The sequence below is a fragment of the Crinia signifera genome, chromosome 5 (assembly GCF_055691185.1).
Source record: "Crinia signifera chromosome 5, ASM5569118v1, whole genome shotgun sequence".
NCBI lineage: Eukaryota > Metazoa > Chordata > Amphibia > Anura > Myobatrachidae > Crinia > Crinia signifera.
Genome location: NC_139221.1, coordinates 174,678,891 through 174,750,979, shown reverse-complemented (window position 1 = coordinate 174,750,979; position 72,089 = coordinate 174,678,891).

Genomic DNA, 72,089 nt, shown 5'->3' with positions numbered 1-72,089 from the left:
TGAGTGTTTGGGGCACTTTTTAGCTAAAATCATCCTACGGAGCCTAACTGCATATGCTAAAGCCTGCCTATTTTAAATGGTGTAGTGGCCCCTGCAACCTCCAAAAATATCAGGACTTACTTCCCCAATAACCTGCTAACTCACCCCTGAAATACATACTTATTAACCCTATTTTGTTCATTGGACTCATTTCTCATTTGAAATGCCCATTTTTGGGGGGCCAGAAATGTGCGTCTTTAAAAGGTGATTTCTACGATACCCCACTTTTGCGCGTCGGACCTCAACTTTTCCCGTAAACGCAGAAAAAGCGCAATTTTCAGGAGAAACGAGACAGACATCCCCTCCCTCTGCCACCCACCCACCCAACTGACAGCCAGCCATTAGACATGCACAGATAGTTCTGAGGGTCTGTTTGTGATGTCATAATGGGCCTGCTGATCAATGGGCAGCTTTCTGATTGGCTGCTGTATTTGAGTGACAGATGGAAGCTGGCAGCTGATTGTCTGTCTAGCCTAAAGTGCTTTACACACCTCCCTGATGGTACCACTGGCTAAGACTCCACCTCAGCTCATTGGGTAATGAAAAATTTAGAACAATTGATGGATGAAAGCAGGCAGGCCGGCCATTTTGGGACGCTCATTGGACTTGTTTAATGCAATGCACCTTTGTATATTCACATGCATTCGCTTCATGCTGTAACCACTGTGCATAAAAATTTGGAAACATGGCAAACAGTGTATCATTTGCTGTCTAAGTCATGTTTCCCATATTTTCCCTTCCCAGATACAAGCCTGTTTGAGTGTTTGTGGCACTTTTTAGCTAAAATCAACCTACAGGGCCTAACTGCATATGCTAAAGCCTGCCTATTTTGAATGGTGTAGTGGCCCCTGCAACCTCCAAAAATATCAGGACTTACTTCCCCAATAACCTGCTAACTCACCCCTGAAATACATACTTATTCACCCTATTTTGTTCATTGGACTCATTTCTCATTTGAAATGCCCATTTTTGGTGGGCCAGAAATGTGCTTCTTTAAAAGGTGATTTCTACGATACCCCACTTTTGCGCGTCGGACCTCAACTTTTCCCGTAAACGCAGAAAAAACGCAATTTTCAGGAGAAACGAGACAGACATCCCCTCCCTCTGCCACCCACCCGCCCAACTGACAGCCAGCCATTAGACATGCACAGATAGTTCTGAGGGTCTTTCTGTGATGTCATAAAGGGCCTGCTGATTAAGGGGCAGCTTTCTGATTGGCTGCTGTATTTGATTGACAGATAGAAGCTGGCAGCTGATTGGCAGTCTAGCCTAAAGTGCTTTACACACCTCCCTGATGGTACCACTGGCTAAGACTCCACCTCAGCTCGTTGGGAAATGAAAAATTTAGAACAATTGATGGATGAAAGCAGGCAGGCCGGCCATTTTGGGACGCTCATTGGACTTGTTTAATGAAATGCACCTTTGTATATTCACATGCATTCGCTTCATGCTGTAACCACTGTGCATAAAAATTTGGAAACATGGCAAACAGTGTACCATTTGCTGTCTAAGTCATGTTTCCCATATTTTCCCTTCCCAGATACAAGCCCGTTTGAGTGTTTGGGGCACTTTTTAGCTAAAATCAACCTACGGGGCCTAACTGCATATGCTAAACCCTGCCTATTTTGAATGGTGTAGTGGCCCCTGCAACCTCCAAAAATATCAGGACTTACTTCCCCAATAACCTGCTAACTCACCCCTGAAATACATACTTATTCACCCTATTTTGTTCATTGGACTCATTTCTCATTTGAAATGCCCATTTTTGGGGGGCCAGAAATGTGCTTCTTTAAAAGGTGATTTCTACGATACCCCACTTTTGCGCGTCGGACCTCAACTTTTCCCGTAAACGCAGAAAAAACGCAATTTTCAGGAGAAACGAGACAGACATCCCCTCCATCTGCCACCCACCCACCCAACTGACAGCCAGCCAATAGAGATGCACAGATAGTTCTGAGGGTCTGTTTGTGATGTCATAATGGGCCTGCTGATCAATGGGCAGCTTTCTGATTGGCTGCTGTATTTGATTGACAGATGGAAGCTGGCAGCTGATTGGCTGTCTAGCCTAAAGTGCTTTACACACCTCCCTGATGGTACCACTGGCTAAGACTCCACCTCAGCTCATTGGGTAATGAAAAATTTAGAACAATTGATGGATGAAAGCAGGCAGGCCGGCCATTTTGGGACACTCATTGGACTTGTTTAATGCAATGCACCTTTGTATATTCACATGCATTCGCTTCATGCTGTAACCACTGTGCATAAAAATTTGGAAACATGGCAAACAGTGTATCATTTGCTGTCTAAGTCATGTTTCCCATATTTTCCCTTCCCAGATACAAGCCCGTTTGAGTGTTTGTGGCACTTTTTAGCTAAAATCAACCTACGGGGCCTAACTGCATATGCTAAACCCTGCCTATTTTGAATGGTGTAGTGGCCCCTGCAACCTCCAAAAATATCAGGACTTACTTCCCCAATAACCTGCTAACTCACCCCTGAAATACATACTTATTCACCCTATTTTGTTCATTGGACTCATTTCTCATTTGAAATGCCCATTTTTGGTGGGCCAGAAATGTGCTTCTTTAAAAGGTGATTTCTACGATACCCCACTTTTGCGCGTCGGACCTCAACTTTTCCCGTAAACGCAGAAAAACTGCAATTTTCAGGAGAAACGAGACAGACATCCCCTCCCTCTGCCACCCACCCGCCCAAATGCCAGCCAGCCATTAGACATGCACAGATAGTTCTGAGGGTCTTTCTGTGATGTCATAAAGGGCCTGCTGATTAAGGGGCAGCTTTCTGATTGGCTGCTGTATTTGATTGACAGATAGAAGCTGGCAGCTGATTGGCAGTCTAGCCTAAAGTGCTTTACACACCTCCCTGATGGTACCACTGGCTAAGACTCCACCTCAGCTCGTTGGGAAATGAAAAATTTAGAACAATTGATGGATGAAAGCAGGCAGGCCGGCCATTTTGGGACGCTCATTGGACTTGTTTAATGCAATGCACCTTTGTATATTCACATGCATTCGCTTCATGCTGTAACCGCTGTGCATAAAAATTTGGAAACATGGCAAACAGTGTATCATTTGGTGTCTAAGTCATGTTTCCCATTTTTTCCCTTCCCAGATACAAGCCCATTTGAGTGTTTGGGGCACTTTTTAGCTAAAATCATCCTACAGGGCCTAACTGCATATGCTAAAACCTGCCTATTTTAAATGGTGTAGTGGCCCCTGCAACCTCCAAAAATATCAGGACTTACTTCCCCAATAATCTGCTAAATCACCCCTGAAATACATACTTATTCACCCTATTTTGTTCATTGGACTCATTTCTCATTTGAAATGCCCATTTTTGGGGGGCCGGAAATGTGCGACTTTAAAAGGTGATTTCTACGATACCCCACGTTTGCGCGTCGGACCTCAACTTTTCCCGTAAACGCAGAAAAACTGCAATTTTCAGGAGAAACGAGACAGACATCCCCTCCCTCTGCCACCCACCCACCCAACTGACAGCCAGCAATTAGACATGCACAGATAGTTCTGAGGGTCTGTCTGTGATGTCATAAAGGGCCTGCTGATCAATGGGCAGCTTTCTGATTGGTTGCTCAATTTGATTGACAGATGGAAGCTGGCAGCTGATTGGCTGTCTAGCCTAAAGTGCTTTACACACCTCCCTGATGGTACCAGTGGCTAAGACTCCACCTCAGCTCATTGGGTAATGAAAAATTTAGAACAATTGATGGATGAATGCAGGCAGGCCGGCAATTTTGGGACACTCCGTGGACTTGTTTAATGCAATGCACCTTTGTATATTCACATGCATTCGCTTCATGCTGTAACCACTGTGCATAAAAATTTGGAAACATGGCAAACAGTGTATCATTTGCTGTCTAAGTCATGTTTCCCATATTTTCCCTTCCCAGATACAAGCCCGTTTGAGTGTTTGGGGCACTTTTTAGCTAAAATCAACCTACGGGGCCTAACTGCATATGCTAAAGCCTGCCTATTTTGAATGGTGTAGTGGCCCCTGCAAGCTCCAAAAATATCAGGACTTACTTCCCCAATAACCTGCTAACTCACGCCTGAAATACATACTTATTCACCCTATTTTGTTCATTGGACTCATTTCTCATTTGAAATGCCCATTTTTGGGGGGCCGGAAATGTGCGACTTTAAAAGGTGATTTCTACGATACCCCACGTTTGCGCGTCGGACCTCAACTTTTCCCGTAAACGCAGAAAAACTGCAATTTTCAGGAGAAACGAGACAGACATCCCCTCCCTCTGCCACCCACCCGCCCAACGGACAGCCAGCAATTAGACATGCACAGATAGTTCTGAGGGTCTGTCTGTGATGTCATAAAGGGCCTGCTGATCAATGGGCAGCTTTCTGATTGGTTGCTGTATTTGATTGACAGATGGAAGCTGGCAGCTGATTGGCTGTCTAGCCTAAAGTGCTTTACACACCTCCCTGATGGTACCAGTGGCTAAGACTCCACCTCAGCTCATTGGGTAATGAAAAATTTAGAACAATTGATGGATGAATGCAGGCAGGCCGGCAATTTTGGGACACTCAGTGGACTTGTTTAATGCAATGCACCTTTGTATATTCACATGCATTCGCTTCATGCTGTAACCACTGTGCATAAAAATTTGGAAACATGGCAAACAGTGTATCATTTGCTGTCTAAGTCATGTTTCCCATATTTTCCCTTCCCAGATACAAGCCCGTTTGAGTGTTTGGGGCACTTTTTAGCTAAAATCAACCTACGGGGCCTAACTGCATATGCTAAAGCCTGCCTATTTTGAATGGTGTAGTGGCCCCTGCAAGCTCCAAAAATATCAGGACTTACTTCCCCAATAACCTGCTAACTCACGCCTGAAATACATACTTATTCACCCTATTTTGTTCATTGGACTCATTTCTCATTTGAAATGCCCATTTTTGGGGGGACAGAAATGTGCGTCTTTAAAAGGTGATTTCTACGATACCCCACTTTTGCGCGTCGGACCTCAACTTTTCCCGTAAACGCAGAAAAACCGCAATTTTAGGGAGAAACGAGACAGACATCCCCTCCCTCTGCCACCCACCCGCCCAACTGACAGCCAGCCATTAGACATGCACAGATAGTTCTGAGGGTCTTTCTGTGATGTCATAAAGGGCCTGCTGATCAATGGGCAGCTTTCTGATTGGCTGCTGTATTTGATTGAAAGATGGAAGCTGGCAGCTGATTGGCTGTCTAGCCTAAAGTGCTTTACACACCTCCCTGATGGTACCACTGGCTAAGACTCCACCTCAGCTCATTGGGTAATGAAAAATTTAGAACAATTGATGGATGAAAGCAGGCAGGCCGGCCATTTTGGGACACTCAGTGGACTTGTTTAATGCAATGCACCTTTGTATATTCACATGCATTCGCTTCATGCTGTAACCACTGTGCATAAAAATTTGTAAACATGGCAAACAGTGTATCATTTGCTGTCTAAGTCATGTTTCCCATATTTTCCCTTCCCAGATACAAGCCCGTTTGAGTGTTTGGGGCACTTTTTAGCTAAAATCATCCTACGGGGCCTAACTGCATATGCTAAAGCCTGCCTAATTTGAATGGTGTAGTGGCCCTGCAACCTCCAAAAATATCAGGACTTACTTCCCCAATAACCTGCTAACTCACCCCTGAAATACATACTTATTCACCCTATTTTGTTCATTGGACTCATTTCTCATTTGAAATGCCCATTTTTGGGGGGGCAGAAATGTGCGGCTTTAAAAGGTGATTTCTACGATACCCCAGTTTTGCGCGTCGGACCTCAACTTTTCCCGTAAACGCAGAAAAAGCGCAATTTTCAGGAGAAACGAGACAGACATCCCCTCCCTCTGCCACCCACCCACCCAACTGACAGCCAGCCATTAGACATGCACAGATAGTTCTGAGGGTCTTTCTGTGATGTCATAAAGGGCCTGCTGATCAATGGGCAGCTTTCTGATTGGCTGCTGTATTTGATTGACAGGTGGAAGCTGGCAGCTGATTGGCTGTCTAGCCTAAAGTGCTTTACACACCTCCCTGATGGTACCACTGGCTAAGACTCCACCTCAGCTCATTGGGTAATGAAAAATTTAGAACAATTGATGGATGAAAGCAGGCAGGCCGGCCATTTTGGGATGCTCATTGGACTTGTTTAATGAAATGCACCTTTGTATATTCACATGCATTCGCTTCATGCTGTAACCGCTGTGCATAAAAATTTGGAAAAATGGCAAACAGTGTATCATTTGGTGTCTAAGTCATGTTTCCCATTTTTTCCCTTCCCAGATACAAGCCCATTTGAGTGTTTGGGGCACTTTTTAGCTAAAATCATCCTACAGGGCCTAACTGCATATGCTAAAACCTGCCTATTTTAAATGGTGTAGTGGCCCCTGCAACCTCCAAAAATATCAGGACTTACTTCCCCAATAACCTGCTAACTCACCCCTGAAATACATACTTATTAACCCTATTTTGTTCATTGGACTCATTTCTCATTTGAAATGCCCATTTTTGGGGGGCTGGAAATGTGCGACTTTAAAAGGTGATTTCTACGATACCCCACTTTTGCGCGTCGGACCTCAACTTTTCCCGTAAACGCAGAAAAACTGCAATTTTCAGGAGAAGCGAGACAGACATCCCCTCCCTCTGCCACCCACCCGCCCAACTGACAGCCAGCCATTAGACATGCACAGATAGTTCTGAGGGTATGTCTGTGATGTCATAAAGGGCCTGCTGATCAATGGGCAGCTTTCTGATTGGTTGCTGTATTTGATTGACAGATGGAAGCTGGCAGCTGATTGGCTGTCTAGCCTAAAGTGCTTTACACACCTCCCTGATGGTACCAGTGGCTAAGACTCCACCTCAGCTCATTGGGTAATGAAAAATTTAGAACAATTGATGGATGAAAGCAGGCAGGCCGGCAATTTTGGGTCACTCAGTGGACTTGTTTAATGCAATGCACCTTTGTATATTCACATGCATTCGCTTCATGCTGTAACCACTGTGCATAAAAATTTGGAAACATGGCATATAGTGTATCTTTTGGTGTCTAAGTCATGTTTCCCATATTTTCCCTTCCCAGATGCAAGCCCGTTTGAGTGTTTGGGGCACTTTTTAGCTAATATCATCCTACGGGGCCTAACTGCATATGCTAAAGCCTGCCTATTTTGAATGGTGTAGTGGCCCCTGCAACCTCCAAAAATATCAGGACTTACTTCCCCAATAACCTGCTAACTCACCCCTGAAATACATACTTATTCACCCTATTTTGTTCATTGGACTCATTTCTCATTTGAAATGCCCATTTTTGGGGGGGCCAGAAATGTGCGTCTTTAAAAGGTGATTTCTACGATACCCCACTTTTGCGCGTCGGACCTCAACTTTTCCCGTAAACGCAGAAAAACCGCAATTTTAGGGAGAAACGAGACAGACATCCCCTCCCTCTGCCACCCACCCGCCCAACTGACAGCCCGCCATTAGACATGCACAGATAGTTCTGAGGGTCTGTCTGTGATGTCATAAAGGGCCTGCTGATCAATGGGCAGCTTTCTGATTGGTTGCTGTATTTGATTGACAGATGGAAGCTGGCAGCTGATTGGCTGTCTAGCCTAAAGTGCTTTACACACCTCCCTGATGGTACCACTGGCTAAGACTCCACCTCAGCTCATTGGGTAATGAAAAATTTAGAACAATTGATGGATGAAAGCAGGCAGGCCGGCCATTTTGGGACGCTCATTGGACTTGTTTAATGCAATGCACCTTTGTATATTCACATGCATTCGCTTCATGCTGTAACCACTGTGCATAAATATTTGGAAACATGGCATACAGTGTATCATTTGCTGTCTAAGTCATTTTTCCCATATTTTCCCTTCCCAGATACAAGCCCGTTTGAGTGTTTGGGGCACTTTTTAGCTAAAATCAACCTACGGGGCCTAACTGCATATGCTAAAGCCTTCCTATTTTGAATGGTGTAGTGGCCCCTGCAACCTCCAAAAATATCAGGACTTACTTCCGCAATAACCTGCTAACTCACCCCTGAAATACATACTTATTCACCCTATTTTGTTCATTGGACTCATTTCTCATTTAAAATGCCCATTTTTTGGGGGGCAGAAATGTGCGTCTTTAAAAGGTGATTTCTACGATACCCCACTTTTGTGCGGCGGACCTCAACTTTTCCCGTAAACGCAGAAAAAACGTAATTTTAGGGAGAAACGAGACAGACATCCCCTCCCTCTGCCACCCACCCGCCCAACTGACAGCCAGCCATTAGACATGCACAGATAGTTCTGAGGGTCTTTCTGTGATGTCATAAAGGGCCTGCTGATCAATGGGCAGCTTTCTGATTGGCAGCTGTATTTGATTGACAGATGGAAGCTGGCAGCTGATTGGCTGTCTAGCCTAAAGTGCTTTACACACCTCCCTGATGGTACCACTGGCTAAGACTCCACCTCAGCTCATTGGGTAATGAAAAATTTAGAACAATTGATGGATGAAAGCAGGCAGGTAGGCCATTTTGGGACACTCAGTGGACTTGTTTAATGCAATGCACCTTTGTATATTCACATGCATTCGCTTCATGCTGTAACCACTGTGCATAAAAATTTGGAAACATGACAAACAGTGTATCATTTGCTGTCTAAGTCATGTTTCCCATATTTTCCCTTCCCAGATACAAGCCCGTTTGCGTGTTTGGGGCACTTTTTAGCTAAAATCATCCAACGGGGCCTAACTGCATATGCTAAAGCCTGCCTATTTTGAATGGTGTAGTGGCCCCTGCAACCTCCAAAAATATCAGGACATACTTCCCCAATAATCTGCTAAATCACCCCTGAAATACATACTTATTCACCCTATTTTGTTCATTGGACTCATTTCTCATTTGAAATGCCCATTTTTGGGGGGCCAGAAATGTGCGTCTTTAAAAGGTGATTTCTACGATACCCCACTTTTGCGCGTCGGACCTCAACTTTTCCCGTAAACGCAGAAAAACTGCAATTTTCAGGAGAAACGAGACAGACATCCCCCCCTATGCCACCCACCCGCCCAACTGACAGCCAGCAATTAGACATGCACAGATAGTTCTGAGGGTCTGTCTGTGATGTCATAAAGGGCCTGCTGATCAATGGGCAGCTTTCTGATTGGTTGCTGTATTTGATTGACAGATGGAAGCTGGCAGCTGATTGGCTGTCTAGCCTAAAGTGCTTTACACACCTCCCTGATGGTACCACTGGCTAAGACTCCACCTCAGCTCATTGGGTAACGAAAAATTTAGAACAATTGATGGATGAAAGCAGGCAGGCCAGCCATTTTGGGACACTCAGTGGACTTGTTTAATGCAATGCACCTTTGTATATTCACATGCATTCGCTTCATGCTGTAACCACTGTGCATAAAAATTTGGAAACATGGCAAACAGTGTATCATTTGCTGTCTAAGTCATGTTTCTCATATTTTGCCTTCCCAGATACAAGCCCGTTTGAGTGTTTGGGGCACTTTTTAGCTAAAATCATCCTACGGAGCCTAACTGCATATACTAAAGCCTGCCTATTTTAAATGGTGTAGTGGCCCCTGCAACCTCCAAAAATATCAGGACTTACTTCCCCAATAACCTGCTAACTCACCCCTGAAATACATACTTATTAACCCTATTTTGTTCATTGGACTCATTTCTCATTTGAAATGCCCATTTTTGGGGGGCCAGAAATGTGCGTCTTTAAAAGGTGATTTCTACGATACCCCACTTTTGCGCGTCGGACCTCAACTTTTCCCGTAAACGCAGAAAAAGCGCAATTTTCAGGAGAAACGAGACAGACATCCCCTCCCTCTGCCACCCACCCACCCAACTGACAGCCAGCCATTAGACATGCACAGATAGTTCTGAGGGTCTGTTTGTGATGTCATAATGGGCCTGCTGATCAATGGGCAGCTTTCTGATTGGCTGCTGTATTTGATTGACAGATGGAAGCTGGCAGCTGATTGTCTGTCTAGCCTAAAGTGCTTTACACACCTCCCTGATGGTACCACTGGCTAAGACTCCACCTCAGCTCATTGGGTAATGAAAAATTTAGAACAATTGATGGATGAAAGCAGGCAGGCCGGCCATTTTGGGACGCTCATTGGACTTGTTTAATGCAATGCACCTTTGTATATTCACATGCATTCGCTTCATGCTGTAACCACTGTGCATAAAAATTTGGAAACATGGCAAACAGTGTATCATTTGCTGTCTAAGTCATGTTTCCCATATTTTCCCTTCCCAGATACAAGCCTGTTTGAGTGTTTGTGGCACTTTTTAGCTAAAATCAACCTACAGGGCCTAACTGCATATGCTAAACCCTGCCTATTTTGAATGGTGTAGTGGCCCCTGCAACCTCCAAAAATATCAGGACTTACTTCCCCAATAACCTGCTAACTCACCCCTGAAATACATACTTATTCACCCTATTTTGTTCATTGGATTCATTTCTCATTTGAAATGCCCATTTTTGGTGGGCCAGAAATGTGCTTCTTTAAAAGGTGATTTCTACGATACCCCACTTTTGCGCGTCGGACCTCAACTTTTCCCGTAAACGCAGAAAAAACGCAATTTTCAGGAGAAACGAGACAGACATCCCCTCCCTCTGCCACCCACCCGCCCAACTGACAGCCAGCCATTAGACATGCACAGATAGTTCTGAGGGTCTTTCTGTGATGTCATAAAGGGCCTGCTGATTAAGGGGCAGCTTTCTGATTGGCTGCTGTATTTGATTGACAGATAGAAGCTGGCAGCTGATTGGCAGTCTAGCCTAAAGTGCTTTACACACCTCCCTGATGGTACCACTGGCTAAGACTTCACCTCAGCTCGTTGGGAAATGAAAAATTTAGAACAATTGATGGATGAAAGCAGGCAGGCCGGCCATTTTGGGACGCTCATTGGACTTGTTTAATGCAATGCACCTTTGTATATTCACATGCATTCGCTTCATGCTGTAACCGCTGTGCATAAAAATTTGGAAACATGGCAAACAGTGTATCATTTGGTGTCTAAGTCATGTTTCCCATTTTTTCCCTTCCCAGATACAAGCCCATTTGAGTGTTTGGGGCACTTTTTAGCTAAAATCATCCTACAGGGCCTAACTGCATATGCTAAAACCTGCCTATTTTAAATGGTGTAGTGGCCCCTGCAACCTCCAAAAATATCAGGACTTACTTCCCCAATAATCTGCTAAATCACCCCTGAAATACATACTTATTCACCCTATTTTGTTCATTGGACTCATTTCTCATTTGAAATGCCCATTTTTGGGGGGCCGGAAATGTGCGACTTTAAAAGGTGATTTCTACGATACCCCACGTTTGCGCGTCGGACCTCAACTTTTCCCGTAAACGCAGAAAAACTGCAATTTTCAGGAGAAACGAGACAGACATCCCCTCCCTCTGCCACCCACCCGCCCAACTGACAGCCAGCAATTAGACATGCACAGATAGTTCTGAGGGTCTGTCTGTGATGTCATAAAGGGCCTGCTGATCAATGGGCAGCTTTCTGATTGGTTGCTGTATTTGATTGACAGATGGAAGCTGGCAGCTGATTGGCTGTCTAGCCTAAAGTGCTTTACACACCTCCCTGATGGTACCACTGGCTAAGACTCCACCTCAGCTCATTGGGTAATGAAAAATTTAGAACAATTGATGGATGAAAGCAGGCAGGCCGGCCATTTTGGGACGCTCATTGGACTTGTTTAATGCAATGCACCTTTGTATATTCACATGCATTCGCTTCATGCTGTAACCGCTGTGCATAAAAATTTGGAAACATGGCAAACAGTGTATCATTTGGTGTCTAAGTCATGTTTCCCATTTTTTCCCTTCCCAGATACAAGCCCATTTGAGTGTTTGGGGCACTTTTTAGCTAAAATCATCCTACAGGGCCTAACTGCATATGCTAAAACCTGCCTATTTTAAATGGTGTAGTGGCCCCTGCAACCTCCAAAAATATCAGGACTTACTTCCCCAATAATCTGCTAAATCACCCCTGAAATACATACTTATTCACCCTATTTTGTTCATTGGACTCATTTCTCATTTGAAATGCCCATTTTTGGAGGGCCGGAAATGTGCGACTTTAAAAGGTGATTTCTACGATACCCCACGTTTGCGCGTCGGACCTCAACTTTTCCCGTAAACGCAGAAAAACTGCAATTTTCAGGAGAAACGAGACAGACATCCCCTCCCTCTGCCACCCACCCGCCCAACTGACAGCCAGCAATTAGACATGCACAGATAGTTCTGAGGGTCTGTCTGTGATGTCATAAAGGGCCTGCTGATCAATGGGCAGCTTTCTGATTGGTTGCTGTATTTGATTGACAGATGGAAGCTGGCAGCTGATTGGCTGTCTAGCCTAAAGTGCTTTACACACCTCCCTGATGGTACCACTGGCTAAGACTCCACCTCAGCTCATTGGGTAATGAAAAATTTAGAACAATTGATGGATGAAAGCAGGCAGGCCGGCCATTTTGGGACACTCAGTGGACTTGTTTAATGCAATGCACCTTTGTATATTCACATGCATTCGCTTCATGCTGTAACCACTGTGCATAAAAATTTGTAAACATGGCAAACAGTGTATCATTTGCTGTCTAAGTCATGTTTCCCATATTTTCCCTTCCCAGATACAAGCCCGTTTGAGTGTTTGGGGCACTTTTTAGCTAAGATCATCCTACGGGGCCTAACTGCATATGCTACACCCTGCCTATTTTGAATGGTGTAGTGGCCCCTGCAACCTCCAAAAATATCAGGACTTACTTCCCCAATAACCTGCTAACTCACCCCTGAAATACATACTTATTCACCCTATTTTGTTCATTGGACTCATTTCTCATTTGAAATGCCCATTTTTGGGGGGCCAGAAATGTACTTCTTTAAAAGGTGATTTCTACGATACCCCACTTTTGCGCGTCGGACCTCAACTTTTCCCGTAAACGCAGAAAAAACGCAATTTTCAGGAGAAACGAGACAGACATCCCCTCCCTCTGCCACCCACCCACCCAACTGACAGCCAGCCATTAGACATGCACAGATAGTTCTGAGGGTCTGTTTGTGATGTCATAATGGGCCTGCTGATCAATGGGCAGCTTTCTGATTGGCTGCTGTATTTGATTGACAGATGGAAGCTGGCAGCTGATTGGCTGTCTAGCCTAAAGTGCTTTACACACCTCCCTGATGGTACCACTGGCTAAGACTCCACCTCAGCTCATTGGGTAATGAAAAATTTAGAACAATTGATGGATGAAAGCAGGCAGGCCGGCCATTTTGGGACGCTCATTGGACTTGTTTAATGCAATGCACCTTTGTATATTCACATGCATTCGCTTCATGCTGTAACCACTGTGCATAAAAATTTGGAAACATGGCAAACAGTGTATCATTTGCTGTCTAAGTCATGTTTCCCATATTTTCCCTTCCCAGATACAAGCCCGTTTGAGTGTTTGTGGCACTTTTTAGCTAAAATCAACCTACGGGCCTAACTGCATATGCTAAACCCTGCCTATTTTGAATGGTGTAGTGGCCCCTGCAACCTCCAAAAATATCAGGACTTACTTCCCCAATAACCTGCTAACTCACCCCTGAAATACATACTTATTCACCCTATTTTGTTCATTGGACTCATTTCTCATTTGAAATGCCCATTTTTGGGGGGCCGGAAATGTGCGACTTTAAAAGGTGATTTCTACGATACCCCACGTTTGCGCGTCGGACCTCAACTTTTCCCGTAAACGCAGAAAAACTGCAATTTTCAGGAGAAACGAGACAGACATCCCCTCCCTCTGCCACCCACCCGCCCAACGGACAGCCAGCAATTAGACATGCACAGATAGTTCTGAGGGTCTGTCTGTGATGTCATAAAGGGCCTGCTGATCAATGGACAGCTTTCTGATTGGTTGCTGTATTTGATTGACAGATGGAAGCTGGCAGCTGATTGGCTGTCTAGCCTAAAGTGCTTTACACACCTCCCTGATGGTACCAGTGGCTAAGACTCCACCTCAGCTCATTGGGTAATGAAAAATTTAGAACAATTGATGGATGAATGCAGGCAGGCCGGCAATTTTGGGACACTCAGTGGACTTGTTTAATGCAATGCACCTTTGTATATTCACATGCATTCGCTTCATGCTGTAACCACTGTGCATAAAAATTTGGAAACATGGCAAACAGTGTATCATTTGCTGTCTAAGTCATGTTTCCCATATTTTCCCTTCCCAGATACAAGCCCGTTTGAGTGTTTGGGGCACTTTTTAGCTAAAATCAACCTACGGGGCCTAACTGCATATGCTAAAGCCTGCCTATTTTGAATGGTGTAGTGGCCCCTGCAAGCTCCAAAAATATCAGGACTTACTTCCCCAATAACCTGCTAACTCACGCCTGAAATACATACTTATTCACCCTATTTTGTTCATTGGACTCATTTCTCATTTGAAATGCCCATTTTTGGGGGGACAGAAATGTGCGTCTTTAAAAGGTGATTTCTACGATACCCCACTTTTGCGCGTCGGACCTCAACTTTTCCCGTAAACGCAGAAAAACCGCAATTTTAGGGAGAAACGAGACAGACATCCCCTCCCTCTGCCACCCACCCGCCCAACTGACAGCCAGCCATTAGACATGCACAGATAGTTCTGAGGGTCTTTCTGTGATGTCATAAAGGGCCTGCTGATCAATGGGCAGCTTTCTGATTGGCTGCTGTATTTGATTGAAAGATGGAAGCTGGCAGCTGATTGGCTGTCTAGCCTAAAGTGCTTTACACACCTCCCTGATGGTACCACTGGCTAAGACTCCACCTCAGCTCATTGGGTAATGAAAAATTTAGAACAATTGATGGATGAAAGCAGGCAGGCCGGCCATTTTGGGACACTCAGTGGACTTGTTTAATGCAATGCACCTTTGTATATTCACATGCATTCGCTTCATGCTGTAACCACTGTGCATAAAAATTTGTAAACATGGCAAACAGTGTATCATTTGCTGTCTAAGTCATGTTTCCCATATTTTCCCTTCCCAGATACAAGCCCGTTTGAGTGTTTGGGGCACTTTTTAGCTAAAATCATCCTACGGGGCCTAACTGCATATGCTAAAGCCTGCCTAATTTGAATGGTGTAGTGGCCCTGCAACCTCCAAAAATATCAGGACTTACTTCCCCAATAACCTGCTAACTCACCCCTGAAATACATACTTATTCACCCTATTTTGTTCATTGGACTCATTTCTCATTTGAAATGCCCATTTTTGGGGGGGCAGAAATGTGCGTCTTTAAAAGGTGATTTCTACGATACCCCAGTTTTGCGCGTCGGACCTCAACTTTTCCCGTAAACGCAGAAAAAGCGCAATTTTCAGGAGAAACGAGACAGACATCCCCTCCCTCTGCCACCCACCCACCCAACTGACAGCCAGCCATTAGACATGCACAGATAGTTCTGAGGGTCTTTCTGTGATGTCATAAAGGGCCTGCTGATCAATGGGCAGCTTTCTGATTGGCTGCTGTATTTGATTGACAGATGGAAGCTGGCAGCTGATTGGCTGTCTAGCCTAAAGTGCTTTACACACCTCCCTGATGGTACCAGTGGCTAAGACTCCACCTCAGCTCATTGGGTAATGAAAAATTTAGAACAATTGATGGATGAAAGCAGGCAGGCCAGCCATTTTGGGACACTCAGTGGACATGTTTAATGCAATGCACCTTTGTATATTCACATGCATTCGCTTCATGCTGTAACCACTGTGCATAAAAATTTGGAAACATGGCAAACAGTGTATCATTTGCTGTCTAAGTCATGTTTCCCATATTTTCCCTTCCCAGATACAAGCCCGTTTGAGTGTTTGGGGCACTTTTTAGCTAAAATCATCCTACGGGGCCTAACTGCATATGCTAAAGCCTGCCTATTTTGAATGGTGTAGTGGCCCCTGCAACCTCCAAAAATATCAGGACTTACTTCCCCAATAACCTGCTAACTCACCCCTGAAATACATACTTATTCACCCTATTTTGTTCATTGGACTCATTTCTCATTTGAAATGCCCATTTTTGGGGGGGGCAGAAATGTGCATCTTTAAAAGGTGATTTCTACGATACCCCAGTTTTGCGCGTCGGACCTCAACTTTTCCCGTAAACGCAGAAAAAGCGCAATTTTCAGGAGAAACGAGACAGACATCCCCTCCCTCTGCCACCCACCCACCCAACTGACAGCCAGCCATTAGACATGCACAGATAGTTCTGAGGGTCTTTCTGTGATGTCATAAAGGGCCTGCTGATCAATGGGCAGCTTTCTGATTGGCTGCTGTATTTGATTGACAGATGGAAGCTGGCAGCTGATTGGCTATCTAGCCTAAAGTGCTTTACACACCTCCCTGATGGTACCACTGGCTAAGACTCCACCTCAGCTCATTGGGTAATGAAAAATTTAGAACAATTGATGGATGAAAGCAGGCAGGCCGGCCATTTTGGGATGCTCATTGGACTTGTTTAATGAAATGCACCTTTGTATATTCACATGCATTCGCTTCATGCTGTAACCGCTGTGCATAAAAATTTGGAAACATGGCAAACAGTGTATCATTTGGTGTCTAAGTCATGTTTCCCATTTTTTCCCTTCCCAGATACAAGCCCATTTGAGTGTTTGGGGCACTTTTTAGCTAAAATCATCCTACAGGGCCTAACTGCATATGCTAAAACCTGCCTATTTTAAATGGTGTAGTGGCCCCTGCAACCTCCAAAAATATCAGGACTTACTTCCCCAATAACCTGCTAACTCACCCCTGAAATACATACTTATTAACCCTATTTTGTTCATTGGACTCATTTCTCATTTGAAATGCCCATTTTTGGGGGGCTGGAAATGTGCGACTTTAAAAGGTGATTTCTACGATACCCCACTTTTGCGCGTCGGACCTCAACTTTTCCCGTAAACGCAGAAAAACTGCAATTTTCAGGAGAAACGAGACAGACATCCCCTCCCTCTGCCACCCACCCGCCCAACTGACAGCCAGCCATTAGACATGCACAGATAGTTCTGAGGGTATGTCTGTGATGTCATAAAGGGCCTGCTGATCAATGGGCAGCTTTCTGATTGGTTGCTGTATTTGATTGACAGATGGAAGCTGGCAGCTGATTGGCTGTCTAGCCTAAAGTGCTTTACACACCTCCCTGATGGTACCAGTGGCTAAGACTCCACCTCAGCTCATTGGGTAATGAAAAATTTAGAACAATTGATGGATGAAAGCAGGCAGGCCGGCAATTTTGGGTCACTCAGTGGACTTGTTTAATGCAATGCACCTTTGTATATTCACATGCATTCGCTTCATGCTGTAACCACTGTGCATAAAAATTTGGAAACATGGCATATAGTGTATCTTTTGGTGTCTAAGTCATGTTTCCCATATTTTCCCTTCCCAGATGCAAGCCCGTTTGAGTGTTTGGGGCACTTTTTAGCTAATATCATCCTACGGGGCCTAACTGCATATGCTAAAGCCTGCCTATTTTGAATGGTGTAGTGGCCCCTGCAACCTCCAAAAATATCAGGACTTACTTCCCCAATAACCTGCTAACTCACCCCTGAAATACATACTTATTCACCCTATTTTGTTCATTGGACTCATTTCTCATTTGAAATGCCCATTTTTGGGGGGGCCAGAAATGTGCGTCTTTAAAAGGTGATTTCTGCGATACCCCACTTTTGCGCGTCGGACCTCAACTTTTCCCGTAAACGCAGAAAAACCGCAATTTTAGGGAGAAACGAGACAGACATCCCCTCCCTCTGCCACCCACCCGCCCAACTGACAGCCCGCCATTAGACATGCACAGATAGTTCTGAGGGTCTGTCTGTGATGTCATAAAGGGCCTGCTGATCAAAGGGCAGCTTTCTGATTGGTTGCTGTATTTGATTGACAGATGGAAGCTGGCAGCTGATTGGCTGTCTAGCCTAAAGTGCTTTACACACCTCCCTGATGGTACCACTGGCTAAGACTCCACCTCAGCTCATTGGGTAATGAAAAATTTAGAACAATTGATGGATGAAAGCAGGCAGGCCGGCCATTTTGGGACGCTCATTGGACTTGTTTAATGCAATGCACCTTTGTATATTCACATGCATTCGCTTCATGCTGTAACCACTGTGCATAAAAATTTGGAAACATGGCATACAGTGTATCATTTGCTGTCTAAGTCATGTTTCCCATATTTTCCCTTCCCAGATACAAGCCCGTTTGAGTGTTTGGGGCACTTTTTAGCTAAAATCAACCTACGGGGCCTAACTGCATATGCTAAAGCCTTCCTATTTTGAATGGTGTAGTGGCCCCTGCAACCTCCAAAAATATCAGGACTTACTTCCGCAATAACCTGCTAACTCACCCCTGAAATACATACTTATTCACCCTATTTTGTTCATTGGACTCACTTCTCATTTGAAATGCCCATTTTTGGGGGGGCAGAAATGTGCGTCTTTAAAAGGTGATTTCTACGATACCCCACTTTTGCGCGTCGGACCTCAACTTTTCCCGTAAACGCAGAAAAACCGTAATTTTAGGGAGAAACGAGACAGACATCCCCTCCCTCTGCCACCCACCCGCCCAACTGACAGCCAGCCATTAGACATGCACAGATAGTTCTGAGGGTCTTTCTGTGATGTCATAAAGGGCCTGCTGATCAATGGGCAGCTTTCTGATTGGTTGCTGTATTTGATTGACAGATGGAAGCTGGCAGCTGATTGGCTGTCTAGCCTAAAGTGCTTTACACACCTCCCTGATGGTACCACTGGCTAAGACTCCACCTCAGCTCATTGGGTAATGAAAAATTTAGAACAATTGATGGATGAAAGCAGGCAGGCCAGCCATTTTGGGACACTCATTGGACTTGTTTAATGCAATGCACCTTTGTATATTCACATGCATTCGCTTCATGCTGTAACCACTGTGCATAAAAATTTGGAAACATGGCAAACAGTGTATCATTTGCTGTCTAAGTCATGTTTCTCATATTTTGCCTTCCCAGATACAAGCCCGTTTGAGTGTTTGGGGCACTTTTTAGCTAAAATCATCCTACGGGGCCTTACTGCATATGCTAAAGCCTGCCTATTTTGAATGGTGTAGTGGCCCCTGCAACCTCCAAAAATATCAGGACTTACTTCCCCAATAACCTGCTAACTCACCCCTGAAATACATACTTATTCACCCTATTTTGTTCATTGGACTCATTTCTCATTTGAAATGCCCATTTTTGGGGGGCCAGAAATGTGCTTCTTTAAAAGGTGATTTCTACGATACCCCACTTTTGCGCGTCGGACCTCAACTTTTCCCGTAAACGCAGAAAAAACGCAATTTTCAGGAGAAACGAGACAGACATCCCCTCCCTCTGCCACCCACCCGCCCAACTGACAGCCAGCCATTAGACATGCACAGATAGTTCTGAGGGTCTTTCTGTGATGTCATAAAGGGCCTGCTGATTAAGGGGCAGCTTTCTGATTGGCTGCTGTATTTGATTGACAGATAGAAGCTGGCAGCTGATTGGCAGTCTAGCCTAAAGTGCTTTACACACCTCCCTGATGGTACCACTGGCTAAGACTCCACCTCAGCTCGTTGGGAAATGAAAAATTTAGAACAATTGATGGATGAAAGCAGGCAGGCCGGCCATTTTGGGACGCTCATTGGACTTGTTTAATGCAATGCACCTTTGTATATTCACATGCATTCGCTTCATGCTGTAACCGCTGTGCATAAAAATTTGGAAACATGGCAAACAGTGTATCATTTGGTGTCTAAGTCATGTTTCCCATTTTTTCCCTTCCCAGATACAAGCCCATTTGAGTGTTTGGGGCACTTTTTAGCTAAAATCATCCTACAGGGCCTAACTGCATATGCTAAAACCTGCCTATTTTAAATGGTGTAGTGGCCCCTGCAACCTCCAAAAATATCAGGACTTACTTCCCCAATAATCTGCTAAATCACCCCTGAAATACATACTTATTCACCCTATTTTGTTCATTGGACTCATTTCTCATTTGAAATGCCCATTTTTGGGGGGCCGGAAATGTGCGACTTTAAAAGGTGATTTCTACGATACCCCACTTTTGCGCGTCGGACCTCAACTTTTCCTGTAAACGCAGAAAAACTGCAATTTTCAGGAGAAACGAGACAGACATCCCCCCCCTATGCCACCCACCCGCCCAACTGACAGCCAGCAATTAGACATGCACAGATAGTTCTGAGGGTCTGTCTGTGATGTCATAAAGGGCCTGCTGATCAATGGGCAGCTTTCTGATTGGTTGCTGTATTTGATTGACAGATGGAAGCTGGCAGCTGATTGGCTGTCTAGCCTAAAGTGCTTTACACACCTCCCTGATGGTACCACTGGCTAAGACTCCACCTCAGCTCATTGGGTAATGAAAAATTTAGAACAATTGATGGATGAAAGCAGGCAGGCCAGCCACTTTGGGACACTCAGTGGACTTGTTTAATGCAATGCACCTTTGTATATTCACATGCATTCTCTTCATGCTGTAACCACTGTGCATAAAAATTTGGAAACATGGCAAACAGTGTATCATTTGCTGTCTAAGTCATGTTTCTCTAATTTTGCCTTCCCAGATACAAGCCCGTTTGAGTGTTTGGGGCACTTTTTAGCTAAAATCAACCTACGGGGCCTAACTGCATATGCTAAAGCCTTCCTATTTTGAATGGTGTAGTGGCCCCTGCAACCTCCAAAAATATCAGGACTTACTTCCGCAATAACCTGCTAACTCACCCCTGAAATACATACTTATTCACCCTATTTTGTTCATTGGACTCATTTCTCATTTAAAATGCCCATTTTTTGGGGGGCAGAAATGTGCGTCTTTAAAAGGTGATTTCTACGATACCCCACTTTTGCGCGTCGGACCTCAACTTTTCCCGTAAACGCAGAAAAACCGTAATTTTAGGGAGAAACGAGACAGACATCCCCTCCCTCTGCCACCCACCCGCCCAACTGACAGCCAGCCATTAGACATGCACAGATAGTTCTGAGGGTCTTTCTGTGATGTCATAAAGGGCCTGCTGATCAATGGGCAGCTTTCTGATTGGCAGCTGTATTTGATTGACAGATGGAAGCTGGCAGCTGATTGGCTGTCTAGCCTAAAGTGCTTTACACACCTCCCTGATGGTACCACTGGCTAAGACTCCACCTCAGCTCATTGGGTAATGAAACATTTAGAACAATTGATGGATGAAAGCAGGCAGGTAGGCCATTTTGGGACACTCAGTGGACTTGTTTAATGCAATGCACCTTTGTATATTCACATGCATTCGCTTCATGCTGTAACCACTGTGCATAAAAATTTGGAAACATGACAAACAGTGTATCATTTGCTGTCTAAGTCATGTTTCCCATATTTTCCCTTCCCAGATACAAGCCCGTTTGAGTGTTTGGGGCACTTTTTAGCTAAAATCATCCTACGGGGCCTAACTGCATATGCTAAAGCCTGCCTATTTTGAATGGTGTAGTGGCCCCTGCAACCTCCAAAAATATCAGGACATACTTCCCCAATAACCTGCTAACTCACCCCTGAAATACATACTTATTCACCCTATTTTGTTCATTGGACTCATTTCTCATTTGAAATGCCCATTTTTGGGGGGCAGAAATGTGCGTCTTTAAAAGGTGATTTCTACGATACCCCACTTTTGCGCGTCGGACCTCAACTTTTCCCGTAAACGCAGAAAAAGCACAATTTTCAGGAGAAACGAGACAGACATCCCCTCCCTCTGCCACCCACCCGCCCAACTGACAGCCCGCCATTAGACATGCACAGATAGTTCTGAGGGTCTGTCTGTGATGTCATAAAGGGCCTACTGATCAATGGGCAGCTTTCTGATTGGCTGCTGTATTTGATTGACAGATGGAAGCTGGCAGCTGATTGGCTGTCTAGCCTAAAGTGCTTTACACACCTCCCTGATGGTACCACTGGCTAAGACTCCACCTCAGCTCGTTGGGAAATGAAAAATTTAGAACAATTGATGGATGAAAGCAGGCAGGCCGGCCATTTTGGGATGCTCATTGGACTTGTTTAATGAAATGCACCTTTGTATATTCACATGCATTCGCTTCATGCTGTAACCACTGTGCATAAAAATTTGGAAACATGACAAACAGTGTATCATTTGCTGTCTAAGTCATGTTTCCCATATTTTCCCTTCCCAGATACAAGCCCGTTTGAGTGTTTGGGGCACTTTTTAGCTAAAATCATCCTACGGGGCCTAACTGCATATGCTAAAGCCTGCCTATTTTGAATGGTGTAGTGGCCCCTGCAACCTCCAAAAATATCAGGACATACTTCCCCAATAACCTGCTAACTCACCCCTGAAATACATACTTATTCACCCTATTTTGTTCATTGGACTCATTTCTCATTTGAAATGCCCATTTTTGGGGGGCAGAAATGTGCGTCTTTAAAAGGTGATTTCTACGATACCCCACTTTTGCGCGTCGGACCTCAACTTTTCCCGTAAACGCAGAAAAAGCACAATTTTCAGGAGAAACGAGACAGACATCCCCTCCCTCTGCCACCCACCCGCCCAACTGACAGCCCGCCATTAGACATGCACAGATAGTTCTGAGGGTCTGTCTGTGATGTCATAAAGGGCCTACTGATCAATGGGCAGCTTTCTGATTGGCTGCTGTATTTGATTGACAGATGGAAGCTGGCAGCTGATTGGCTGTCTAGCCTAAAGTGCTTTACACACCTCCCTGATGGTACCACTGGCTAAGACTCCACCTCAGCTCGTTGGGAAATGAAAAATTTAGAACAATTGATGGATGAAAGCAGGCAGGCCGGCCATTTTGGGATGCTCATTGGACTTGTTTAATGAAATGCACCTTTGTATATTCACATGCATTCGCTTCATGCTGTAACCACTGTGCATAAAAATTTGGAAACATGGCATACAGTGTATCATTTGCTGTCTAAGTCATGTTTCCCATATTTTCCCTTCCCAGATACAAGCCCGTTTGAGTGTTTGGGGCACTTTTTAGCTAAAATCAACCTACGGGGCCTAACTGCATATGCTAAAGCCTGCCTATTTTGAATGGTGTAGTGGCCCCTGCAACCTCCAAAAATATCAGGACTTACTTCCCCAATAACCTGCTAACTCACCCCTGAAATACATACTTATTCACCCTAATTTGTTCAAAGGACTCAATTCTCATTTGAAATGCCCATTTTTGGGGGGCCGGAAATGTGCGACTTTAAAAGGTGATTTCTACGATACCCCACTTTTGCGCGTCGGACCTCAACTTTTCCCGTAAACGCAGAAAAACTGCAATTTTCAGGAGAAACGAGACAGACATCCCCCCCCTATGCCACCCACCCGCCCAACTGACAGCCAGCCATTAGACATGCACAGATAGTTCTGAGGGTATGTTTGTGATGTCATAAAGGGCCTGCTGATCAATGGGCAGCTTTCTGATTGGCTGCTGTATTTGATTGACAGATGGAAGCTGGCAGCTGATTGGCTGTCTAGCCTAAAGTGCTTTACACACCTCCCTGATGGTACCACTGGCTAAGACTCCACCTCAGCTCATTGGGTAATGAAAAATTTAGAACAATTGATGGATGAAAGCAGGCAGGCCGGCCATTTTGGGACGCTCATTGGACTTGTTTAATGCAATGCACCTTTGTATATTCACATGCATTCGCTTCATGCTGTAACCACTGTGCATAAAAATTTGGAAACATGGCAAACAGTGTATCATTTGCTGTCTAAGTCATGTTTCTCATATTTTGCCTTCCCAGATACAAGCCCGTTTGAGTGTTTGGGGCACTTTTTAGCTAAAATCATCCTACGGGGCCTTACTGCATATGCTAAAGCCTGCCTATTTTGAATGGTGTAGTGGCCCCTGCAACCTCCAAAAATATCAGGACTTACTTCCCCAATAACCTGCTAACTCACCCCTGAAATACATACTTATTCACCCTATTTTGTTCATTGGACTCATTTCTCATTTGAAATGCCCATTTTTGGGGGGCCAGAAATGTGCTTCTTTAAAAGGTGATTTCTACGATACCCCACTTTTGCGCGTCGGACCTCAACTTTTCCCGTAAACGCAGAAAAAACGCAATTTTCAGGAGAAACGAGACAGACATCCCCTCCCTCTGCCACCCACCCGCCCAACTGACAGCCAGCCATTAGACATGCACAGATAGTTCTGAGGGTCTTTCTGTGATGTCATAAAGGGCCTGCTGATTAAGGGGCAGCTTTCTGATTGGCTGCTGTATTTGATTGACAGATAGAAGCTGGCAGCTGATTGGCAGTCTAGCCTAAAGTGCTTTACACACCTCCCTGATGGTACCACTGGCTAAGACTCCACCTCAGCTCGTTGGGAAATGAAAAATTTAGAACAATTGATGGATGAAAGCAGGCAGGCCGGCCATTTTGGGACGCTCATTGGACTTGTTTAATGCAATGCACCTTTGTATATTCACATGCATTCGCTTCATGCTGTAACCGCTGTGCATAAAAATTTGGAAACATGGCAAACAGTGTATCATTTGGTGTCTAAGTCATGTTTCCCATTTTTTCCCTTCCCAGATACAAGCCCATTTGAGTGTTTGGGGCACTTTTTAGCTAAAATCATCCTACAGGGCCTAACTGCATATGCTAAAACCTGCCTATTTTAAATGGTGTAGTGGCCCCTGCAACCTCCAAAAATATCAGGACTTACTTCCCCAATAATCTGCTAAATCACCCCTGAAATACATACTTATTCACCCTATTTTGTTCATTGGACTCATTTCTCATTTGAAATGCCCATTTTTGGGGGGCCGGAAATGTGCGACTTTAAAAGGTGATTTCTACGATACCCCACTTTTGCGCGTCGGACCTCAACTTTTCCCGTAAACGCAGAAAAACTGCAATTTTCAGGAGAAACGAGACAGACATCCCCCCCCTATGCCACCCACCCGCCCAACTGACAGCCAGCAATTAGACATGCACAGATAGTTCTGAGGGTCTGTCTGTGATGTCATAAAGGGCCTGCTGATCAATGGGCAGCTTTCTGATTGGTTGCTGTATTTGATTGACAGATGGAAGCTGGCAGCTGATTGGCTGTCTAGCCTAAAGTGCTTTACACACCTCCCTGATGGTACCACTGGCTAAGACTCCACCTCAGCTCATTGGGTAATGAAAAATTTAGAACAATTGATGGATGAAAGCAGGCAGGCCAGCCACTTTGGGACACTCAGTGGACTTGTTTAATGCAATGCACCTTTGTATATTCACATGCATTCTCTTCATGCTGTAACCACTGTGCATAAAAATTTGGAAACATGGCAAACAGTGTATCATTTGCTGTCTAAGTCATGTTTCTCTAATTTTGCCTTCCCAGATACAAGCCCGTTTGAGTGTTTGGGGCACTTTTTAGCTAAAATCAACCTACGGGGCCTAACTGCATATGCTAAAGCCTTCCTATTTTGAATGGTGTAGTGGCCCCTGCAACCTCCAAAAATATCAGGACTTACTTCCGCAATAACCTGCTAACTCACCCCTGAAATACATACTTATTCACCCTATTTTGTTCATTGGACTCATTTCTCATTTAAAATGCCCATTTTTTGGGGGGCAGAAATGTGCGTCTTTAAAAGGTGATTTCTACGATACCCCACTTTTGCGCGTCGGACCTCAACTTTTCCCGTAAACGCAGAAAAACCGTAATTTTAGGGAGAAACGAGACAGACATCCCCTCCCTCTGCCACCCACCCGCCCAACTGACAGCCAGCCATTAGACATGCACAGATAGTTCTGAGGGTCTTTCTGTGATGTCATAAAGGGCCTGCTGATCAATGGGCAGCTTTCTGATTGGCAGCTGTATTTGATTGACAGATGGAAGCTGGCAGCTGATTGGCTGTCTAGCCTAAAGTGCTTTACACACCTCCCTGATGGTACCACTGGCTAAGACTCCACCTCAGCTCATTGGGTAATGAAACATTTAGAACAATTGATGGATGAAAGCAGGCAGGTAGGCCATTTTGGGACACTCAGTGGACTTGTTTAATGCAATGCACCTTTGTATATTCACATGCATTCGCTTCATGCTGTAACCACTGTGCATAAAAATTTGGAAACATGACAAACAGTGTATCATTTGCTGTCTAAGTCATGTTTCCCATATTTTCCCTTCCCAGATACAAGCCCGTTTGAGTGTTTGGGGCACTTTTTAGCTAAAATCATCCTACGGGGCCTAACTGCATATGCTAAAGCCTGCCTATTTTGAATGGTGTAGTGGCCCCTGCAACCTCCAAAAATATCAGGACATACTTCCCCAATAACCTGCTAACTCACCCCTGAAATACATACTTATTCACCCTATTTTGTTCATTGGACTCATTTCTCATTTGAAATGCCCATTTTTGGGGGGCAGAAATGTGCGTCTTTAAAAGGTGATTTCTACGATACCCCACTTTTGCGCGTCGGACCTCAACTTTTCCCGTAAACGCAGAAAAAGCACAATTTTCAGGAGAAACGAGACAGACATCCCCTCCCTCTGCCACCCACCCGCCCAACTGACAGCCCGCCATTAGACATGCACAGATAGTTCTGAGGGTCTGTCTGTGATGTCATAAAGGGCCTACTGATCAATGGGCAGCTTTCTGATTGGCTGCTGTATTTGATTGACAGATGGAAGCTGGCAGCTGATTGGCTGTCTAGCCTAAAGTGCTTTACACACCTCCCTGATGGTACCACTGGCTAAGACTCCACCTCAGCTCATTGGGAAATGAAAAATTTAGAACAATTGATGGATGAAAGCAGGCAGGCCGGCCATTTTGGGATGCTCATTGGACTTGTTTAATGAAATGCACCTTTGTATATTCACATGCATTCGCTTCATGCTGTAACCACTGTGCATAAAAATTTGGAAACATGACAAACAGTGTATCATTTGCTGTCTAAGTCATGTTTCCCATATTTTCCCTTCCCAGATACAAGCCCGTTTGAGTGTTTGGGGCACTTTTTAGCTAAAATCATCCTACGGGGCCTAACTGCATATGCTAAAGCCTGCCTATTTTGAATGGTGTAGTGGCCCCTGCAACCTCCAAAAATATCAGGACATACTTCCCCAATAACCTGCTAACTCACCCCTGAAATACATACTTATTCACCCTATTTTGTTCATTGGACTCATTTCTCATTTGAAATGCCCATTTTTGGGGGGCAGAAATGTGCGTCTTTAAAAGGTGATTTCTACGATACCCCACTTTTGCGCGTCGGACCTCAACTTTTCCCGTAAACGCAGAAAAAGCACAATTTTCAGGAGAAACGAGACAGACATCCCCTCCCTCTGCCACCCACCCGCCCAACTGACAGCCCGCCATTAGACATGCACAGATAGTTCTGAGGGTCTGTCTGTGATGTCATAAAGGGCCTACTGATCAATGGGCAGCTTTCTGATTGGCTGCTGTATTTGATTGACAGATGGAAGCTGGCAGCTGATTGGCTGTCTAGCCTAAAGTGCTTTACACACCTCCCTGATGGTACCACTGGCTAAGACTCCACCTCAGCTCGTTGGGAAATGAAAAATTTAGAACAATTGATGGATGAAAGCAGGCAGGCCGGCCATTTTGGGATGCTCATTGGACTTGTTTAATGAAATGCACCTTTGTATATTCACATGCATTCGCTTCATGCTGTAACCACTGTGCATAAAAATTTGGAAACATGGCATACAGTGTATCATTTGCTGTCTAAGTCATGTTTCCCATATTTTCCCTTCCCAGATACAAGCCCGTTTGAGTGTTTGGGGCACTTTTTAGCTAAAATCAACCTACGGGGCCTAACTGCATATGCTAAAGCCTGCCTATTTTGAATGGTGTAGTGGCCCCTGCAACCTCCAAAAATATCAGGACTTACTTCCCCAATAACCTGCTAACTCACCCCTGAAATACATACTTATTCACCCTAATTTGTTCAAAGGACTCAATTCTCATTTGAAATGCCCATTTTTGGGGGGCCGGAAATGTGCGACTTTAAAAGGTGATTTCTACGATACCCCACTTTTGCGCGTCGGACCTCAACTTTTCCCGTAAACGCAGAAAAACTGCAATTTTCAGGAGAAACGAGACAGACATCCCCCCCCTATGCCACCCACCCGCCCAACTGACAGCCAGCCATTAGACATGCACAGATAGTTCTGAGGGTATGTTTGTGATGTCATAAAGGGCCTGCTGATCAATGGGCAGCTTTCTGATTGGCTGCTGTATTTGATTGACAGATGGAAGCTGGCAGCTGATTGGCTGTCTAGCCTAAAGTGCTTTACACACCTCCCTGATGGTACCACTGGCTAAGACTCCACCTCAGCTCATTGGGTAATGAAAAATTTAGAACAATTGATGGATGAAAGCAGGCAGGCCGGCCATTTTGGGACGCTCATTGGACTTGTTTAATGCAATGCACCTTTGTATATTCACATGCATTCGCTTCATGCTGTAACCACTGTGCATAAAAATTTGGAAACATGGCAAACAGTGTATCATTTGCTGTCTAAGTCATGTTTCCCATATTTTCCCTTCCCAGATACAAGCCCGTTTGAGTGTTTGTGGCACTTTTTAGCTAAAATCAACCTACGGGGCCTAACTGCATATGCTAAACCCTGCCTATTTTGAATGGTGTAGTGGCCCCTGCAACCTCCAAAAATATCAGGACTTACTTCCCCAATAACCTGCTAACTCACCCCTGAAATACATACTTATTCACCCTATTTTGTTCATTGGACTCATTTCTCATTTGAAATGCCCATTTTTGGGGGGCCAGAAATGTGCTTCTTTAAAAGGTGATTTCTACGATACCCCACTTTTGCGCGTCGGACCTCAACTTTTCCCGTAAACGCAGAACAAACACAATTTTCAGGAGAAACGAGACAGACATCCCCTCCCTCTGCCACCCACCCGCCCAACTGACAGCCAGCCATTAGACATGCACAGATAGTTCTGAGGGTCTTTCTGTGATGTCATAAAGGGCCTGCTGATTAAGGGGCAGCTTTCTGATTGGCTGCTGTATTTGATTGACAGATAGAAGCTGGCAGCTGATTGGCAGTCTAGCCTAAAGTGCTTTACACACCTCCCTGATGGTACCACTGGCTAAGACTCCACCTCAGCTCGTTGGGAAATGAAAAATTTAGAACAATTGATGGATGAAAGCAGGCAGGCCGGCCATTTTGGGACGCTCATTGGACTTGTTTAATGCAATGCACCTTTGTATATTCACATGCATTCGCTTCATGCTGTAACCGCTGTGCATAAAAATTTGGAAACATGGCAAACAGTGTATCATTTGGTGTCTAAGTCATGTTTCCCATTTTTTCCCTTCCCAGATACAAGCCCATTTGAGTGTTTGGGGCACTTTTTAGCTAAAATCATCCTACAGGGCCTAACTGCATATGCTAAAACCTGCCTATTTTAAATGGTGTAGTGGCCCCTGCAACCTCCAAAAATATCAGGACTTACTTCCCCAATAATCTGCTAAATCACCCCTGAAATACATACTTATTCACCCTATTTTGTTCATTGGACTCATTTCTCATTTGAAATGCCCATTTTTGGGGGGCCGGAAATGTGCGACTTTAAAAGGTGATTTCTACGATACCCCACTTTTGCGCGTCGGACCTCAACTTTTCCCGTAAACGCAGAAAAACTGCAATTTTCAGGAGAAACGAGACAGACATCCCCCCCCTATGCCACCCACCCGCCCAACTGACAGCCAGCAATTAGACATGCACAGATAGTTCTGAGGGTCTGTCTGTGATGTCATAAAGGGCCTGCTGATCAATGGGCAGCTTTCTGATTGGTTGCTGTATTTGATTGACAGATGGAAGCTGGCAGCTGATTGGCTGTCTAGCCTAAAGTGCTTTACACACCTCCCTGATGGTACCACTGGCTAAGACTCCACCTCAGCTCATTGGGTAATGAAAAATTTAGAACAATTGATGGATAAAAGCAGGCAGGCCAGCCACTTTGGGACACTCAGTGGACTTGTTTAATGCAATGCACCTTTGTATATTCACATGCATTCGCTTCATGCTGTAACCACTGTGCATAAAAATTTGGAAACATGGCAAACAGTGTATCATTTGCTGTCTAAGTCATGTTTCTCTAATTTTGCCTTCCCAGATACAAGCCCGTTTGAGTGTTTGGGGCACTTTTTAGCTAAAATCATCCTACGGGGCCTAACTGCATATGCTAAAGCCTGCCTATTTTGAATGTTGTAGTGGCCCCTGCAACCTCCAAAAATATCAGGACTTACTTCCCCAATAACCTGCTAACTCACCCCTGAAATACATACTTATTAACCCTATTTTGTTCATTGGACTAATTTCTCATTTGAAATGCCCATTTTTGGGGGGCCGGAAATGTGCGTCTTTAAAAGGTGATTTCTACGATACCCCACTTTTGCGCGTCGGACCTCAACTTTTCGCGTAAACGCAGAAAAAGCGCAATTTTCAGGAGAAACGAGACAGACATCCCCTCCCTCTGCCACCCACCCACCCAACTGACAGCCAGCCATTAGACATGCACAGATAGTTCTGAGGGTCTGTTTGTGATGTCATAAAGGGCCTGCTGATCAATGGGCAGCTTTCTGATTGGCTGCTGTATTTGATTGACAGATGGAAGCTGGCAGCTGATTGGCTGTCTAGCCTAAAGTGCTTTACACACCTCCCTGATGGTACCACTGGCTAAGACTCCACCTCAGCTCATTGGGTAATGAAAAATTTAGAACAATTGATGGATGAAAGCAGGCAGGCCGGCCATTTTGGGACGCTCATTGGACTTGTTTAATGCAATGCACCTTTGTATATTCACATGCATTCGCTTCATGCTGTAACCACTGTGCATAAAAATTTGGAAACATGGCAAACAGTGTATCATTTGCTGTCTAAGTCATGTTTCCCATATTTTCCCTTCCCAGATACAAGCCCGTTTGAGTGTTTGTGGCACTTTTTAGCTAAAATCAACCTACGGGGCCTAACTGCATATGCTAAACCCTGCCTATTTTGAATGGTGTAGTGGCCCCTGCAACCTCCAAAAATATCAGGACTTACTTCCCCAATAACCTGCTAACTCACCCCTGAAATACATACTTATTCACCCTATTTTGTTCATTGGACTCATTTCTCATTTGAAATGCCCATTTTTGGGGGGCCAGAAATGTGCTTCTTTAAAAGGTGATTTCTACGATACCCCACTTTTGCGCGTCGGACCTCAACTTTTCCCGTAAACGCAGAAAAAACGCAATTTTCAGGAGAAACGAGACAGACTTCCCCTCCCTCTGCCACCCACCCGCCAAACTGACAGCCAGCCATTAGACATGCACAGATAGTTCTGAGGGTCTTTCTGTGATGTCATAAAGGGCCTGCTGATTAAGGGGCAGCTTTCTGATTGGCTGCTGTATTTGATTGACAGATAGAAGCTGGCAGCTGATTGGCAGTCTAGCCTAAAGTGCTTTACACACCTCCTTGATGGTACCACTGGCTAAGACTCCACCTCAGCTCGTTGGGAAATGAAAAATTTAGAACAATTGATGGATGAAAGCAGGCAGGCCGGCCATTTTGGGACGCTCATTGGACTTGTTTAATGCAATGCACCTTTGTATATTCACATGCATTCGCTTCATGCTGTAACCGCTGTGCATAAAAATTTGGAAACATGGCAAACAGTGTATCATTTGGTGTCTAAGTCATGTTTCCCATTTTTTCCCTTCCCAGATACAAGCCCATTTGAGTGTTTGGGGCACTTTTTAGCTAAAATCATCCTACAGGGCCTAACTGCATATGCTAAAACCTGCCTATTTTAAATGGTGTAGTGGCCCCTGCAACCTCCAAAAATATCAGGACTTACTTCCCCAATAATCTGCTAAATCACCCCTGAAATACATACTTATTCACCCTATTTTGTTCATTGGACTCATTTCTCATTTGAAATGCCCATTTTTGGGGGGCCGGAAATGTGCGACTTTAAAAGGTGATTTCTACGATACCCCACTTTTGCGCGTCGGACCTCAACTTTTCCCGTAAACGCAGAAAAACTGCAATTTTCAGGAGAAACGAGACAGACATCCCCCCCCTATGCCACCCACCCGCCCAACTGACAGCCAGCAATTAGACATGCACAGATAGTTCTGAGGGTCTGTCTGTGATGTCATAAAGGGCCTGCTGATCAATGGGCAGCTTTCTGATTGGTTGCTGTATTTGATTGACAGATGGAAGCTGGCAGCTGATTGGCTGTCTAGCCTAAAGTGCTTTACACACCTCCCTGATGGTACCACTGGCTAAGACTCCACCTCAGCTCATTGGGTAATGAAAAATTTAGAACAATTGATGGATGAAAGCAGGCAGGCCAGCCATTTTGGAACACTCAGTGGACTTGTTTAATGCAATGCACCTTTGTATATTTATTTATTTATTTATTTGCAGTTTCTTATATAGCGCAACAGATTCCGTTGCGCTTTACAATAGTAAACAGTGATAAAACAAACTGGGTAACAACAGACAGACATGGAGGTAGGAGGGCCCTGCTGCAAGCTTACAATCTATAGGGATATAGGAGGGAAACACAAGGACAGGCACCAGTAATAGCATAGCAGTCCCAACAAGTTACAAGTCCAGAAGGGAAGCTATATAATACATAAGTGCCTCGGAGGGTTATGCATGTAGAACTTAAATATGATAGGCTTGCCTGAAGAGGTGAGTTTTCAGGGAACGCTTGAAAGTTTGGAGGCTAGCGGAGAGTCTAATTGTGCATGGAAGGGCATTCCATAGGATGGGAGCAGCCCGATGAAAGTCCTGTAATAGTGAATGGGAGCTAGTGATCCGCTCAGATGAGAGACGCAAATCTTGTGCAGAGCGGAGTGGTCGAGATGGGAGATATTGTGTGATAAGTGCAGAGATATATGCTGGTGCAGTATGGTTAATAGCTTTATATGCAAGTAGAAGTGTTTTATATTGAATACGGTAATATACAGGCAACCAATGGAGGGACTGGCAGAGCGGATCAGCAGACGATGAGCGTCTTGCAAGGAAGATCAGCCTAGCAGCAGCATTTAAAATGGATTGCAGTGGTGAGAGTCTGTTCTTGGGAAGTCCAGTTAGGAGACTATTGCAATAATCAATGCGGGATATAATGAGTGCATGGATAAGAGATTTAGTAGTGTCTTGTGTGAGATACGGTCGTATTTTGGATATGTTTTTTAGATGCATGTAACATGATTTGGAGACAGATTGAATGTGGGGAACAAAGGACAGGTCAGAGTCGAGGGTGACCCCTAAGCAACGAGCTTGTTGGGTAGGGTAGATTGTCGAGTTGTCAACAGTGATGGAGATATCAGGATGGTATATTCACATGCATTCGCTTCATGCTGTAACCACTGTGCATAAAAATTTGGAAACATGGCAAACAGTGTATCATTTGCTGTCTAAGTCATGTTTCTCATATTTTGCCTTCCCAGATACAAGCCCGTTTGAGTGTTTGGGGCACTTTTTAGCTAAAATCATCCTACGGGGCCTAACTGCATATGCTAAAGCCTGCCTATTTTGAATGGTGTAGTGGCCCCTGCAACCTCCAAAAATATCAGGACTTACTTCCCCAATAACCTGCTAACTCACCCCTGAAATACATACTTATTAACCCTATTTTGTTCATTGGACTCATTTCTCATTTGAAATGCCCATTTTTGGGGGGCCAGAAATGTGCGTCTTTAAAAGGTGATTTCTACGATACCCCACTTTTGCGCGTCGGACCTCAACTTTTCCCGTAAACGCAGAAAAAGCGCAATTTTCAGGAGAAACGAGACAGACATCCCCTCCCTCTGCCACCCACCCACCCAACTGACAGCCAGCCATTAGACATGCACAGATAGTTCTGAGGGTCTGTTTGTGATGTCATAAAGGGCCTGCTGATCAATGGGCAGCTTTCTGATTGGCTGCTGTATTTGATTGACAGATGGAAGCTGGCAGCTGATTGGCTGTCTAGCCTAAAGTGCTTTACACACCTCCCTGATGGTACCACTGGCTAAGACTCCACCTCAGCTCATTGGGTAATGAAAAATTTAGAACAATTGATGGATGAAAGCAGGCAGGCCGGCCATTTTGGGACGCTCATTGGACTTGTTTAATGCAATGCACCTTTGTATATTCACATGCATTCGCTTCATGCTGTAACCGCTGTGCATAAAAATTTGGAAACATGGCAAACAGTGTATCATTTGGTGTCTAAGTCATGTTTCCCATTTTTTCCCTTCCCAGATACAAGCCCATTTGAGTGTTTGGGGCACTTTTTAGCTAAAATCATCCTACAGGGCCTAACTGCATATGCTAAAACCTGCCTATTTTAAATGGTGTAGTGGCCCCTGCAACCTCCAAAAATATCAGGACTTACTTCCCCAATAATCTGCTAAATCACCCCTGAAATACATACTAATTCACGCTATTTTGTTCATTGGACTCATAAGCGTTACACAGTCAGATGCATGCACGCGTCATTCATACCCACTTATCTAAAAATAAAGACTCGGACAACTGCATTTGGCATGAAAGGGGTCGGCTTTTTATTTATTTGAAGAGGAAGGCCTATTTATAACTAACTCTTAATAAAAGGTCCCTTCCTCTAAACTAAGGTGGCGGTGAGAAGAATGGTTAAAATATGGACAAAAATTTATGCAAAAGATTATATAATTCAAATAAGAAAAAGGGGGGCCAACTGCCCTGATGGCCAAGGATTGACCATCTGCCACTATCCTTGGCCACCCTAAAATTAAGGATCGGCCTTCTGCCACTATCCTTTTCAAACGAGAAAATAACACCAACATTAAATTCAATCTACTAATGGGCCAACTGCCCCACAATGGTCAGGGATCGACCATCTGCCACTATCCCTGACCATGACCCAATCGGTAATGGCAGAGCTGATTACTCCACCCCAATAATTGGGCCAACTACCCGTCAATGGTCAGGGATCGACCATCTGCCACTATCCCTGACCATGGCACAAATGGCAAAGCTGATTACTCTGCCGCCTACGGGAATAATAATTGGGCCAACTGCCCTATTCATATAATTACGACAGTCAATCATAAAGTGGTGCGTGGACCCACCTGGACCGGTGATGCCCACCTTCGTGAGCTGATATACATGCCTAGCCACTTATATGACTAAACTGTCCTTCAACCAATATTTTAAATATAAGCAAAACATATAACCATTCTGAACCGGCCACCAATAAAGCCGACACAATGATTCCAATGTAAAAAACCCAACCACTTAGGGCGGGAGGGTGGGCAACGAATCTGACTGAAAAGAGATGGAACCTTCTAGATCATAGGCATATATCAGATGTAGAGCCACTCCCCTGATATTCCATCAACCAATCAAATCAGTACTCCCTTCACACAACATTCCTCCCCTTAAAAGCTCAACCCCCACATGCCAGTGTATATGATTCCTTGTTACATGCCCATGCTGGTAAGCTTATGTTGCTTCAGATAAACTAGTTATCCTCTGCAATCTTAAGCGTTACACAGTCAGATGCATGCACGCGTCATTCATACCCACTTATCTAAAAATAAAGACTCGGACAACTGCATTTGGCATGAAAGGGGTCGGCTTTTTATTTATTTGAAGAGGAAGGCCTATTTATAACTAACTCTTAATAAAAGGTCCCTTCCTCTAAACTAAGGTGGCGGTGAGAAGAATGGTTAAAATATGGACAAAAATTTATGCAAAAGATTATATAATTCAAATAAGAAAAAGGGGGGCCAACTGCCCTGATGGCCAAGGATTGACCATCTGCCACTATCCTTGGCCACCCTAAAATTAAGGATCGGCCTTCTGCCACTATCCTTTTCAAACGAGAAAATAACACCAACATTAAATTCAATCTACTAATGGGCCAACTGCCCCACAATGGTCAGGGATCGACCATCTGCCACTATCCCTGACCATGACCCAATCGGTAATGGCAGAGCTGATTACTCCACCCCAATAATTGGGCCAACTACCCGTCAATGGTCAGGGATCGACCATCTGCCACTATCCCTGACCATGGCACAAATGGCAAAGCTGATTACTCTGCCGCCTACGGGAATAATAATTGGGCCAACTGCCCTATTCATATAATTACGACAGTCAATCATAAAGTGGTGCGTGGACCCACCTGGACCGGTGATGCCCACCTTCGTGAGCTGATATACATGCCTAGCCACTTATATGACTAAACTGTCCTTCAACCAATATTTTAAATATAAGCAAAACATATAACCATTCTGAACCGGCCAACTGCCAGGTTCCTCAAAACCTGCACCGCCACCACAACCAAACCTTAACTTAAAAAGAACAGCAACTCCTAAACGTAGCTATTGAAAATACAATCAAAAAGCAAGATAGGCCATCAAACGTATTGTCCTCACCTATCACTGCTCCTAAACCAATATTTGAACAATAGTATCGTTGCCCAGTAATTGAAAATTCAAAAATACGGGAACTCAAATTTCCCATAAAGCATACATAATGTTCCGCAGTTCATTGCAAACGAAGGGTCTACCAACCCATCCACGTAAAAGCCATAATTCTGTTAAGGATGTTACATTGAGCATACCAGGGCCATAAACAACCAATGTATAGATGGTCTATGAGTCCAAAAATGTTAGCGGCCATAACCGCGCTCATGCTAGAATTTTGTATTGACGATAACATTTATAAAAAGGGGATTGTAAAAATTATAACCTGCATGATGAATGAGGGGGGGGGGGGGGTCACCCAGCTTGACTTGAGGCAAAAAAGGCTCCGCCAGCCAAACTTAAAACTGACGGTAACCCAAAAATTCCTCAAGGCCCCCGCAAAGGCAAAAGGCGTTTGCGACGAGCGGATAACTCCTCAAGGGGGTACACTGACAGACGGAGGTCCGCTGAAACGTAGAAACGCACCAGACCTCCGGCTACTCAGTGACCGGATTACGACTTAAGGCCAACCCGTGCCACGGTCACCTAAACAGCAACAATACAAACGGGTGTGCCCAGCAGTCATCCGGTATAAGACCCAGATGCCGGATGCCGCGCTCCGAAACCAACCTGATTGAACTAGTAACCAAAACGTGAACCATTTAAAGAAATGAGTTCACCATGGCAAACAAGGACACCAAATCCAAATGAGCCCCAGCCATCACCACCAGACAAACTCGGCGCCCATGACAGGGACCCCTCCAGACCCAATGCCCCCCCGCCAACTATGCCAGTCCTGGGACGCTGCATCCAACATCATAACAATTCGACGGGGCAAACGACGACAAAGCACGCCCACATGGGCAACGCTGCTGTACTAGAATTAGACAGCAGCTCACCCATCCTGAGTGTACCATATAAAGCCAAAACGGAGTTCACTCAAAAAGACGAACTACGCCTGGCTAAAAAGTAAATGCTCCTTGGAATATATATTTTAGCAACAAGGCTGACACCAGGTAGTCCTACTCCAGGCAAGATGGAGCTATCTTGGAGAGCCCTGTAGATATCCTGAAAAAGAAAGACATGGTAATGCTCTTTGTCATGTGAATACTGATAATCAGGATAAGCGCACCCACAGCTGTCAGAAGCAGGAGTGCTATTTCCCAGCAGCATTAAGGGTATCACCCAAGAGCAGAATTAAGTAAGTCTCACCACTATCTCTGCTTGCTTTTTCCAAATGGGAAACTGAGCCTAAAATTCCTGCAAGACCGAATGCTACCCCACTAGCAGGCTCTATGTACCTATGCGCCCACATATATACACGGATGATAAACCCGCCACGTGTATTGCTCCTTTGGAGAGGGTGCATCTATTTAACAATTTCCAAAGATACTATTAAGGGCAATTGCTGCAGTACGCCAGCGGTGAACATGCAGAGTCTCGCAATATGCAATCCAGAGATAACTGCGTAGCTAGGGTATGCCTCTTGACCATACATGCAAAGAACATCGGCAGACTATCGCGCAAACATCATATGCGCTAAAATGCAAATGCCACACACTCGGCTCACAAGGTGATAGTGATAATCGAGCCTATTAGACAACTTGTCTTAGCTTATTAATTAAACTTAGGATCGGAAATACATATATATAGTATGGCGTGCACTTCATATGGACATCATGAGGTGTTATGGCACTAATGTACATGCTTTTGGCTGTCTAAAAGTCTTAATAAAGGCTCTGATACTAGCCGAAATGTTGACCTATGATGTGGCAGCGTGATTGAATAAAGCCCAGATTTATTATCTTCAGACTGGAGGCCTCTTACGGTACTCATGTATATAATAGTTTCCATCAATGAATTTCTGAGTGTACACCCCAGCAAAAGTGGATTGGATTAGCGAGTGCCTCCTAACCCGCAGATATATATATATATATATATATATATATAGGCCAGATATAACTACATAGTTTCAAATTAGGACCAAGAAGGAGTTATGTCTCCCAACCATGCATGCCAAGAAAACATCTGCCAGGACTATATGGCAACTATAATGAAGCCGCTTAAGACTCGCTGCCATTCTATCGACTATGGGCTACGTACTCTGTGCCCGCAGAAGTAACTGAGCCTGTTCATTAAACAAATTATAATTAGTTGACATGCTTATACGTAACTAGCCGCCTTGAGTGCCAAAACCGAAATATAAATCAAAACAGCGTACAAATTCTCAGTGTAAATTTCCCCCTCACTGGGTACCAGGATCGGTAACAAATGGGAATCTACAATTCGTGGACTCTGCCTTCATCCTAGCAGTAAGAGAAGAACCATCGAGATCATAAGCTGATACATCCATCCGGACCGCGACCATCACCTCGACCACCAATGTCTGTTATTCTTCATCATGTGTACAGCATCTGAAAAAAAAAAACAGGGGACACAAAAACACGCACTTCCTTCCAAAAAATGAACAGTCCTGGCAACAACCCTTTCTATGAAATGCTGACGTGCGGCGAAGCTATGCCCACGAATTGCATACAGCGTGGCCCCACCTATACATCGAAAAACCCAAGAGCACGGTTGTAAAATGCCTGTGATTAACTAAATATCCTGTCTGATAACAATAATTTATAAATAATTATATAATTTATAAATAAAACTAAATAGCTGAAAAGGCCATAACAATAATTAAAGGATTAAGTGCCTTGCAAATATATGCAGCTTTAAAATACACTGATAGGTTAATTGGCTTCCAACAAATCTAAACCCCAAATGAAATACGTGTGCGTAGACATACGGCAGAGAACACAGCCTACAGGCCCCACTGGGGCAGGGCCCAACAAGAATGCCCAAACATATCTATGCAAAGTGCGCGGACCATGTGTGCGCTATAAAATTAACTGACAACAAATACTAATAATAAAAATCAGTTAATTCGAATGGGTATACCTGTGTATACTTGGAAAAAGGTTTGGATTGCTGTGCTTAGAAAACTAGGGACTGGGCCGATCTAAAGAGGGAAATGCGCTGCGAGGCCTTTGAACCAGACAGATGTCATTACATATGATTACATATGACGAAACCCACGGTACAAAATATGTTCAATCTCAAAAATATTAACCCTAGATCTAATATATGTGTGTAGAGTGCCAGCTACCTTTGCACAGGGACTGCGTGAATGTTACAAGCATCCTTGCAAAGTAAAGTTGTGAGTAAAGTGCGCTCTAAGATTTGCTAAGAAATTAACTAATAGAAATTGGTCACCCAACACTAACTGTACTAATAGTGGGCAAAATAGGCACTGTTGTTCTATTGAAACATAACTGTACAGTAAATATAAATGAATACCAATAAGAATCAGCTACAAATTGTCAGGTATAATTGCGTACCCTAGTAAATAAATATGGATTACTGTTCCCAGAACAAAGGAATGGCAGATATAGAGAGGGAACCGAGCTCTGAGATCACACTGATTGCACTGAGATCACGGGCCCGACCACAAACAATGCTCCAACGTACGAAGCCTGTACCACCTCCTTGCAATCAGGTACTCCACCCACACTGCAAAACTACACATTAGGCAAAATCGATGCCAACAATATTAACCCTAGAATGAATGTGTGTGTGTAGATTGCAAGCTACACTGGCTCAGGGCTGGTGTGAATGCTACACCACTCCCCGCAAAGCGCCGTGGGTTAAGTGCGCTACATAATAGCTGTTAATAAATTAATAAATAAAAATAATCACTGTCACATATTTTCCTTTAACATAATACACTAAGGGTGAGCAAAACCGGTACTGTTGGTGAACTGACAGCTATCTGTTCGGTGTATATAAATAATATTGCTTTATATTGCCAGGTATACTTGAGTATAATAGGAATTAGATTTGGAGTGCTGTGCTTAGAAATTTAAAGAGGGAACTGCGCTGCCGGGCCTTTGATCACATATGCGTACCCTATGGCAGCCTATGAACTAACCAAGAATGCATTAACAGAACCTATTACTAATATAATAGTGATAATAATATTGCTTGCGAATGGAGGCTATTTGCATAATCAAGGAAATTTGCAGTTTAATAGCATCAACACATCACCAAAGTGACCCCACTGATTCATAAAGAATTGATGGACAAACTAGTAGTCCACACGCAAAATTGCTGCCACCACTATACATAGGCAACAGAGAGGGTATGTGTGTCCTTAAAGTGTGTCCTGCAAAATCCATCTCTACACATGCTCCCAGCAGGGGACATATAAGAATCACTTTATACTCTGAAATCCCTGAACAGCCAAAGCAGCCAGGGAGCTATAAGGATGCCTCCTATACTGTATGCCCATAACAGCCCATCCCCTGCAGCTCTACCTGAGCTGGCTGAGCCCTGACACTGTACTGGCCACTATAATCCTGACTGTAGTAAGGTGAGGCAGTGGCAGCAGCCTATAAGGAAACAACAGGGGGTGAAATCCTGACTGGGATGGAGGCCTTTACCATTATAGCCCACTGTGACTAGGATGGAGGCCTGTACCATTATAGCCCACTGTTAGAGGGGGGAGGTAAAATGGTGCTGACCTCTCCTACACTCTGTACCCATAACAGCCCATCCCCTGCAGCTCTACCTGAGCTGGCTGAGCTCTTACACTGTACTGCCACTATAATCCTGACTGTAGTAAGCTGAGGCAATGGCAGCAGGGCTTCTGGCACAATAGCCTAATAAGGAAACAACAGGTGGATGTAATCCTGACTGGGATGGAGGCCTGTACCATTATAGCCCACTGTTAGAGGGGGGGAGGGAAGTAAATATCTCCTGCTATAACCAAATATTCATAAGCCCCCTGAAATTACCAGAACAAAAGGGGCAGCATAAAGGGGGAAAAGAAGGACAGCAAATAAAGATAAAGGCCAGAAATGAAAGAAGGAAGATAGACATAGGAAAAGTAATATGACTCAGGAATATCATCCAGCTCATCTGACTAACTATCACTATGAGAGAAAAACAGAAAAAGAAGCTAGACAGAAGGGAAATATGGAGAGAGAAAAGAAGGATAAGGTAGAGATAAAGCTGATGAATATGAGTCTGAGAGACTGCACTTATCTCCTCCAACGAATCTGACTGAAAAGAGATGGAACCTTCTAGATCATAGGCATATATCAGATGTAGAGCCACTCCCCTGATATTCCATCAACCAATCAAATCAGTACTCCCTTCACACAACATTCCTCCCCTTAAAAGCTCAACCCCCACATGCCAGTGTATATGATTCCTTGTTACATGCCCATGCTGGTAAGCTTATGTTGCTTCAGATAAACTAGTTATCCTCTGCAATCTTTTCTCATTTGAAATGCCCATTTTTGGGGGGCCGGTAATGTGCGACATTAAAAGGTGATTTCTACGATACCCCACTTTTGCGCGTCGGACCTCAACTTTTCCCGTAAACGCAGAAAAACTGCAATTTTCAGGAGAAACGAGACAGACATCCCCCCCCTATGCCACCCACCCGCCCAACTGACAGCCAGCAATTAGACATGCACAGATAGTTCTGAGGGTCTGTCTGTGATGTCATAAAGGGCCTGCTGATCAATGGGCAGCTTTCTGATTGGTTGCTGTATTTGATTGACAGATGGAAGCTGGCAGCTGATTGGCTGTCTAGCCTAAAGTGCTTTACACACCTCCCTGATGGTACCACTGGCTAAGACTCCACCTCAGCTCATTGGGTAATGAAAAATTTAAAACAATTGATGGATGAAAGCAGGCAGGCCAGCCATTTTGGGACACTCAGTGGACTTGTTTAATGCAATGCACCTTTGTATATTCACATGCATTCGCTTCATGCTGTAACCACTGTGCATAAAAATTTGGAAACATGGCAAACAGTGTATCATTTGCTGTCTAAGTCATGTTTCCCATATTTTCCTTTCCCAGATACAAGCCCGTTTGAGTGTTTGTGGCACTTTTTAGCTAAAATCAACCTACGGGGCCTAACTGCATATGCTAAACCCTGCCTATTTTGAATGGTGTAGTGGCCCCTGCAACCTCCAAAAATATCAGGACTTACTTCCCCAATAACCTGCTAACTCACCCCTGAAATACATACTTATTCACCCTATTTTGTTCATTGGACTCATTTCTCATTTGAAATGCCCATTTTTGGGGGGCCAGAAATGTGCTTCTTTAAAAGGTGATTTCTACGATACCCCACTTTTGCGCGTCGGACCTCAACTTTTCCTGTAAACGCAGAAAAAACGCAATTTTCAGGAGAAACGAGACAGACATCCCCTCCCTCTGCCACCCACCCGCCCAACTGACAGCCAGCCATTAGACATGCACAGATAGTGCTGAGGGTCTTTCTGTGATGTCATAAAGGGCCTGCTGATTAAGGGGCAGCTTTCTGATTGGCTGCTGTATTTGATTGACAGATAGAAGCTGGCAGCTGATTGGCAGTCTAGCCTAAAGTGCTTTACACACCTCCCTGATGGTACCACTGGCTAAGACTCCACCTCAGCTCGTTGGGAAATGAAAAATTTAGAACAATTGATGGATGAAAGCAGGCAGGCCGGCCATTTTGGGACGCTCATTGGACTTGTTTAATGCAATGCACCTTTGTATATTCACATGCATTCGCTTCATGCTGTAACCGCTGTGCATAAAAATTTGGAAACATGGCAAACAGTGTATCATTTGATGTCTAAGTCATGTTTCCCATTTTTTCCCTTCCCAGATACAAGCCCATTTGAGTGTTTGGGGCACTTTTTAGCTAAAATCATCCTACAGGGCCTAACTGCATATGCTAAAACCTGCCTATTTTAAATGGTGTAGTGGCCCCTGCAACCTCCAAAAATATCAGGACTTACTTCCCCAATAATCTGCTAAATCACCCCTGAAATACATACTTATTCACCCTATTTTGTTCATTGGACTCATTTCTCATTTGAAATGCCCATTTTTGGGGGGCCGGAAATGTGCGACTTTAAAAGGTGATTTCTACGATACCCCACTTTTGCGCGTCGGACCTCAACTTTTCCCGTAAACGCAGAAAAACTGCAATTTTCAGGAGAAACGAGACAGACATCCCCTCCCTCTGCCACCCACCCGCCCAACTGACAGCCAGCAATTAGACATGCACAGATAGTTCTGAGGGTCTGTCTGTGATGTCATAAAGGGCCTGCTGATCAATGGGCAGCTTTCTGATTGGTTGCTGTATTTGATTGACAGATGGAAGCTGGCAGCTGATTGGCTGTCTAGCCTAAAGTGCTTTACACACCTCCCTGATGGTACCAGTGGCTAAGACTCCACCTCAGCTCATTGGGTAATGAAAAATTTAGAACAATTGATGGATGAATGCAGGCAGGCCGGCAATTTTGGGACACTCAGTGGACTTGTTTAATGCAATGCACCTTTGTATATTCACATGCATTCGCTTCATGCTGTAACCACTGTGCATAAAAATTTGGAAACATGGCAAACAGTGTATCATTTGCTGTCTAAGTCATGTTTCCCATATTTTCCCTTCCCAGATACAAGCCCGTTTGAGTGTTTGGGGCACTTTTTAGCTAAAATCATCCTACGGGGCCTAACTGCATATGCTAAAGCCTGCCTATTTTGAATGGTGTAGTGGCCCCTGCAACCTCCAAAAATATCAGGACTTACTTCCCCAATAATCTGCTAAATCACCCCTGAAATACATACTTATTCACCCTATTTTGTTCATTGGACTCATTTCTCATTTGAAATGCCCATTTTTGGGGGTCCAGAAATGTGCTTCTTTAAAAGGTGATTTCTACGATACCCCACTTTTGCGCGTCGGACCTCAACTTTTCCCGTAAACGCAGAAAAAACGCAATTTTCAGGAGAAACGAGACAGACATCCCCTCCCTCTGCCACCCACCCGCCCAACTGACAGCCAGCCATTAGACATGCACAGATAGTTCTGAGGGTCTTTCTGTGATGTCATAAAGGGCCTGCTGATTAAGGGGCAGCTTTCTGATTGGCTGCTGTATTTGATTGACAGATAGAAGCTGGCAGCTGATTGGCAGTCTAACTTAAAGTGCTTTACACACCTCCCTGATGGTACCACTGGCTAAGACTCCACCTCAGCTCGTTGGGAAATGAAAAATTTAGAACAATTGATGGATGAAAGCAGGCAGGCCGGCCATTTTGGGACGCTCATTGGACTTGTTTAATGCAATGCACCTTTGTATATTCACATGCATTCGCTTCATGCTGTAACCGCTGTGCATAAAAATTTGGAAACATGGCAAACAGTGTATCATTTGATGTCTAAGTCATGTTTCCCATTTTTTCCCTTCCCAGATTCAAGCCCATTTGAGTGTTTGGGGCACTTTTTAGCTAAAATCATCCTACAGGGCCTAACTGCATATGCTAAAACCTGCCTATTTTAAATGGTGTAGTGGCCCCTGCAACCTCCAAAAATATCAGGACTTACTTCCCCAATAATCTGCTAAATCACCCCTGAAATACATACTTATTCACCCTATTTTGTTCATTGGACTCATTTCTCATTTGAAATGCCCATTTTGGGGGGCCGGAAATGTGCGACTTTAAAAGGTGATTTCTACGATACCCCACTTTTGCGCGTCGGACCTCAACTTTTCCCGTAAACGCAGAAAAACTGCAATTTTCAGGAGAAACGAGACAGACATCCCCTCCCTCTGCCACCCACCCGCCCAACTGACAGCCAGCAATTAGACATGCACAGATAGTTCTGAGGGTCTGTCTGCGATGTCATAAAGGGCATGCTGATCAATGGGCAGCTTTCTGATTGGTTGCTGTATTTGATTGACAGATGGAAGCTGGCAGCTGATTGGCTGTCTAGCCTAAAGTGCTTTACACACCTCCCTGATGGTACCAGTGGCTAAGACTCCACCTCAGCTCATTGGGTAATGAAAAATTTAGAACAATTGATGGATGAATGCAGGCAGGCCGTCAATTTTGGGACACTCAGTGGACTTGTTTAATGCAATGCACCTTTGTATATTCACATGCATTCGCTTCATGCTGTAACCACTGTGCATAAAAATTTGGAAACATGGCAAACAGTGTATCATTTGCTGTCTAAGTCATGTTTCCCATATTTTCCCTTCCCAGATACAAGCCCGTTTGAGTGTTTGTGGCACTTTTTAGCTAAAATCAACCTACGGGGCCTAACTGCATATGCTAAACCCTGCCTATTTTGAATGGTGTAGTGGCCCCTGCAACCTCCAAAAATATCAGGACTTACTTCCCCAATAACCTGCTAACTCACCCCTGTAATACATACTTATTCACCCTATTTTGTTCATTGGACTCATTTCTCATTTGAAATGCCCATTTTTGGGGGGCCAGAAATGTGCTTCTTTAAAAGGTGATTTCTACGATACCCCACTTTTGCGCGTCGGACCTCAACTTTTCCCGTAAACGCAGAAAAAACGCAATTTTCAGGAGAAACGAGACAGACATCCCCTCCCTCTGCCACCCACCCGCCCAACTGACAGCCAGCCATTAGACATGCACAGATAGTTCTGAGGGTCTTTCTGTGATGTCATAAAGGGCCTGCTGATTAAGGGGCAGCTTTCTGATTGGCTGCTGTATTTGATTGACAGATAGAAGCTGGCAGCTGATTGGCAGTCTAGCCTAAAGTGCTTTACACACCTCCCTGATGGTACCACTGGCTAAGACTCCACCTCAGCTCGTTGGGAAATGAAAAATTTAGAACAATTGATGGATGAAAGCAGGCAGGCCGGCCATTTTGGGACGCTCATTGGACTTGTTTAATGCAATGCACCTTTGTATATTCACATGCATTCGCTTCATGCTGTAACCGCTGTGCATAAAAATTTGGAAACATGGCAAACAGTGTATCATTTGGTGTCTAAGTCATGTTTCCCATTTTTTCCCTTCCCAGATACAAGCCCATTTGAGTGTTTGGGGCACTTTTTAGCTAAAATCATCCTACAGGGCCTAACTGCAAATGCTAAAACCTGCCTATTTTAAATGGTGTAGTGGCCCCTGCAACCTCCAAAAATATCAGGACTTACTTCCCCAATAATCTGCTAAATCACCCCTGAAATACATACTTATTCACCCTATTTTGTTCATTGGACTCATTTCTCATTTGAAATGCCCATTTTTGGGGGGCCGGAAATGTGCGACTTTAAAAGGTGATTTCTACGATACCCCACTTTTGCGCGTCGGACCTCAACTTTTCCCGTAAACGCAGAAAAACTGCAATTTTCTGCAGAAACGAGACAGACATCCCCTCCCTCTGCCACCCACCCGCCCAACTGACAGCCAGCAATTAGACATGCACAGATAGTTCTGAGGGTCTGTCTGTGATGTCATAAAGGGCCTGCTGATCAATAGGCAGCTTTCTGATTGGTTGCTGTATTTGATTGACAGATGGAAGCTGGCAGCTGATTGGCTGTCTAGCCTAAAGTGCTTTACACACCTCCCTGATGGTACCAGTGGCTAAGACTCCACCTCAGCTCATTGGGTAATGAAAAATTTAGAACAATTGATGGATGAATGCAGGCAGGCCGGCAATTTTGGGACACTCAGTGGACTTGTTTAATGCAATGCACCTTTGTATATTCACATGCATTCGCTTCATGCTGTAACCACTGTGCATAAAAATTTGGAAACATGGCAAACAGTGTATCATTTGCTGTCTAAGTCATGTTTCCCATATTTTCCCTTCCCAGATACAAGCCCGTTTGAGTGTTTGGGGCACTTTTTAGCTAAAATCATCCTACGGGGCCTAACTGCATATGCTAAAGCCTGCCTATTTTGAATGGTGTAGTGGCCCCTGCAACCTCCAAAAATATCAGGACTTACTTCCCCAATAATCTGCTAAATCACCCCTGAAATACATACTTATTCACACTATTTTGTTCATTGGACTCATTTCTCATTTGAAATGCCCATTTTTGGGGGGCCAGAAATGTGCGTCTTTAAAAGGTGATTTCTACGATACCCCACTTTTGCGCGTCGGACCTCAACTTTTCCCGTAAACGCAGAAAAAGCGCAATTTTCAGGAGAAACGAGACAGACATCCCCTCCCTCTGCCACCCACCCGCCCAACTGACAGCCAGCAATTAGACATGCACAGATAGTTCTGAGGGTCTGTCTGTGATGTCATAAAGGGCCTGCTGATCAATGGGCAGCTTTCTGATTGGTTTCTGTATTTGATTGACAGATGGAAGCTGGCAGCTGATTGGCTGTCTAGCCTAAAGTGCTTTACACACCTCCCTGATGGTACCACTGGCTAAGACTCCACCTCAGCTCATTGGGTAATGAAAAATTTAGAACAATTGATCGATGAAAGCAGGCAGGCCGGCCAATTTGGGACGCTCATTGGACTTGTTTAATGCAATGCACCTTTGTATATTCACATGCATTCGCTTCATGCTGTAACCACTGTGCATAAAAATTTGGAAACATGGCAAACAGTGTATCATTTGCTGTCTAAGTCATGTTTCCCATATTTTCCCTTCCCAGATACAAGCCCGTTTGAGTGTTTGGGGCACTTTTTAGCTAAAATCATCCTACGGGGCCTAACTGCATATGCTAAAGCCTGCCTATTTTGAATGGTGTAGTGGCCGCTGCAACCTCCAAAATTATCAGGACTTACTTCCCCAATAACCTGCTAACTCACCCCTGAAATACATACTTATTCACCCTATTTTGTTCATTGGACTCATTTCTCATTTGAAATGCACATTTTTGGGGGACCAGAAATGTGCGACTTTAAAAGATGATTTCTACGATACCCCACTTTTGCGCGTCGGACCTCAACTTTTCCCGTAAACGCAGAAAAACCGCAATTTTAGGGAGAAACGAGACAGACATCCCCTCCCTCTGCCACCCACCCGCCCAACTGACAGCCAGCCATTAGACATGCACAGATAGTTCTGAGGGTCTTTCTGTGATGTCATAAAGGGCCTGCTGATCAATGGGCAGCTTTCTGATTGGCTGCTGTATTTGATTGACAGATGGAAGCTGGCAGCTGATTGGCTGTCTAGCCTAAAGTGCTTTACACACCTCCCTGATGGTACCACTGGCTAAGACTCCACCTCAGCTCATTGGGTAATGAAAAATTTCGAACAATTGATGGATGAAAGCAGGCAGGCCGGCCATTTTGGGACGCTCATTGGACTTGTTTAATGCAATGCACCTTTGTATATTCACATGCATTCGCTTCATGCTGTAACCACTGTGCATAAAAATTTGGAAACATGGCAAACAGTGTATCATTTGCTGTCTAAGTCATGTTTCCCATATTTTCCCTTCCCAGATACAAGCCCGTTTGAGTGTTTGGGGCACTTTTTAGCTAAAATCAACCTACGGGGCCTAACTGCATATGCTAAACCCTGCCTATTTTGAATGGTGTAGTGGTCCCTGCAACCTCCAAAAATATCAGGACTTACTTCCCCAATAACCTGCTAACTCACCCCTGAAATACATACTTATTCACCCTATTTTGTTCATTGGACTCATTTCTCATTTGAAATGCCCATTTTTGGGGGGCCAGAAATGTGCGTCTTTAAAAGGTGATTTCTACGATACCCCACTTTTGCGCGTCGGACCTCAACTTTTCCCGCAAACGCAGAAAAAGCGCAATTTTCAGGAGAAACGAGACAGACATCCCCTCCCTCTGCCACCCACCCACCCAACTGACAGCCAGCCATTAGACATGCACAGATAGTTCTGAGGGTCTGTTTGTGATGTCATAAAGGGCCTGCTGATCAATGGGCAGCTTTCTGATTGGCTGCTGTATTTGATTGACAGATGGAAGCTGGCAGCTGATTGGCTGTCTAGCCTAAAGTGCTTTACACACCTCCCTGATGGTACCAGTGGCTAAGACTCCACCTCAGCTCATTGGGTAATGAAAAATTTAGAACAATTGATCGATGAAAGCAGGCAGGCCGGCCATTTTGGGACGCTCATTGGACTTGTTTAATGCAATGCACCTTTGTATATTCACATGCATTCGCTTCATGCTGTAACCACTGTGCATACAAATTTGGAAACATGGCAAACAGTGTATCATTTGCTGTCTAAGTCATGTTTCCCATATTTTCCCTTCCCAGATACAAGCCCGTTTGAGTGTTTGGGGCACTTTTTAGCTAAAATCATCCTACGGGGCCTAACTGCATATGCTAAAGCCTGCCTATTTTGAATGGTGTAGTGGCCCCTGCAACCTCCAAAAATATCAGGACTTACTTCCCCAATAATCTGCTAAATCACCCCTGAAATACATACTTATTCACCCTATTTTGTTCATTGGACTCATTTCTCATTTGAAATGCCCATTTTTGGGGGGCCAGAAATGTGCGTCTTTAAAAGGTGATTTCTACGATACCCCACTTTTGCGCGTCGGACCTCAACTTTTCCCGTAAACGCAGAAAAAGCGCAATTTTCAGGAGAAACGAGACAGACATCCCCTCCCTCTGCCACCCACCCGCCCAACTGACAGCCAGCAATTAGACATGCACAGATAGTTCTGAGGGTCTGTCTGTGATGTCATAAAGGGCCTGCTGATCAATGGGCAGCTTTCTGATTGGTTTCTGTATTTGATTGACAGATGGAAGCTGGCAGCTGATTGGCTGTCTAGCCTAAAGTGCTTTACACACCTCCCTGATGGTACCACTGGCTAAGACTCCACCTCAGCTCATTGGGTAATGAAAAATTTAGAACAATTGATCGATGAAAGCAGGCAGGCCGGCCAATTTGGGACGCTCATTGGACTTGTTTAATGCAATGCACCTTTGTATATTCACATGCATTCGCTTCATGCTGTAACCACTGTGCATAAAAATTTGGAAATATGGCAAACAGTGTATCATTTGCTGTCTAAGTCATGTTTCCCATATTTTCCCTTCCCAGATACAAGCCCGTTTGAGTGTTTGGGGCACTTTTTAGCTAAAATCATCCTACGGGGCCTAACTGCATATGCTAAAGCCTGCCTATTTTGAATGGTGTAGTGGCCGCTGCAACCTCCAAAATTATCAGGACTTACTTCCCCAATAACCTGCTAACTCACCCCTGAAATACATACTTATTCACCCTATTTTGTTCATTGGACTCATTTCTCATTTGAAATGCACATTTTTGGGGGACCAGAAATGTGCGACTTTAAAAGATGATTTCTACGATACCCCACTTTTGCGCGTCGGACCTCAACTTTTCCCGTAAATGCAGAAAAACCGCAATTTTAGGGAGAAACGAGACAGACATCCCCTCCCTCTGCCACCCACCCGCCCAACTGACAGCCAGCCATTAGACATGCACAGATAGTTCTGAGGGTCTTTCTGTGATGTCATAAAGGGCCTGCTGATCAATGGGCAGCTTTCTGATTGGCTGCTGTATTTGATTGACAGATGGAAGCTGGCAGCTGATTGGCTGTCTAGCCTAAAGTGCTTTACACACCTCCCTGATGGTACCACTGGCTAAGACTCCACCTCAGCTCATTGGGTAATGAAAAATTTCGAACAATTGATGGATGAAAGCAGGCAGGCCGGCCATTTTGGGACGCTCATTGGACTTGTTTAATGCAATGCACCTTTGTATATTCACATGCATTCGCTTCATGCTGTAACCACTGTGCATAAAAATTTGGAAACATGGCAAACAGTGTATCATTTGCTGTCTAAGTCATGTTTCCCATATTTTCCCTTCCCAGATACAAGCCCGTTTGAGTGTTTGGGGCACTTTTTAGCTAAAATCAACCTACGGGGCCTAACTGCATATGCTAAACCCTGCCTATTTTGAATAGTGTAGTGGTCCCTGCAACCTCCAAAAATATCAGGACTTACTTCCCCAATAACCTGCTAACTCACCCCTGAAATACATACTTATTCACCCTATTTTGTTCATTGGACTCATTTCTCATTTGAAATGCCCATTTTTGGGGGGCCAGAAATGTGCGTCTTTAAAAGGTGATTTCTACGATACCCCACTTTTGCGCGTCGGACCTCAACTTTTCCCGCAAACGCAGAAAAAGCGCAATTTTCAGGAGAAACGAGACAGACATCCCCTCCCTCTGCCACCCACCCACCCAACTGACAGCCAGCCATTAGACATGCACAGATAGTTCTGAGGGTCTGTTTGTGATGTCATAAAGGGCCTGCTGATCAATGGGCAGCTTTCTGATTGGCTGCTGTATTTGATTGACAGATGGAAGCTGGCAGCTGATTGGCTGTCTAGCCTAAAGTGCTTTACACACCTCCCTGATGGTACCACTGGCTAAGACTCCACCTCAGCTCATTGGGTAATGAAAAATTTAGAACAATTGATCGATGAAAGCAGGCAGGCCGGCCATTTTGGGACGCTCATTGGACTTGTTTAATGCAATGCACCTTTGTATATTCACATGCATTCGCTTCATGCTGTAACCACTGTGCATAAAAATTTGGAAACATGGCAAACAGTGTATCATTTGCTGTCTAAGTCATGTTTCCCATATTTTCCCTTCCCAGATACAAGCCCGTTTGAGTGTTTGGGGCACTTTTTAGCTAAAATCATCCTACGGGGCCTAACTGCATATGCTAAAGCCTGCCTATTTTGAATGGTGTAGTGGCCGCTGCAACCTCCAAAATTATCAGGACTTACTTCCCCAATAACCTGCTAACTCACCCCTGAAATACATACTTATTCACCCTATTTTGTTCATTGGACTCATTTCTCATTTGAAATGCCCATTTTTGGGGGGCCAGAAATGTGCTTCTTTAAAAGGTGATTTCTACGATACCCCACTTTTGCGCGTCGGACCTCAACTTTTCCCGTAAACGCAGAAAAAACGCAATTTTCAGGAGAAACGAGACAGACATCCCCTCCCTCTGCCACCCACCCGCCCAACTGACAGCCAGCCATTAGACATGCACAGATAGTTCTGAGGGTCTTTCTGTGATGTCATAAAGGGCCTGCTGATTAAGGGGCAGCTTTCTGATTGGCTGCTGTATTTGATTGACAGATAGAAGCTGGCAGCTGATTGGCAGTCTAGCCTAAAGTGCTTTACACACCTCCCTGATGGTACCACTGGCTAAGACTCCACCTCAGCTCATTGGGAAATGAAAAATTTAGAACAATTGATGGATGAAAGCAGGCAGGCCGGCCATTTTGGGACGCTCATTGGACTTGTTTAATGCAATGCACCTTTGTATATTCACATGCATTCGCTTCATGCTGTAACCGCTGTGCATAAAAATTTGGAAACATGGCAAACAGTGTATCATTTGGTGTCTAAGTCATGTTTCCCATTTTTTCCCTTCCCAGATACAAGCCCATTTGAGTGTTTGGGGCACTTTTTAGCTAAAATCATCCTACAGGGCCTAACTGCATATGCTAAAACCTGCCTATTTTAAATGGTGTAGTGGCCCCTGCAACCTCCAAAAATATCAGGACTTACTTCCCCAATAATCTGCTAAATCACCCCTGAAATACATACTTATTCACCCTATTTTGTTCATTGGACTCATTTCTCATTTGAAATGCCCATTTTTGGGGGGCCGGTAATGTGCGACTTTAAAAGGTGATTTCTACGATACCCCACTTTTGCGCGTCGGACCTCAACTTTTCCCGTAAACGCAGAAAAAATGCAATTTTCAGGAGAAACGAGACAGACATCCCCCCCCTATGCCACCCACCCGCCCAACTGACAGCCAGCCATTAGACATGCACAGATAGTTCTGAGGGTCTGTCTGTGATGTCATAAAGGGCCTGCTGATCAATGGGCAGCTTTCTGATTGGTTGCTGTATTTGATTGACAGATGGAAGCTGGCAGCTGATTGGCTGTCTAGCCTAAAGTGCTTTACACACCTCCCTGATGGTACCACTGGCTAAGACTCCACCTCAGCTCATTGGGTAATGAAAAATTTAGAACAATTGATGGATGAAAGCAGGCAGGCCAGCCATTTTGGGACACTCAGTGGACTTGTTTAATGCAATGCACCTTTGTATATTCACATGCATTCGCTTCATGCTGTAACCACTGTGCATAAAAATTTGGAAACATGGCAAACAGTGTATCATTTGCTGTCTAAGTCATGTTTCTCATATTTTGCCTTCCCAGATACAAGCCCGTTTGAGTGTTTGGGGCACTTTTTAGCTAAAATCATCCTACGGGGCCTAACTGCATATGCTAAAGCCTGCCTATTTTGAATGGTGTAGTGGCCCCTGCAACCTCCAAAAATATCAGGACTTACTTCCCCAATAACCTGCTAACTCACCCCTGAAATACATACTTATTAACCCTATTTTGTTCATTGGACTCATTTCTCATTTGAAATGCCCATTTTTGGGGGGCCAGAAATGTGCGTCTTTAAAAGGTGATTTCTACGATACCCCACTTTTGCGCGTCGGACCTCAACTTTTCCCGTAAACGCAGAAAAAGCGCAATTTTCAGGAGAAACGAGACAGACATCCCCTCCCTCTTACACCCACCCACCCAACTGACAGCCAGCCATTAGACATGCACAGATAGTTCTGAGGGTCTGTTTGTGATGTCATAAAGGGCCTGCTGATCAATGGGCAGCTTTCTGATTGGCTGCTGTATTTGATTGACAGATGGAAGCTGGCAGCTGATTGGCAGTCTAGCCTAAAGTGCTTTACACACCTCCCTGATGGTACCACTGGCTAAGACTCCACCTCAGCTCATTGGGAAATGAAAAATTTAGAACAATTGATGGATGAAAGCAGGCAGGCCGGCCATTTTGGGACGCTCATTGGACTTGTTTAATGCAATGCACCTTTGTATATTCACATGCATTCGCTTCATGCTGTAACCGCTGTGCATAAAAATTTGGAAACATGGCAAACAGTGTATCATTTGGTGTCTAAGTCATGTTTCCCATTTTTTCCCTTCCCAGATACAAGCCCATTTGAGTGTTTGGGGCACTTTTTAGCTAAAATCATCCTACAGGGCCTAACTGCATATGCTAAAACCTGCCTATTTTAAATGGTGTAGTGGCCCCTGCAACCTCCAAAAATATCAGGACTTACTTCCCCAATAATCTGCTAAATCACCCCTGAAATACATACTTATTCACCCTATTTTGTTCATTGGACTCATTTCTCATTTGAAATGCCCATTTTTGGGGGGCCGGTAATGTGCGACTTTAAAAGGTGATTTCTACGATACCCCACTTTTGCGCGTCGGACCTCAACTTTTCCCGTAAACGCAGAAAAAATGCAATTTTCAGGAGAAACGAGACAGACATCCCCCCCCTATGCCACCCACCCGCCCAACTGACAGCCAGCCATTAGACATGCACAGATAGTTCTGAGGGTCTGTCTGTGATGTCATAAAGGGCCTGCTGATCAATGGGCAGCTTTCTGATTGGTTGCTGTATTTGATTGACAGATGGAAGCTGGCAGCTGATTGGCTGTCTAGCCTAAAGTGCTTTACACACCTCCCTGATGGTACCACTGGCTAAGACTCCACCTCAGCTCATTGGGTAATGAAAAATTTAGAACAATTGATGGATGAAAACAGGCAGGCCAGCCATTTTGGGACACTCAGTGGACTTGTTTAATGCAATGCACCTTTGTATATTCACATGCATTCGCTTCATGCTGTAACCACTGTGCATAAAAATTTGGAAACATGGCAAACAGTGTATCATTTGCTGTCTAAGTCATGTTTCTCATATTTTGCCTTCCCAGATACAAGCCCGTTTGAGTGTTTGGGGCACTTTTTAGCTAAAATCATCCTACGGGGCCTAACTGCATATGCTAAAGCCTGCCTATTTTGAATGGTGTAGTGGCCCCTGCAACCTCCAAAAATATCAGGACTTACTTCCCCAATAACCTGCTAACTCACCCCTGAAATACATACTTATTAACCCTATTTTGTTCATTGGACTCATTTCTCATTTGAAATGCCCATTTTTGGGGGGCCAGAAATGTGCGTCTTTAAAAGGTGATTTCTACGATACCCCACTTTTGCGCGTCGGACCTCAACTTTTCCCGTAAACGCAGAAAAACCGCAATTTTCAGGAGAAACGAGACAGACATCCCCTCCCTCTTACACCCACCCACCCAACTGACAGCCAGCCATTAGACATGCACAGATAGTTCTGAGGGTCTGTTTGTGATGTCATAAAGGGCCTGCTGATCAATGGGCAGCTTTCTGATTGGCTGCTGTATTTGATTGACAGATGGAAGCTGGCAGCTGATTGGCTGTCTAGCCTAAAGTGCTTTACACACCTCCCTGATGGTACCACTGGCTAAGACTCCACCTCAGCTCATTGGGTAATGAAAAATTTAGAACAATTGATGGATGAAAGCAGGCAGGCCGGCCATTTTGGGACGCTCATTGGACTTGTTTAATGCAATGCACCTTTGTATATTCACATGCATTCGCTTCATGCTGTAACCACTGTGCATAAAAATTTGGAAACATGGCAAACAGTGTATCATTTGCTGTCTAAGTCATGTTTCCCATATTTTCCTTTCCCAGATACAAGCCCGTTTGAGTGTTTGTGGCACTTTTTAGCTAAAATCAACCTACGGGGCCTAACTGCATATGCTAAACCCTGCCTATTTTGAATGGTGTAGTGGCCCCTGCAACCTCCAAAAATATCAGGACTTACTTCCCCAATAACCTGCTAACTCACCCCTGAAATACATACTTATTCACCCTATTTTGTTCATTGGACTCATTTCTCATTTGAAATGCCCATTTTTGGGGGGCCAGAAATGTGCTTCTTTAAAAGGTGATTTCTACGATACCCCACTTTTGCGCGTCGGACCTCAACTTTTCCCGTAAACGCAGAAAAACCGCAATTTTCAGGAGAAACGAGACAGACATCCCCTCCCTCTGCCACCCACCCGCCCAACTGACAGCCAGCCATTAGACATGCACAGATAGTTCTGAGGGTCTTTCTGTGATGTCATAAAGGGCCTGCTGATCAATGGGCAGCTTTCTGATTGGCTGCTGTATTTGATTGACAGATAGAAGCTGGCAGCTGATTGGCAGTCTAGCCTAAAGTGCTTTACACACCTCCCTGATGGTACCACTGGCTAAGACTCCACCTCAGCTCGTTGGGAAATGAAAAATTTAGAACAATTGATGGATGAAAGCAGGCAGGCCGGCCATTTTGGGACGCTCATTGGACTTGTTTAATGCAATGCACCTTTGTATATTCACATGCATTCGCTTCATGCTGTAACCGCTGTGCATAAAAATTTGGAAACATGGCAAACAGTGTATCATTTGATGTCTAAGTCATGTTTCCCATTTTTTCCCTTCCCAGATACAAGCCCATTTGAGTGTTTGGGGCACTTTTTAGCTAAAATCATCCTACAGGGCCTAACTGCATATGCTAAAACCTGCCTATTTTAAATGGTGTAGTGGCCCCTGCAACCTCCAAAAATATCAGGACTTACTTCCCCAATAACCTGCTAAATCACCCCTGAAATACATACTTATTCACCCTATTTTGTTCATTGGACTCATTTCTCATTTGAAATGCCCATTTTTGGGGGGGGGGGGCAGAAATGTGTGTCTTTAAAAGGTGATTTCTACGATACCCCACTTTTGCGCGTCGGACCTCAACTTTTCCCGTAAACGCAGAAAAAGCGCAATTTTCAGGAGAAACGAGACAGACATCCCCTCCCTCTGCCACCCACCCACCCAACTGACAGCCAGCCATTAGACATGCATAGATAGTTCTGAGGGTCTGTCTGTGATGTCATAAAGGGCCTGCTGATCAATGGGCAGCTTTCTGATTGGCTGCTGTATTTGATTGACAGATGGAAGCTGGCAGCTGATTGGCTGTCTAGCCTAAAGTGCTTTACACACCTCCCTGATGGTACCACTGGCTAAGACTCCACCTCAGCTCATTGGGTAATGAAAAATTTAGAACAATTGATGGATGAAAGCAGGCAGGCCGGCCATTTTGGGACACTCAGTGGACTTGTTTAATGCAATGCACCTTTGTATATTCACATGCATTTGCTTCATGCTGTAACCACTGTGCATAAAATTTGGAAACATGGCAAACAGTGTATCATTTGCTGTCTAAGTCATGTTTTCCATATTTTCCCTTCCCAGATACAAGCCCGTTTGAGTGTTTGGGGCACTTTTTAGCTAAAATCATCCTACGGGGCCTAACTGCATATGCTAAAACCTGCCTTTTTTGAATGGTGTAGTGGCCCCTGCAACCTCCAAAAATATCAGGACTTACTTCCCCAATAATCTGCTAACTCACCCCTGAAATACATACTTATTCACCCTATTTTGTTCATTGGACTCATTTCTCATTTGAAATGCCCATTTTTGGGGGGCCAGAAATGTGCGTCTTTAAAATGTGATTTCTACGATACCCCACTTTTGCGCGTCGGACCTCAACTTTTCCCGTAAACGCAGAAAAACCGCAATTTTCAGGAGAAATGAGACAGACATCCCCTCCCTCTGCCACCCACCCGCCCAACTGACAGCCAGCCATTAGACATGCACAGATAGTTCTGAGGGTCTGTTTGTGATGTCATAAAGGGCCTGCTGATCAATGGGCAGCTTTCTGATTGGCTGCTGTATTTGATTGACAGATGGAAGCTGGCAGCTGATTGGCTGTCTAGCCTAAAGTGCTTTACACACCTCCCTGATGGTACCAGTGGCTAAGACTCCACCTCAGCTCATTGGGTAATGAAAAATTTAGAACAATTGATGGATGAAAGCAGGCAGGCCGGCAATTTTGGGACACTCAGTGGACTTGTTTAATGCAATGCACCTTTGTATATTCACATGCATTCGCTTCATGCTGTAGCCACTGTGCATAAAAATTTGGAAACATGGCATACAGTGTATCATTTTCTGTCTAAGTCATGTTTCCCATATTTTCCCTTCCCAGATACAAGCCCGTTTGAGTGTTTGGGGCACTTTTTAGCTAAAATCATCCTACGGGGCCTAACTGCATATGCTAAAACCTGCCTATTTTGAATGGTGTAGTGGCCCCTGCAACCTCCAAAAATATCAGGACTTACTTCCCCAATAACCTGCTAACTCACCCCTGAAATACATACTTATTCACCCTATTTTGTTCATTGGACTCATTTCTCATTTGAAATGCCCATTTTTGGGGGGGGAGAAATGTGCATCTTTAAAAGGTGATTTCTACGATACCCCACTTTTGCGCGTCGGATCTCAACTTTTCCCGTAAACGCAGAAAAAGCGCAATTTTCAGGAGAAACGAGACAGACATCCCCTCCCTCTGCCACCCACCCACCCAACTGACAGCCAGCCATTAGACATGCACAGATAGTTCTGAGAGTCTTTCTGTGATGTCATAAAGGGCCTGCTGATCAATGGGCAGCTTTCTGATTGGCTGCTGTATTTGATTGACAGATGGAAGCTGGCAGCTGATTGGCTGTCTAGCCTAAAGTGCTTTACACACCTCCCTGATGGTACCACTGGCTAAGACTCCACCTCAGCTCATTGGGTAATAAAAAATTTAGAACAATTGATGGATGAAAGCAGGCAGGCCGGCCATTTTGGGACACTCAGTGGACTTGTTTAATGCAATGCACCTTTGTATATTCACATGCATTCGCTTCATGCTGTAACCACTGTGCATAAAAATTTGGAAACATGGCAAACAGTGTATCATTTGCTGTCTAAGTCATGTTTCTCATATTTTCCCTTCCCAGATACAAGCCCGTTTGAGTGATTGGGGCACTTTTTAGCTAAAATCATCCTACGAGGCCTAACTGCATATGCTAAAGCCTGCCTATTTTGAATGGTGTAGTGGCCCCTGCAACCTCCAAAAATATCAGGACTTACTTCCCCAATAACCTGCTAACTCACCCCTGAAATACATACTTATTCATCCTATTTTGTTCATTGGACTCATTTCTCATTTGAAATGCCCATTTTTGGTGGGCCAGAAATGTGCGTCTTTAAAAGGTTATTTCTACGATACCCCACTTTTGCGCGTCGGACCTCAACTTTTCCCGTAAACGCAGAAAAAGCGCAATTTTCAGGAGAAACGAGACAGACATCCCCTCCCTCTGCCACCCACCCACCCAACTGACAGCCAGCCATTAGACATGCACAGATAGTTCTGAGGGTCTGTCTGTGATGTCATAAAGGGCCTGCTGATCAATGGGCAGCTTTCTGATTGGCTGCTGTATTTGATTGACAGATGGAAGCTGGCAGCTGATTGGCTTTCTAGCCTAAAGTGCTTTACACACCTCCCTGATGGTACCACTAGCTAAGACTCCACCTCAGCTCATTGGTAATGAAAAATTTAGAACAATTGATGGATGAAAGCAGGCAGGCCGGCCATTTTGGGACACTCAGTGGACTTGTTTAATGCAATGCACCTTTGTATATTCACATGCATTCGCTTCATGCTGTAACCACTGTGCATAAAAATTTGGAAACATGGCATATAGTGTATCATTTGGTGTCTAAGTCATGTTTCCCATATTTTCCCTTCCCAGATACAAGCCCGTTTGAGTGTTTGGGGCACTTTTTAGCTAAAATCATCCTACGGGGCCTAACTGCATATGCTAAAACCTGCCTTTTTTGAATGGTGTAGTGGCCCCTGCAACCTCCAAAAATATCAGGACTTACTTCCCCAATAATCTGCTAACTCACCCCTGAAATACATACTTATTCACCCTATTTTGTTCATTGGACTCATTTCTCATTTGAAATGCCCATTTTTGGGGGGCCAGAAATGTGCGTCTTTAAAATGTGATTTCTATGATACCCCACTTTTGCGCGTCGGACCTCAACTTTTCCCGTAAACGCAGAAAAACCGCAATTTTCAGGAGAAACGAGACAGACATCCCCTCCCTCTGCCACCCACCCGCCCAACTGACAGCCAGCCATTAGACATGCACAGATAGTTCTGAGGGTCTGTTTGTGATGTCATAAAGGGCCTGCTGATCAATGGGCAGCTTTCTGATTGGCTGCTGTATTTGATTGACAGATGGAAGCTGGCAGCTGATTGGCTGTCTAGCCTAAAGTGCTTTACACACCTCCCTGATGGTACCAGTGGCTAAGACTCCACCTCAGCTCATTGGGTAATGAAAAATTTAGAACAATTGATGGATGAAAGCAGGCAGGCCGGCCATTTTGGGACACTCAGTGGACTTGTTTAATGCAATGCACCTTTGTATATTCACATGCATTCGCTTCATGCTGTAACCACTGTGCATAAAAATTTGGAAACATGGCATATAGTGTATCATTTGGTGTCTAAGTCATGTTTCCCATATTTTCCCTTCCCAGATACAAGCCCGTTTGAGTGTTTGGGGCACTTTTTAGCTAAAATCATCCTACGGGGCCTAACTGCATATGCTAAAACCTGCCTTTTTTGAATGGTGTAGTGGCCCCTGCAACCTCCAAAAATATCAGGACTTACTTCCCCAATAATCTGCTAACTCACCCCTGAAATACATACTTATTCACCCTATTTTGTTCATTGGACTCATTTCTCATTTGAAATGCCCATTTTTGGGGGGCCAGAAATGTGCGTCTTTAAAATGTGATTTCTATGATACCCCACTTTTGCGCGTCGGACCTCAACTTTTCCCGTAAACGCAGAAAAACCGCAATTTTCAGGAGAAACGAGACAGACATCCCCTCCCTCTGCCACCCACCCGCCCAACTGACAGCCAGCCATTAGACATGCACAGATAGTTCTGAGGGTCTGTTTGTGATGTCATAAAGGGCCTGCTGATCAATGGGCAGCTTTCTGATTGGCTGCTGTATTTGATTGACAGATGGAAGCTGGCAGCTGATTGGCTGTCTAGCCTAAAGTGCTTTACACACCTCCCTGATGGTACCAGTGGCTAAGACTCCACCTCAGCTCATTGGGTAATGAAAAATTTAGAACAATTGATGGATGAAAGCAGGCAGGCCGGCAATTTTGGGACACTCAGTGGACTTGTTTAATGCAATGCACCTTTGTATATTCACATGCATTCGCTTCATGCTGTAACCACTGTGCATAAAAATTTGGAAACATGGCATACAGTGTATCATTTTCTGTCTAAGTCATGTTTCCCATATTTTCCCTTCCCAGATACAAGCCCGTTTGAGTGTTTGGGGCACTTTTTAGATAAAATCATCCTACGGGGCCTAACTGCATATGCTAAAACCTGCCTATTTTGAATGGTGTAGTGGCCCCTGCAACCTCCAAAAATATCAGGACTTACTTCCCCAATAATCTGCTAACTCACCCCTGAAATACATACTTATTCACCCTATTTTGTTCATTGGACTCATTTCTCATTTGAAATGCCCATTTTTGGGGGGCCAGAAATGTGCGTCTTTAAAATGTGATTTCTACGATACCCCACTTTTGCGCGTCGGACCTCAACTTTTCCCGTAGACGCAGAAAAACCGCAATTTTCAGGAGAAACGAGACAGACATCCCCTCCCTCTGCCACCCACCCGCCCAACTGACAGCCAGCCATTAGACATGCACAGATAGTTCTGAGGGTCTGTTTGTGATGTCATAAAGGGCCTGCTGATCAATGGGCAGCTTTCTGATTGGCTGCTGTATTTGATTGACAGATGGAAGCTGGCAGCTGATTGGCTGTCTAGCCTAAAGTGCTTTACACACCTCCCTGATGGTACCACTGGCTAAGACTCCACCTCAGCTCATTGGGTAATGAAAAATTTAGAACAATTGATGGATGAAAGCAGGCAGGCCGGCCATTTTGGGACGCTCATTGGACTTGTTTAATGCAATGCACCTTTGTATATTCACATGCATTCGCTTCATGCTGTAACCACTGTGCATAAAAATTTGGAAACATGGCATACAGTGTATCATTTGCTGTCTAAGTCATGTTTCCCATATTTTCCCTTCCCAGATACAAGCCCGTTTGAGTGTTTGGGGCACTTTTTAGCTAAAATCAACCTACGGGGCCTTACTGCATATGCTAAAGCCCGCCTATTTTGAATGGTGTAGTGGCCCCTGCAACCTCCAAAAATATCAGGACTTACTTCCCCAATAACCTGCTAACTCACCCCTGAAATACATACTTATTCACCCTATTTTGTTCATTGGACTCATTTCTCATTTGAAATGCCCATTTTTGGGGGGGGGAGAAATGTGCATCTTTAAAAGGTGATTTCTACGATACCCCACTTTTGCGCGTCGGATCTCAACTTTTCCCGTAAACGCAGAAAAACCGCAATTTTCAGGAGAAACGAGACAGACATCCCCTCCCTCTGCCACCCACCCACCCAACTGACAGCCAGCCATTAGACATGCACAGATAGTTCTGAGAGTCTTTCTGTGATGTCATAAAGGGCCTGCTGATCAATGGGCAGCTTTCTGATTGGCTGCTGTATTTGATTGACAGATGGAAGCTGGCAGCTGATTGGCTGTCTAGCCTAAAGTGCTTTACACACCTCCCTGATGGTACCACTGGCTAAGACTCCACCTCAGCTCATTGGGTAATGAAAAATTTAGAACAATTGATGGATGAAAGCAGGCAGGCCGGCCATTTTGGGACACTCAGTGGACTTGTTTAATGCAATGCACCTTTGTATATTCACATGCATTCGCTTCATGCTGTAACCACTGTGCATAAAAATTTGGAAACATGGCAAACAGTGTATCATTTGCTGTCTAAGTCATGTTTCCCATATTTTCCCTTCCCAGATACAAGCCCGTTTGAGTGATTGGGGCACTTTTTAGCTAAAATCATCCTACGAGGCCTAACTGCATATGCTAAAGCCTGCCTATTTTGAATGGTGTAGTGGCCCCTGCAACCTCCAAAAATATCAGGACTTACTTCCCCAATAACCTGCTAACTCACCCCTGAAATACATACTTATTCATCCTATTTTGTTCATTGGACTCATTTCTCATTTGAAATGCCCATTTTTGGTGGGCCAGAAATGTGCGTCTTTAAAAGGTTATTTCTACGATACCCCACTTTTGCGCGTCGGACCTCAACTTTTCCCGTAAACGCAGAAAAAGCGCAATTTTCAGGAGAAACGAGACAGACATCCCCTCCCTCTGCCACCCACCCACCCAACTGACAGCCAGCCATTAGACATGCACAGATAGTTCTGAGGGTCTGTCTGTGATGTCATAAAGGGCCTGCTGATCAATGGGCAGCTTTCTGATTGGCTGCTGTATTTGATTGACAGATGGAAGCTGGCAGCTGATTGGCTGTCTAGCCTAAAGTGCTTTACACACCTCCCTGATGGTACCACTGGCTAAGACTCCACCTCAGCTCATTGGGTAATGAAAAATTTAGAACAATTGATGGATGAAAGCAGGCAGGCCGGCCATTTTGGGACACTCAGTGGACTTGTTTAATGCAATGCACCTTTGTATATTCACATGCATTCGCTTCATGCTGTAACCACTGTGCATAAAAATTTGGAAACATGGCATATAGTGTATCATTTGGTGTCTAAGTCATGTTTCCCATATTTTCCCTTCCCAGATACAAGCCCGTTTGAGTGTTTGGGGCACTTTTTAGCTAAAATCATCCTACGGGGCCTAACTGCATATGCTAAAACCTGCCTATTTTGAATGGTGTAGTGGCCCCTGCAACCTCCAAAAATATCAGGACTTACTTCCCCAATAATCTGCTAACTCACCCCTGAAATACATACTTATTCACCCTATTTTGTTCATTGGACTCATTTCTCATTTGAAATGCCCATTTTTGGGGGGCCAGAAATGTGCGTCTTTAAAATGTGATTTCTACGATACCCCACTTTTGCGCGTCGGACCTCAACTTTTCCCGTAAACGCAGAAAAACCGCAATTTTCAGGAGAAACGAGACAGACATCCCCTCCCTCTGCCACCCACCCGCCCAACTGACAGCCAGCCATTAGACATGCACAGATAGTTCTGAGGGTCTGTTTGTGATGTCATAAAGGGCCTGCTGATCAATGGGCAGCTTTCTGATTGGCTGCTGTATTTGATTGACAGATGGAAGCTGGCAGCTGATTGGCTGTCTAGCCTAAAGTGCTTTACACACCTCCCTGATGGTACCAGTGGCTAAGACTCCACCTCAGCTCATTGGGTAATGAAAAATTTAGAACAATTGATGGATGAAAGCAGGCAGGCCGGCAATTTTGGGACACTCAGTGGACTTGTTTAATGCAATGCACCTTTGTATATTCACATGCATTCGCTTCATGCTGTAACCACTGTGCATAAAAATTTGGAAACATGGCATACAGTGTATCATTTTCTGTCTAAGTCATGTTTCCCATATTTTCCCTTCCCAGATACAAGCCCGTTTGAGTGTTTGGGGCACTTTTTAGCTAAAATCATCCTACGGGGCCTAACTGCATATTCTAAAACCTGCCTATTTTGAATGGTGTAGTGGCCCCTGCAACCTCCAAAAATATCAGGACTTACTTCCCCAATAATTTGCTAACTCACCCCTGAAATACATACTTATTCACCCTATTTTGTTCATTGGACTCATTTCTCATTTGAAATGCCCGTTTTTGGGGGGCCAGAAATGTGCGTCTTTAAAATGTGATTTCTACGATACCCCACTTTTGCGCGTCGGACCTCAACTTTTCCCGTAAACGCAGAAAAACCGCAATTTTCAGGAGAAACGAGACAGACATCCCCTCCCTCTGCCACCCACCCGCCCAACTGACAGCCAGCCATTAGACATGCACAGATAGTTCTGAGGGTCTGTTTGTGATGTCATAAAGGGCCTGCTGATCAATGGGCAGCTTTCTGATTGGCTGCTGTATTTGATTGACAGATGGAAGCTGGCAGCTGATTGGCTGTCTAGCCTAAAGTGCTTTACACACCTCCCTGATGGTACCACTGGCTAAGACTCCACCTCAGCTCATTGGGTAATGAAAAATTTAGAACAATTGATGGATGAAAGCAGGCAGGCCGGCCATTTTGGGACGCTCATTGGACTTGTTTAATGCAATGCACCTTTGTATATTCACATGCATTCGCTTCATGCTGTAACCACTGTGCATAAAAATTTGGAAACATGGCATACAGTGTATCATTTTCTGTCTAAGTCATGTTTCCCATATTTTCCCTTCCCAGATACAAGCCCGTTTGAGTGTTTGGGGCACTTTTTAGCTAAAATCATCCTACGGGGCCTAACTGCATATTCTAAAACCTGCCTATTTTGAATGGTGTAGTGGCCCCTGCAACCTCCAAAAATATCAGGACTTACTTCCCCAATAATTTGCTAACTCACCCCTGAAATACATACTTATTCACCCTATTTTGTTCATTGGACTCATTTCTCATTTGAAATGCCCGTTTTTGGGGGGCCAGAAATGTGCGTCTTTAAAATGTGATTTCTACGATACCCCACTTTTGCGCGTCGGACCTCAACTTTTCCCGTAAACGCAGAAAAACCGCAATTTTCAGGAGAAACGAGACAGACATCCCCTCCCTCTGCCACCCACCCGCCCAACTGACAGCCAGCCATTAGACATGCACAGATAGTTCTGAGGGTCTGTTTGTGATGTCATAAAGGGCCTGCTGATCAATGGGCAGCTTTCTGATTGGCTGCTGTATTTGATTGACAGATGGAAGCTGGCAGCTGATTGGCTGTCTAGCCTAAAGTGCTTTACACACCTCCCTGATGGTACCACTGGCTAAGACTCCACCTCAGCTCATTGGGTAATGAAAAATTTAGAACAATTGATGGATGAAAGCAGGCAGGCCGGCCATTTTGGGACGCTCATTGGACTTGTTTAATGCAATGCACCTTTGTATATTCACATGCATTCGCTTCATGCTGTAACCACTGTGCATAAAAATTTGGAAACATGGCAAACAGTGTATCATTTGCTGTCTAAGTCATGTTTCCCATATTTTCCCTTCCCAGATACAAGCCCGTTTGAGTGTTTGGGGCACTTTTTAGCTAAAATCATCCTACGGGGCCTAACTGCATATGCTAAAACCTGCCTATTTTGAATGGTGTAGTGGCCCCTGCAACCTCCAAAAATATCAGGACTTACTTCCCCAATAATCTGCTAACTCACCCCTGAAATACATACTTATTCACCCTATTTTGTTCATTGGACTCATTTCTCATTTGAAATGCCCATTTTTGGGGGGCCAGAAATGTGCGTCTTTAAAATGTGATTTCTACGATACCCCACTTTTGCGCGTCGGACCTCAACTTTTCCCGTAAACGCAGAAAAAGCGCAATTTTCAGGAGAAACGAGACAGACATCCCCTCCCTCTGCCACCCACCCGCCCAACTGACAGCCAGCCATTAGACATGCACAGATAGTTCTGAGGGTCTGTTTGTGATGTCATAAAGGGCCTGCTGATCAATGGGCAGCTTTCTGATTGGCAACTGTATTTGATTGACAGATGGAAGCTGGCAGCTGATTGGCTGTCTAGCCTAAAGTGCTTTACACACCTCCCTGATGGTACCACTGGCTAAGACTCCACCTCAGCTCATTGGGTAATGAAAAATTTAGAACAATTGATGGATGAAAGCAGGCAGGCCGGCCATTTTGGGACACTCAGTGGACTTGTTTAATGCAATGCACCTTTGTATATTCACATGCATTCGCTTCATGCTGTAACCACTGTGCATAAAAATTTGGAAACATGGCAAACAGTGTATCATTTGCTGTCTAAGTCATGTTTCCCATATTTTCCCTTCCCAGATACAAGCCTGTTTGAGTGATTGGGGCACTTTTTAGCTAAAATCATCCTACGAGGCCTAACTGCATATGCTAAAGCCTGCCTATTTTGAATGGTGTAGTGGCCCCTGCAACCTCCAAAAATATCAGGACTTACTTCCCCAATAACCTGCTAACTCACCCCTGAAATACATACTTATTCATCCTATTTTGTTCATTGGACTCATTTCTCATTTGAAATGCCCATTTTTGGTGGGCCAGAAATGTGCGTCTTTAAAAGGTTATTTCTACGATACCCCACTTTTGCGCGTCGGACCTCAACTTTTCCCGTAAACGCAGAAAAAGCGCAATTTTCAGGAGAAACGAGACAGACATCCCCTCCCTCTGCCACCCACCCACCCACCCAACTGACAGCCAGCCATTAGACATGCACAGATAGTTCTGAGGGTCTGTCTGTGATGTCATAAAGGGCCTGCTGATCAATGGGCAGCTTTCTGATTGGCTGCTGTATTTGATTGACAGATGGAAGCTGGCAGCTGATTGGCTGTCTAGCCTAAAGTGCTTTACACACCTCCCTGATGGTACCACTGGCTAAGACTCCACCTCAGCTCATTGGGTAATGAAAAATTTAGAACAATTGATGGATGAAAGCAGGCAGGCCGGCCATTTTGGGACACTCAGTGGACTTGTTTAATGCAATGCACCTTTGTATATTCACATGCATTCGCTTCATGCTGTAACCACTGTGCATAAAAATTTGGAAACATGGCATATAGTGTATCATTTGGTGTCTAAGTCATGTTTCCCATATTTTCCCTTCCCAGATACAAGCCCGTTTGAGTGTTTGGGGCACTTTTTAGCTAAAATCATCCTACGGGGCCTAACTGCATATGCTAAAACCTGCCTTTTTTGAATGGTGTAGTGGCCCCTGCAACCTCCAAAAATATCAGGACTTAATTCCCCAATAATCTGCTAACTCACCCCTGAAATACATACTTATTCACCCTATTTTGTTCATTGGACTCATTTCTCATTTGAAATGCCCATTTTTGGGGGGCCATAAATGTGCGTCTTTAAAATGTGATTTCTACGATACCCCACTTTTGCGCGTCGGACCTCAACTTTTCCCGTAAACGCAGAAAAACCGCAATTTTCAGGAGAAACGAGACAGACATCCCCTCCCTCTGCCACCCACCCGCCCAACTGACAGCCAGCCATTAGACATGCACAGATAGTTCTGAGGGTCTGTTTGTGATGTCATAAAGGGCCTGCTGATCAATGGGCAGCTTTCTGATTGGCTGCTGTATTTGATTGACAGATGGAAGCTGGCAGCTGATTGGCTGTCTAGCCTAAAGTGCTTTACACACCTCCCTGATGGTACCAGTGGCTAAGACTCCACCTCAGCTCATTGGGTAATGAAAAATTTAGAACAATTGATGGATGAAAGCAGGCAGGCCGGCAATTTTGGGACACTCAGTGGACTTGTTTAATGCAATGCACCTTTGTATATTCACATGCATTCGCTTCATGCTGTAACCACTGTGCATAAAAATTTGGAAACATGGCATACAGTGTATCATTTTCTGTCTAAGTCATGTTTCCCATATTTTCCCTTCCCAGATACAAGCCCGTTTGAGTGTTTGGGGCACTTTTTAGCTAAAATCATCCTACGGGGCCTAACTGCATATTCTAAAACCTGCCTATTTTGAATGGTGTAGTGGCCCCTGCAACCTCCAAAAATATCAGGACTTACTTCCCCAATAATTTGCTAACTCACCCCTGAAATACATACTTATTCACCCTATTTTGTTCATTGGACTCATTTCTCATTTGAAATGCCCATTTTTGGGGGGCCAGAAATGTGCGTCTTTAAAATGTGATTTCTACGATACCCCACTTTTGCGCGTCGGACCTCAACTTTTCCCGTAAACGCAGAAAAACCGCAATTTTCAGGAGAAACGAGACAGACATCCCCTCCCTCTGCCACCCACCCGCCTAACTGACAGCCAGCCATTAGACATGCACAGATAGTTCTGAGGGTCTGTTTGTGATGTCATAAAGGGCCTGCTGATCAATGGGCAGCTTTCTGATTGGCTGCTGTATTTGATTGACAGATGGAAGCTGGCAGCTGATTGGCTGTCTAGCCTAAAGTGCTTTACACACCTCCCTGATGGTACCACTGGCTAAGACTCCACCTCAGCTCATTGGGTAATGAAAAATTTAGAACAATTGATGGATGAAAGCAGGCAGGCCGGCCATTTTGGGACGCTCATTGGACTTGTTTAATGCAATGCACCTTTGTATATTCACATGCATTCGCTTCATGCTGTAACCACTGTGCATAAAAATTTGGAAACATGGCATACAGTGTATCATTTTCTGTCTAAGTCATGTTTCCCATATTTTCCCTTCCCAGATACAAGCCCGTTTGAGTGTTTGGGGCACTTTTTAGCTAAAATCATCCTACGAGGCCTAACTGCATATGCTAAAGCCTGCCTATTTTGAATGGTGTAGTGGCCCCTGCAACCTCCAAAAATATCAGGACTTACTTCCCCAATAACCTGCTAACTCACCCCTGAAATACATACTTATTCATCCTATTTTGTTCATTGGACTCATTTCTCATTTGAAATGCCCATTTTTGGTGGGCCAGAAATGTGCGTCTTTAAAAGGTTTTTTCTACGATACCCCACTTTTGCGCGTCGGACCTCAACTTTTCCCGTAAACGCAGAAAAAGCGCAATTTTCAGGAGAAACGAGACAGACATCCCCTCCCTCTGCCACCCACCCACCCAACTGACAGCCAGCCATTAGACATGCACAGATAGTTCTGAGGGTCTGTCTGTGATGTCATAAAGGGCCTGCTGATCAATGGGCAGCTTTCTGATTGGCTGCTGTATTTTGATTGACAGATGGAAGCTGGCAGCTGATTGGCTGTCTAGCCTAAAGTGCTTTACACACCTCCCTGATGGTACCACTGGCTAAGACTCCACCTCAGCTCATTGGGTAATGAAAAATTTAGAACAATTGATGGATGAAAGCAGGCAGGCCGGCCATTTTGGGACGCTCATTGGACTTGTTTAATGCAATGCACCTTTGTATATTCACATGCATTCGCTTCATGCTGTAACCACTGTGCATAAAAATTTGGAAACATGGCATACAGTGTATCATTTTCTGTCTAAGTCATGTTTCCCATATTTTCCCTTCCCAGATACAAGCCCGTTTGAGTGTTTGGGGCACTTTTTAGCTAAAATCATCCTACGGGGCCTAACTGCATATGCTAAAACCTGCCTATTTTGAATGGTGTAGTGGCCCCTGCAACCTCCAAAAATATCAGGACTTACTTCCCCAATAATCTGCTAACTCACCCCTGAAATACATACTTATTCACCCTATTTTGTTCATTGGACTCATTTCTCATTTGAAATGCCCATTTTTGGGGGGCCAGAAATGTGCGTCTTTAAAATGTGATTTCTACGATACCCCACTTTTGCGCGTCGGACCTCAACTTTTCCCGTAAACGCAGAAAAAGCGCAATTTTCAGGAGAAACGAGACAGACATCCCCTCCCTCTGCCACCCACCCGCCCAACTGACAGCCAGCCATTAGACATGCACAGATAGTTCTGAGGGTCTGTTTGTGATGTCATAAAGGGCCTGCTGATCAATGGGCAGCTTTCTGATTGGCAACTGTATTTGATTGACAGATGGAAGCTGGCAGCTGATTGGCTGTCTAGCCTAAAGTGCTTTACACACCTCCCTGATGGTACCACTGGCTAAGACTCCACCTCAGGTCATTGGGTAATGAAAAATTTAGAACAATTGATGGATGAAAGCAGGCAGGCCGGCCATTTTGGGACACTCAGTGGACTTGTTTAATGCAATGCACCTTTGTATATTCACATGCATTCGCTTCATGCTGTAACCACTGTGCATAAAAATTTGGAAACATGGCAAACAGTGTATCATTTGCTGTCTAAGTCATGTTTCCCATATTTTCCCTTCCCAGATACAAGCCCGTTTGAGTGATTAGGGCACTTTTTAGCTAAAATCATCCTACGAGGCCTAACTGCATATGCTAAAGCCTGCCTATTTTGAATGGTGTAGTGGCCCCTGCAACCTCCAAAAATATCAGGACTTACTTCCCCAATAACCTGCTAACTCACCCCTGAAATACATACTTATTCATCCTATTTTGTTCATTGGACTCATTTCTCATTTGAAATGCCCATTTTTGGTGGGCCAGAAATGTGCGTCTTTAAAAGGTTATTTCTACGATACCCCACTTTTGCGCGTCGGACCTCAACTTTTCCCGTAAACGCAGAAAAAGCGCAATTTTCAGGAGAAACGAGACAGACATCCCCTCCCTCTGCCACCCACCCACCCAACTGACAGCCAGCCATTAGACATGCACAGATAGTTCTGAGGGTCTGTCTGTGATGTCATAAAGGGCCTGCTGATCAATGGGCAGCTTTCTGATTGGCTGCTGTATTTGATTGACAGATGGAAGCTGGCAGCTGATTGGCTGTCTAGCCTAAAGTGCTTTACACACCTCCCTGATGGTACCACTGGCTAAGACTCCACCTCAGCTCATTGGGTAATGAAAAATTTAGAACAATTGATGGATGAAAGCAGGCAGGCCGGCCATTTTGGGACACTCAGTGGACTTGTTTAATGCAATGCACCTTTGTATATTCACATGCATTCGCTTCATGCTGTAACCACTGTGCATAAAAATTTGGAAACATGGCATATAGTGTATCATTTGGTGTCTAAGTCATGTTTCCCATATTTTCCCTTCCCAGATACAAGCCCGTTTGAGTGTTTGGGGCACTTTTTAGCTAAAATCATCCTACGAGGCCTAACTGCATATGCTAAAGCCTGCCTATTTTGAATGGTGTAGTGGCCCCTGCAACCTCCAAAAATATCAGGACTTACTTCCCCAATAACCTGCTAACTCACCCCTGAA